The 51339-nt window shown below is 33.3% G+C and overlaps 6 protein-coding genes and 2 pseudogenes across 6 annotated transcripts; 4 read left to right on the top strand and 4 right to left on the bottom strand.

Annotated features, from left to right (window-relative positions):
• Positions 1-1694: 1694 nt before the first annotated feature.
• Positions 1695-6280, top strand: LOC125826927 (F-box/LRR-repeat protein At5g02910-like; annotated as a pseudogene).
• A 2576-nt stretch (positions 6281-8856) lies between these two features.
• On the top strand, positions 8857-12056 carry LOC125826944 (haloacid dehalogenase-like hydrolase domain-containing protein Sgpp). Its single transcript, XM_049506295.1, has 5 exons — positions 8857-8968; positions 10796-10907; positions 11064-11215; positions 11318-11579; positions 11662-12056. Exons 1-5 carry the CDS (start codon positions 8934-8936, stop codon positions 11851-11853), a joined length of 753 nt encoding a protein of 250 aa, XP_049362252.1. The 5' UTR covers positions 8857-8933; the 3' UTR covers positions 11854-12056.
• A 448-nt stretch (positions 12057-12504) lies between these two features.
• LOC125826979 (phragmoplastin DRP1E-like) lies at positions 12505-19060 on the bottom strand (annotated as a pseudogene).
• Positions 19061-22424: 3364 nt separating this feature from the next.
• Positions 22425-23924, bottom strand: LOC125827078 (probable purine permease 11). The gene is made up of 2 exons (XM_049506441.1): positions 23802-23924; positions 22425-23539 (listed from the first exon to the last, which is right to left on the bottom strand). Exons 1-2 carry the CDS (start codon positions 23839-23841, stop codon positions 22437-22439), a joined length of 1143 nt encoding a protein of 380 aa, XP_049362398.1. The 5' UTR covers positions 23842-23924; the 3' UTR covers positions 22425-22436.
• A 4295-nt stretch (positions 23925-28219) lies between these two features.
• Positions 28220-30044, bottom strand: LOC125827088 (probable purine permease 11). The gene is made up of 2 exons (XM_049506451.1): positions 29955-30044; positions 28220-29310 (listed from the first exon to the last, which is right to left on the bottom strand). Exons 1-2 carry the CDS (start codon positions 29992-29994, stop codon positions 28220-28222), a joined length of 1131 nt encoding a protein of 376 aa, XP_049362408.1. The 5' UTR covers positions 29995-30044.
• Positions 30045-37366: 7322 nt separating this feature from the next.
• On the top strand, positions 37367-40051 carry LOC125827068 (nuclear intron maturase 2, mitochondrial). The gene has a single exon (XM_049506428.1). It carries the CDS (start codon positions 37428-37430, stop codon positions 39588-39590), a length of 2163 nt encoding a protein of 720 aa, XP_049362385.1. The 5' UTR covers positions 37367-37427; the 3' UTR covers positions 39591-40051.
• A 2519-nt stretch (positions 40052-42570) lies between these two features.
• On the bottom strand, positions 42571-43745 carry LOC125827087 (putative invertase inhibitor). Its single transcript, XM_049506450.1, has one exon. The coding sequence runs from the start codon at positions 43740-43742 to the stop codon at positions 43143-43145; it is 600 nt and encodes a 199-aa protein (XP_049362407.1). The 5' UTR covers positions 43743-43745; the 3' UTR covers positions 42571-43142.
• Positions 43746-44972: 1227 nt separating this feature from the next.
• On the top strand, positions 44973-46352 carry LOC125826675 (putative cytochrome c oxidase subunit 6b-like). Its single transcript, XM_049506031.1, is given in 7 exon segments — positions 44973-44995; positions 45047-45100; positions 45102-45160; positions 45163-45329; positions 45515-45597; positions 45737-45818; positions 46259-46352. Coding segments are annotated over 7 exon segments (507 nt in total). The 3' UTR covers positions 46298-46352.
• Positions 46353-51339: the final 4987 nt, after the last annotated feature.

Below are 51339 nucleotides of genomic sequence, written 5' to 3' on the forward strand. Positions count from 1 at the left end.
TCTTGTGTGCATCGTTTTCAAAACAAAACAGGAAAAAGTAAATGATAGTGTGATCTGCTATCACTTATTGAGTTCGTTGAAATTCTGTCAGTATTGAAAATATTTGTTGGGATTGATATTTCTTCTCTCTCTCCTGTGTACATCATTTTTAATACAAAACAAAAAGAGTAAATGATAGTGTGGTCTGCTATTATTTATTGAGTTCGTTGAAATTTTGTTAGTTCAATTGTTAGTATTGAAGAACAATGTTTCGTAATATTATGAAAAAAATTAATCTAAATCTAAATAATTACAAGAAATTTTTATTTTTTTTAAAATCACAATTTTTTATTATACTCAAAACTTATTTATCCTACATTTTTTTATTTTTGTTTCCAGTATATTCCTCGAATGTGAGGACCTAAACATGTACAAGGATGGAAATAGTCATATATCCTATATAAATATACCATAAAGGTTGTTCACATTAAAAAAAAGTGAGAAAAAACTCAAATATATTTAACTATATATGCCATCCATTAATAGTTAGAGTTTATTCGTGCATTTACCGTGACACAATGTGAAAATTCGTGTTATTTTTTACTAACAATTCAAATAATAATAACAAAAATATATGTGTTATTAATCTCTTCACCAACAAATTAAATAATAAAAAATAAAATAAAATACACGTATTATCAAACTCTTCAGTAATCCTCAAATAATAAAAAAAGATGCACGTGTTTTTGATCTCTTCACTAACAACTCAAATAATTAGAAAGTGCATATGGTATCAATTTTTTCACTAACAACTCAAATAGTCAGAAAATAGGTGTCATCAATCTCTTCACTAACAACTCAAATAATTAGAATTTATACGTGTTATCGATCTCTTCACCAACAATTTAAATAATTAGAAAATACACGTGTTATCAATCTCTTCATTAACTACTAAATAATCAGAACATACATGTGGTATTAATCTCTTCACTAACAACTCAAATAATGACAAAAATACACGTGTTATCAATCTTTTCCCTAACAACTCAAACAATCAATAAAAATACTCATGTTATCAATCTTTTCATAAGCAACTCAAATAATAAAAAAAAAAACACATGTGTTATCAATTTCTTCACTAACAACTCAACTAATAAAAAAATACACGTTTATTAATTTCTTCACTAACAACTTAGTAATCTCTTCACTAACAAGTCAAATATAATAAAATACACATGTTATCAATCTCTTCACTAATAACTCAAATAATCAGAAAACACACGTGCTATAAATCGCTTCAATAATAATTCAAATAATAAGAAAATATACAGATTATCAGTCTCTTCACTAACAACTCAAATACACATATTATCAATCTCTTCACTAACAATTCAAATGAACGTGTTATCAATCTCTTCTCAAACAAGCTAAACAAATAAAAAAAATACACGTGTTATAAATCTTTTTGCTAACAACTCAAATAAGCATATATTATCAATCTCTTCACCAACAAATTCAATTAGTCAAAAAAATACACATGTTATTCGTTTGAATGACCCATGTTACGTAATCTATCCCGAATTTAATTTAACGCGCACTAATATTATAATCCGACCCGACCCACCTACTTCCCTATAAGATCCAATTAAGTTCATTTCTCTCAATTTATCATGATCCCAAACCCCTAACCCTCAAATTAGTTCATCATTTCTTCAATGGCGAACAAAATCATGGCGATTGGAGATCGACTCAGTGATTTGCCTGAGCCAATTTTAGTTCACATTCTTTCTATGTTGCCGGACGGTAAAGATGTTATGAAAAGTAGTGCAGTATCTAAGCCATGACGATTTCTTTGGAGGCCTGTTCCAATATCAGTGGATTTCAGCTTCCCTAAGGATACTTATTTCAGTCTCCCTGAGAGTGGGGAATTGGAGATTTATTTGATTTCGTGAATTCCACCCATAGAGAGCTTCTATATTGGAGGTCTGGCCAAAAAATCAGAAAATTCAATATGGTTGTCAATTTTTCTATCCGGAGAGGTTTCATAAAGATGTTGATTTGGTTGAGATTAGAAGTCTCACATCGGCAAAAACACAAGAGAGATATTGAGTATTTAAGTAAGCAGACCTTATCAACTAGTGACACGTTTTAAAGTCGTGCGGGCCTAGGCCCAAAGCGGACAATATTACTAGCTGGTTGGACCGTTATATGTACAATTTAGATATAGTCAAGGCCTTTCCCGACAGTTCTTATGTCACTCATAAAGGCTATTGTGGACACAATACTCTAGGTTTCTTGTAGGTTTTAGTCTTCAACCCATAGTAATTCCTTATTTTTAGCTTGTCTACCATTGTTTATATGACTTATTGTTGTTCAAGTCGTGACCTTAACAATCTAGACTTCATATTTCAAATGTTGTGTTTCCCAATCTTTGGGACCACAATTTAATTAGCTAGTATGTTTTAGTGGCTAACTTGATCGAACACGACATCGAGTGTCGGTCGTGCCTCCCTACTGTCACGATCCAATCCACCGGGCAGTGAGGGCATCTACTCTAACACCTAAGTAGGAGAACCCTCGATTTCCAAAACAATTTTAAGACATGTGAAAGATTAAGAAAACTGAAGAACAATTAACATTCATAAGATTTTTATAAAATAAGAGTTTTATTTTGGATAACAATTTGAGTTAAGACTAGTAAAGTAATTAACACCCCAAGGATCTAGTCTAAACAAGTACAAGAGCTACTAAGAATACAAGGTATAACAAAATTATAATTTACGCATATCCCACCATGCAAAAGGAGAAATAGAAGCCGCTGGAGATTGACTTCGTCTTCACCTATGAAACATCACTGATCCTACAATCAGACTATGCCAAAAAGGCATAGCAAGAGTAGTATCAGTACAACCACACGTACTGGTAGGCATCATCGGTCAACCCGATACCCACTGCATAATATAAGAAATCGACTAGCAAGAAACATGCAATAAGACTGTTCGTTCCTCCACCTTTATAATCCCAATTACTTTATAACATACTAGTACTTGACTATAACCCTTTTTCTTCTCCGTTCTTACTCATAGCTTAACCGTCTATCTATTAAGAGAGATCCCGAATATGACCACTACCAACTCGATCAACACTCATGACACGCCCTTACTTCACCCACGACACCACTCAACCTGTAACCCCGTGGTACGTCTATCAAGGCCTGTAAATCGTTTCAATATCAACCCCTTCCTAAATAACACTGATATCACCAAGGCCCTTGGCCCCCACTTACCATACCACATCCCAATTTGGCCCGACTGTTCGCAGTTCATTCTTTACGAGATATACCCAACCACCTTACAACACCACGAACTCACATATAAGAACATAATGTACAATCTAATTATCTTTCCAGGAAACATGTTCAATTCCACATTATCAATAACAAGTAATCATGACAATTTAATGGTCCTCTCATGGAACCCATACTCAAAATGTTAGTATGCCAGAACGTGACACCCGATCCAAGTTAGTGTGTCAGAACGTGACACTCGTTCCAATATGTATGTCGGTACGTGACATCTGATCCCAGTTAGTGTGCTTGAACGTAACATTCGATCCATTCAACAAGCTACAATCACAATCACAATGTATATTCTCAAAATCATACAATCAAGTGTTGATTCATGGCATACAATCATTCATTCACACTCGTTTGCATTAGGTGTGATCAATAGTGCAACATTCACATACATACACGCATTACAATGAAGCAATAACTAGCATACATCACACAAACAAGAAATCAAACCATCACCTACCCTAGATCACATGATAGGGTTTCCTCCAACGGTATACGTCTGATGCAACCCTAGGGATATGTGCTTAATCATCTCTTTTCGGTGCACAAAAGCCTACATATGAATTCTACCGTCCATTACCAATATACTACGCAATGAATCACAGATTTATACTACTCAATTAATAAAACCTAGCCTACCTGGACACCAAGCATTTGCAGAGGGATTGTAGCTCGAAAACTGGTTTCCGGACGACGGGACGGTGGATTTGATCGAAAATCCGCAAGCTATCGACTCATTACGCTAGAAATCTCTTCCTCCTTCCTTCTCAAGCATAGAACAACATTTTGAGGGTTTCTGGGGTGATCCTCGCATCTTTTTGGTGTTTTTGTAAAAAGGAAAAAATCACACTTCGCGTTATTTACTTTCTGCCTCGCCCATCCCGCTTTGGCGGCCACTTATCCCACTAGAGCGTCGCCGCCCTAGCGGCATCTGGCACGCTCTGGCGGGCTGACAGACCCAGTTTTCCTGACATTTTTCATTTCCTAATTAACGACGGTTCGGGTCGTTACACCTACTTTGGGGCGTGACAAGTGACAACACCGACAAAATTTCAAGAGTCAACCGAATGTATATGTCTATTAAATATATTAAGTTGTTAATTGTTATGATTTATATATTTTTTTACGTAAATTTCAAATATATAAAAGACTAAGAAAATTAAAATAAACAAATTAAAACAGAGAAATAAAAAAAAAATGAACAAAAAGCCCTTGGTTGCAAAAGTAGGCAGCCCTCCATTTCTTTAAAAATCAGCCATAACCCAAATCCCTAACCTTCAAATTAGTTCTTCATTTCTCCAATGGCGAAGAAAAGCAAGGAGAAAGAAGACCGACTCAGTGATTTGCCAGACTCAATTCTAATTCACATTCTCTCCATGTTGCATGATGACGGTAAAAGAGTAGTGAGAAGCAGCGTATTATCTAAGCGATGGCAGCTTCTTTGGATGTCCGTTCCAGTATCACTTCATATCCAATGCCCTAAGTCGGAAAGGGATGTTCTTGATTACTTGTATTTCCACCAATAAGGAACTTCATTATTGGAGGTGTTGTCACAAAATCAGAGAATTTTGTGTCCTATACAATCCTGGCGACTCAGAGATTTGCTAAAGATGTCGATTTATGGTGTTATTTTGCAAGTAAACTAGCAAATGTTGAACATTTTAAACTTATATGTGAAGGTGGATATAAGTTTCCTCAGTTCGTATATAAGAATACGTCCTGGAGAAAGTTGGATATAATGTTTTGTATGGAATTGAAACCCTTAGCTGATGTGAAATGGAGTGGTATCGTTTCTCTTTCAATTGGATACACATATTTGACAGATGATGCCATGGAATAGATATTATCTGGTTGCCCTAACTTGGAGTGCTTGCAATTGGACCATTTTTGGGGATTTCATCGTCTGGAAATCAGCAACGTGAAGTCAAGAAAATTGATCATAGACAACTTAGAAACTGATGAATGTGATGTATGGCTTGATATAACAGCCCCATATATCCAAAATTTGAAAATTTTGGGATCTTGCCGAGGAATATACTTGAGAAATGTGGCTTCGCTTGTCACTGTGGTCCTTGAATTTGACTTTGATTTTGATTTTGAAGAGCAAGACCCATTGCAGAGAAAGGAGTCTACCTGTTTGAAGGAACTTTTTCAAAGCGTTGCCCATGTCGAGAAGCTTAAATTAGGTCCCTGGTGCATCCATGTTTATTCCTATTCATTAGTTTATTAACATTAATTGTGACAGTATTTAGGATAATCTAATGAATAATTTGGTGAGTACTCAATAATTACATTCTTTTACTGATCTTGTTGCAAAGTTGCAATTTGGTGTTCAACAATTTGAATGTCATTATTAAGTATGCAGCATTTCCTTGTTTTGATATATTCTCATTAATTTCTCTATATGGTTTATAAGTACTTGTCCATAATGGAATTGGAAGGGTGGCAACCTCCACCATCAACCTGGAAATTCTTGCAGCTTCGCATGAATTTGAAGCAATTAGATTTCCCTGGAATTTGCTGTTTTCTACAGAGTTCATCAGATCTTGAGACTTTAGTCATTGATGGGTACAAAAAATCAAGAGTAAGTTCCCTTTGGACTTTATTTTTGTTACTTCATGTTATCAATATCAAATAACTATTAGTGAAAGAAGACGAGGATATATATCCACATATTTTTGACATCCAGTACACTAGGAAAGGAATCATAAAACTTAATGAAAAGTCACCTTCGTGAATAGTGATATACTTCATAGATAATGTTAAAAGGTTACAAGGAGGGGGGATTTGACTGATGAGAAGATTTGTAAGTACTTGGTGAACTATACAATAGCTTCTAATTTGTGGAGACTTATTTGCTCCCTTGTGCATTTTTTCCATAAGAACTTGAAAAAGTGAGGAGTTTTCTCAAGTAACATGTGTGCTCACAAAAAGATCCAATTGGGAAGGGAGCTGCCATTTGTCAACCCTTGTTTGCGTCCAATAGATGACTGTATCCAACTTAAGAATCAGCCACCCCGTTGGCTTCTCTATAATAGTGTGTCACCTCGACTTATGAATCAACTCTTTATGTCTTTCAATAATAAGTTCATATTGCCAAGAAGGTTTTGCAACTTGCTTGACAACATTCACAATAAGTTAAGAGTTAGCTTCCACCCAAATTCTTCTAATACAATGTTCAAAACACCATTTTAGCCCATAGGAAGGTGCAAATGCTTCAGTATCTTTTGATCAAATTTTGCTTTTCTATTCTCAAAAGTGTGTGGATTTCTCTTTGTTAAATCTGATGCAGTGGCATGCTTATTATTCCTTTTTCTTGTAAGACGTTCAGAAGAACTTTTTTGTTCTCTCAATTTATTTTCCTTCATAAAATAGTTCTGCTTGTGTTGCTTTGATTCATGTTGTCACTATCAAAATAGACTCTATGAGTAAACTTTTTGTAGTTGTTGGAAAAAAACGTTTAACAAGTGATCAGATGCTTTGAACATCTTTTTATGCTTGCATGTACCACATTGTAACATTTGCTAAGTACTGTGATGTTCCTTGAATTTAAAAATTATCACCTTTGTACTTTATTGAGAATTAACTCCTTGGCTTCCGGCTTCTATCTAAGGATAATAAAATAGGTTAATATAGTGGATTCTTTCCTACATGACCTGCTGTTAAAGTACACAAATAAGGATGAACAGACAAGGAGGTTTGAGACACATGATTTTAACTCCTCATTTCCACATTTGAAGACCATCAAGATCCTTAACTTTTCTAGATATGTGATGCCATTGGTGAAATATTTGCTCAAGCATGCAACAGTGCTAGAAAAGTTCATCATTGCTGCCAGACGCAAAATGTGTCTCCGAATTACGTCAAAATGGAACAGGAGCTCCTGAGCTTTCCAAGATCCTCTTCGCAAGTATCAGTTATCTTTTCTTACTGAAAACCGTGGACCCTTATCGTTTGTTTTAATCTCAACATACTTAACATCTGTTACTTTATGTTTGAAACTGGTTTGAGTTGATAGACAAGGCTTGGATTGCACTTATCAGTGTGTTCATTCTAAATGTTTTGTGATTTCAGTTCATACTGCTGAATCTTGATCATGCCTTTATACTGAAAATTTAAGTTTTGAGAATCATTTGCGTTGTTCGTGCCTAACACCTGGCCCTGTTTCCGGCTCTGTTTTGAATCGAATGGCTGCCCAAGAAGATTGGTGCAGCATTGTTCTTCCAGGCATGAAGAGTGTGTTGAAGGTGTACACAATAGCCCTTAGATTGTAACGTCAAACTAGAGTATATTATAAGCTCTAAATTGATACTACTAGGTTTTATTATTTTTGCAAGCTCATATATTTTGTATATTGTACAGACTAGGTTGATTTTTATTACCAAAGGGCGTATATATTCGTTAGAAAAAAGTTTTATGATTGTTGTTTAAGTACTATTATATGTATGAGCACTGATTCATCCTTTTTTTAGTCAGCTATATTTTTTGCAACATTTGTTTAGACAATCTGCTTTAAGATGTCTCTCATTTTGTAGTTTTCTCTCCTTGATTCTTTAGTCGTTTGCTCGACTACTTTAACAGACTCGTTGAACTTAGTGGCCTCGTTGTGTAGAGAGAGATCTCGTTCTTCTTTAACTCTTTTTTTAAACACGCGATGAAGCACATTTCTTTTCCATTCCAAGCCAAAAGGACTCATTTGTCTCTAATTTCAATATGTTTATTGTATTCCTATATATCACATCACATTTCTTCATAACAACATGATTTTACTATAACGATCAATTGATTTTCATAGTTGTTATTGTAAATTTCATAGTTTGTTATTATTAAAGACCTCATATTAAATTGATTTTCACTACGTAAACGGATAGAATTAACTTTATGTTTTTTTTTCCTTTTATCATTTTCTCAAATGTAACACGTGAATGTGAATAGGGGTGACTTAACTATAAGTTAACTGAATCAATGACTTGTTCCTCTTAACTTTTTTGGGATTCGTTTTTTTTCTAGGAGAAAATACAATATATTTTTTACCTTTTAATATGGGATTATTGCTATAATTGTAAATGAAACAGTGTTTTAAGTAATTATAATATTATTTCTTACATGGATATTTATGAATATGATTAATAATCTATTTACCTTTTCTATTTTTCCTTTTATTATCCTTATTATTATTGACTATTCTGAAGTCTTTCAAACAATCAAATCTTCTGCATTTTGTTAAACTTATTATTATTTACTTATAAAAAAGATCATAATTTATCCTTCGTTGCCTTCTTTAAGATTCCAATAAGCAATATATTGAAGCATTGCAATACTATTTTGGTATTTATTAAGTATAATAATCTTTCCTTTTAGAAAAATAAAATAAAATTAAATGGTCTCTTTAAATTTTGACTTTTAGCCCCGATGTTTTACAGTCCACTTTCTTGCCTTTACGCTTTATTGGAACGCTACACTATTCTGATTCTTTAGTAGATTCTCTTTTTTTTCTTCATAAAGTCGCGACCTTTGTTAATTACCTGAATTTTTTATACCACACTTTCCTGGTTCATCAAACGCAGCTCTTAAAATTATATTTGATTACCATTGCAAGATGACGTATCCTAATGGGGAAAATTCGACAGAAAGGTGAAATTTTTAATCTATTTTTAGCTTTTATTTGTCAAGATTTGATCTGGGGTGGTATTTTTGTTGATTGGTATAAGAAAGAGAGTTTTTTTTGTTGCATTTTCCCCTTTCTTCTGAGGAAAATTATGTAGAAAGGTGTAATTATTAATCCATTTTTAGCTTATATTTTCTGGATTAATTTTAGTAGTTGGCTTGATTTGATGTGGGATCTGATTTGTTGATGCATTTTTACTGATTGGAATAAGAGTGAGAGTTTCTTGTTGCATTTTCGCCTTTCTGCAGGGGGAAGTACTGTAGAAAGGTGAAATTTTTAATTCTAGTTTTAGCTTCTATTTGGTGGATAAATTTGAATGTTTGGCAAGATTTGATCTGGGGTTTCATTTCTTGATGGACTTTTACTGATTGGTAAAGTAAAAAGTGTCTTGTTGCATTTTCCTCTTTCTGCAGGGGACAGTTCTGTAAAAAGGTGAAATTTTTAATTCCATTTTTAGCTTCTATTTGGTGAATAAATTTGAATGTTTGGCAAGATTTGATCTGGGGTCTGATTTCTTGATGCATTTTGCTGATTGAATAAGAATCCGGGGTTCTGCTTTTGTATCTTTTGATTTTTCATGAATATGCTTAAGCTCCCACATTTTTGGTCTTTATGATGTGAGCTAGTTGTTTTGACGACTTCCTTGCAAATTATTGAATACATATATATCTCCATATGACTATTTAGAAAATTTTCATCTATTACTTGGAACTTGTGAGATTCTTCAATCTGATTTGTGATCCAAACAATTGATCTCAATCTCTTTGTTTTGATACTTTGATGTTTGTATCTGATTGAGGTAAATGAAAAATGTGTTCCTTTGGCTAAGCAGATCTGTATCTTCCTTTTGCCACTGGTTTTCTTGTATTGTTTTCTCTGATTCAAAACTCAATCTTCTTACTTAGTTTTCGATTGATCAAATAGGATCTTGGGCATGTTAGCAATTTCTTCTTTCTGGTTCATAAAATATAAGGCGAATGGGTTCTGTTAACTTCATTTAGTTGAAATTTCTTTCGTTTATATGATGCGCTTACTGTTTTATCCTGACTGATATATGACTTTCGTCATGACTATTGGACCTGGGGTTATTACACAATTTAAACTTTGTGCAGTCTATTCTCACTTTGTATTCTCTGACTGAATGTTTCTAAAATCTATAACCTGTTTGCAATGCCTAGAAACTGTACTTCACATCAACGGCAATTTAAGTTCGTATGATGTATGAGAAAATGTCTGGTCCAGACTCATACGTAAAAGAAAAATGATAACTGGATAATTCCTAATTGAGCTTGAGATGGATTTTGTGCTAAACAGTTCCTGGTATTGCCCCTATTGAATAGAAATCACAATCCTTCCTAGAAAGCGCAGCGACTTAGTGCACATTTAACTTGATTTTTCTCAAAATATGAACTTCATTATATCTTTGAGATACGGTTATCATCAATGCTTCATGCTTTTCATAATCTCCTGGTCCTCGTATAAAATGTTCAGGAAAGAGAATTACTAGTGTTTAATATTTTATTCTTTGAGAATGTATCAGAGGCAGTTCAAAATTTAGAATCAATGAATTCTGAATGGGTATGGATGTTTTTCAAATTGTTTTTTGAAGGACACGTATGGTCCTAACTCAAGAAAGTTGGTGTCATTTCACCAAATGTGTTATACGTAGATTTGTCCATGGAATGTATAGCGCTACATTGCGTTCTGTTTAATATTACACCAAATTGTGTTTGGAGATTGTTGTGTTTTGAAGACAGAAAGCAAAGCTAAACTACTATATTTTCTCTTAGCAGTTCACCTCTCGCGGTACTTGCTCCCCTTCAAGCAGTTCTATTTGACGTAGACGGAACTTTATGTGATTCAGATCCTCTTCATTATTATGCCTTCCGTGAAATGCTTCTAGAGGTACCGACAATTATTTACCTTTCCTTCAGAGGAAATCATTCTTATATGTTTTGACTTGTGGAATGCTCCCCTGTGGCTCATTGCTAATCCTTAAAATCTGGAATATGTCAAATCATTTCTCATAAGTCATAACTGCTGGCGATTTGTGTTCTGCAGATAGGCTACAATTGTGGTGTGCCAGTTGATGAGGAGTGGTTTATCAAGACTATTGCTGGGAAACACAACGATGATATCGCATCTGCCCTTTTCCCTGATGATCAGGAACGGGGTCTTAAATTTTGTGATGAAAAGGAAGCTATGTTTAGAAGGTTTGGAACTCCCTGCTTGTGTATTTCAATTGACCTTGTGCTACTAAACCGTATGTTCAATTTCACTCCTCCAGTCTCATAGCTGTTTTCGGTGCAATATAGGTTGGTGAAAGAACAGTTGAAACCTATAGATGGTGTGTACAAGGTGAAGAAATGGATTGAAGATCGTGGACTAAAACGGGCTGCAGTTACCAATGCACCTAGACTAAACGCTGAACTGATAATAGAAATACTTGGCCTAAAGGATTTCTTTGATGTTGTTATTATCGGAAGTGAGTGTGAACGTGCAAAACCATCTCCTGACCCTTACTTGAAGGCCCTTGAACTGCTTAAGGCGTCCAAGGAGCACACGTTCATATTTGAGGTCTGATTTCTTTATTGACCGCATTTTTCATTTACTTTATCTTCACAACCATTAAAACTCATAATCTGTCTTCTGTTGTTAGGATTCTGCTTCCGGAATAAAAGCTGGGGTTGCAGCTGGGATGCCTGTTGTTGGGCTGGCAACTCGAAATCCACCTCACATACTAATGGAAGCAAAACCTGCTTTTCTTATTAAAGATTATGAAGATTCGAAGCTATGGGCAGCTCTAGAGGAAATCGACACAAAGTCAGGTGCCACAACAACTACAGTCTGAGACCTACACATACTAGGTGAAAGATCTGTTATTGTTGTTGAGTTAATTGGACTTGCTTCATTGAAACCTTGGATTTTTTTTCATAAAGAGGGAAATGGTACTATCATTATTTTTCTTTCCTCCGTATAATCGGATGTACTAGTTTCCAACAGTTGATATTGATTTAAAAAATTATATAAAAGCCGGATATGGTGATTGTTCATAGACCATAGCTTGCAGACCTTGAGAATAAAAGTGATTACTTTATAATAACTTGTTTATTATACTCTCTGAGTCAAGATGCCACCTTCTTCATATCTGTTTGAATGCTTCTGGTCTTTGGTTCTTGTTCTTTTCCATTGCACATCTATGGCATAAGATGCACAAACAAGTATAAAAATTCCTTTCCATGTATGACCTGATAGCTAAGGAAAAGTCTTATATTTCCCTTGTGCAGTTGAATTCGACGTGGATAGACTTATAAATCTCAGGCTGTACAAGTACTTTTTGTAGCCTCGGTGTCATAATTCATAAAGCAGCCAATTGAATCCGACAGAATTCACACACTGCCAATGGTAAAAGATGGAGCATTCCTTTAAAATTTAGAAAAGCTAATAATGTATCTTAGTTTTAACCCATTACAAGATGATGCTCTATGGCTTTGAAAAGCATAGGTTTAGAGCAAAAAGAAACATTATCTAATTAGTTTGCAAATTATATACCCTTTCACATCATTTTCCCCATAATGTTGAATCTATTTCGTCTCTAGCAGACTTGTAAAGCTCAAGCCTTCTTGAACATTTCTGCCTCCGCTCCATCAAGACTGGATCTTCATTCAGTAACTGGGAGAGTCTATGACCCTACAAGTGGAAACAAAATCATTAAGTACCATCTACTAACTTTGAACCTGAAAGGAAAACATAACATAATTTTCAACCTCTTTTGTGAAAGGTCTTTACTGTAAGAGATTTTCAGACAATTTATTTGATACTTTATTTCGGCTAATTATTTGGAGAGTTTTGTGCAGAGAAGTGAAAAAAGGTTGTGTAAGTGCCTGTAATTGAATCAGCATTAATGAGCTTTCACCTAATGACATGTTCCCCAGTTTCATGAATAGATCATCATTCATCAACTATTGATTTCAGTAAGATATTAAAGCATATGGATATCTAATCTCTGGAAGGTATTAAGCAGGATAAGTGAAATACCTCCTTTTTGCCCAGTTGCGTATAGAAATGATCAAGTAAACAACGCTTAGCTTCCCGAACTTGACAATAAACCACAGCCTTTGGTATTGTATTCCTTAAGGTATCAGACACCATCCCGACATATGAGGAAATGTTTGAGCCTATCCTGCGCAAGTGCCCCTCTGTGTAACGGTCAGCAGATGAAGAAATTGGGCTTCCACCCTTATCCGCATCTTGTGGAAGTTTCCGGAAAAAGTCAACAGTAAGGTATGAAGATTCCATCTCCACCATCCGCAGAACAGTCTTCTTGCTGTCACTGCGGAAACGCTCTAATGCTTCAATTGCAGCGGAAGCTATCTCTGCTTGAAGAGTTGGATAGCGTCTTAGTTCCTGCATTGAAAAATATCGATTCATCATTTGCCATTACATCATGAAGTAGTCAAAGGTTGGGAACTTGGGATCATACCTGAGTTTCCCCTATTGACTTCTTCACCAGCTCTTTCAAGATGAAGTGGACCTACATAATCAATTCATGGAGTTAAGTTGAAATGAGCAGTTTCAACAATTGGTTTGTCTTTTAAGTGGGGAAGAGGGGGATATGAAAATATTGTGCGCTCTCAAATTAGAGCAGCTTTTAGATTATTTGCTCATTTCTGTACTATTCCAATTCTGTAAGTTATGCAGTCTTGAGATAGAGCAGCTATTTAACTACTGGCACTCCCTAGCCCATGCAAAATAGAGAATAGTTCTCCAGATGACACTCTCTGTGGGGGCCAGTGTCATAAAAAGATCTTCTTAACCATAGCCACATCAAGTAATATGACAAAAATCACATCCACAGGATAAAAGCATAGGTGCAAGCAAGTACTTACTGCATCCACTGAGGCTTCAGCAGGACCCCTGAAATAATTAAGAGCACCATCGATAAGCCGTCTATAACCTTGCTCTGGTGCTATTAAATGAGGTTGATAGCCATCTGCCTCAGAGACAACCTTCCTAACATTTTGCATCGCGAGATGATGATCCAGTGGAAGCTTTCTTAAAGCAGCAGGGAGCTGGTAGTCAAAGACCCCATAAATGCGATCTCCTCCTGGCCGCCTACACAAGCAGAGGTGGAAGGCCAAGCATAAGGAACTTATAACAAACAAGTTCAACTTAACATCATTGTAAGGCAATGAAATAAATGTCCTTGGTTTTTAAGACACTATGCCTGAAATCAACTGAAGATGTCCCCAACTCCTAATTAATGTGACATCCATTAAATGGACAGTACTTGATATATGAATGAAACCAAACATTATGGGTTTCCCTTTACATGACAAAATAACAGTTGTGGTTGTGAAGACAGAAGGAAAATTCAGCAATGTTTTCAAATCAACAAGATTTTCCTTCTGTCTTCTTACAATTCACATTAGTTAAAGAAAAATGCATATTCTTACCCTCCTTCAAGATGCTCCTTGAAAATCCTATCAAAAGCACGGCACAGCTCTAATATGGCATACAACTGCGCCTGTCAATTTAGGCAAAACTAGTAAAGATATTGAATCAAGCACTAAGCATATTTTCAGAAAAGGAAAAGGTTAGTATCATTACACTTGCATCAATTGCAACAGGTCTCCCAAGATAACTCATCAATGCTTGTATTGATCAAAGACAAAATGGCTGGTACACGGGCCTTGATCACAGATTCTAGATGCTGGGAAAATAAATATTTGGTATCAGCATCGTATAACAAATATCAATTACAAGAATTAGAGATAAATCTTTCTTGAGCAGCTTTGGTAGACTGTGTATACTTTTGAGAGTAATTTTGCCAGATACTCTGAACCCATTCTATTGGCCAAATGTCCATACTCGGGACTTGTAGCAAAAAATTCACGCTCCTTACGCCTTGCAACAACCATATCAAGGTTTTTATTAATATCGGCCTGTGAACGATTGACAAGTCCAACCCAAGGATGTTGTAACCGATAAGATCTTCCTTCCAGAACCTTCATCACATAAATTGAAAAGTAAACAAAAGAGGATTGTCAGTATGATAGAATACAGCCCCAAAAAAGTAGCAATTATCCGCAATTGATGAAAGACTTGCCACAGCAAAGGTAACATACAACTACTGCTGATTATTAACAGAGAACTTTGAGTGTATTCATAAAGAGAACCTGATGAATGTTGCACAATCTTAAGGGAACAACCTGACAATTTATGTTTCAACTTCCGTTTGCTTATCGTTTGTTTCGAGAAATCAATCAATCAATTCTGATTCTTTCCTTTTGTCTAGATTCTTTTCTTATCAAGATATATGGATCTTGTTCATGAATTAACGAAAATGTGCACAAGCTCTATTTGCCTCTGCATCCTGCAGTTATTTTAGGCATCGAGAGGGCATGAATGCCTTCTCTACATTCAACCATTCATCAGTATCTATTTACATCAATTTTGAACTTCAGCATGGTATAACTTAATAGAAAGTTCTTGTCCGCCAATATACAGTCTCACAATGGAAGCCTGTAGCAAGGTATTCTTGCACATCAACATATGACAAAAATAGTTATATGCTTATCCTAGTACTGTGCACTGTGTGCAGACATAAATCTCACACTTAAGCAATATTAGCACTTCAAAAGAAACACATAATACCCAAATTCAAAGTGGTGATGGATATTGCAGATGACCTATGGAAGAATCAGCATGAAACATACTTTTAAGAAGTTCAGTGTTTTTTGTAAATTTAGAAGATTTATTAGGTATAAACAGACTTTTAAGAAGAGATCAGTGTTTTTTGTAAATTTAGAAGATTTATTAGGTATAAGCCTGTGTATTATAAACCGTTCATCGTTAACGATGTATCAGGGATTAAAAGATGTTGATTAATACAGAGAAACATAACTCCTCTTCAACAAGGAAAAACCAATTGTTAGGTAGAAAGGAAAAAAGATGGTACTTACATCCAATGCATTTGTTCCCTTGTCCATCAAATCAAGCTTTGTCAACACACCAATTGTACGTTCACCTGCATGGAAGTAACTAAGTTCTCCAGTGACCCTCAAAGTATTTTGCAAATGTGAGAGAAAGAGCAAAGACGGGGAAAATTAAGCAAGTGATATATTACGGCCAAGAAGACTTGAAAATATTACCAGCTGGATCAACTTCTCTAGCAATCTTTATAGCATCAGATGTTGCAACATCCTGATTGGCTGGGGTAATTGCTAAAAGAATACAGTTTGGCTGCAATGCAAGAACCGAAGTTTTGTCAGTCAGTTCCTATAAATGTCTAGGGAAAAATTTACAAACTAAGCAATATCATCAAAGTCTATATTCAGTGTGGCAGGATCATAATTCTCTAAATGCTAATTTATCATCTCAAAGAGGCTACACAGTTATAATTTGTTACTCAACAAAGACATGCTCTGCCTCTCAGCATATTACCTTCTCAACATATGAGCGAACCATATCTTCAATTTCCTGAACTATACTTTCAGGCTGTCCCTCTGTCGACAACCACATATGCATTGAGCAAAATAGATCATGAAACATGTATTTATGGAAGACCAATAACATGAGAATGAAGAAACATACCAACAGCAACCTTTGTTAAGCCAGGTAAATCTACCAATGTCAAATTGACAACTGCAATGAAAACCCAAGATGAGTTATCTTATTGAACCAATAGCCAAATCAAAATCCCAATATTGAGTCCTATGAATACCACCAAGAATCTATAGAGTAAAAAGCTAAAAACTAAAAATGAAGCAATTGCACTGTCCTAAAATCAACGACGGCTTAGATATGTTAATATGAAGTTCACATAAAATAACTTTTTTTTTAAGCACTATATGAACAATAGGTACTAAACACACACAACCTGGGGCAATACAAATGTTGTTAGCAATTTGCATGATAATGAACAGGATAGAAAGTAGTACTAAACTTAAGAAATTTCATAGCATTCAATTAGGGATTTTTATATTTTGAAAGCACAGAAAAATGCAACATAATGGGCATATATATGGTATCAATTATGCAAACCATCATATGCCTGTCTTCCCGTAGATACACTGCTGAATCCACAACAAAAGCCAGCACATGGTAAATAAAAGTAACATAACATAAGTTATACGCACCATTTGGAGAGTAGATGCTGAGATTAATAGGAAGAGGAGAAATCTGTTTAGTCTTGCCAGTCACCCTGTCAGTTTCTTGCTGGATCTCTGATCTTACCATAGCTTCATTAAGAAGAAATGTACAAAGTGTCATAATCAAATCAAAGGCATAAATACTGCATTGTTTTAAATGATATTACACAAAATATTCAATTCCAAAATGGATATGGTAATGGACTAACAGTACAGCAGAAGAAATATGACAACGTAATCTGGATAGCATAATAGTAAAGCAGAAGAAGCTATACAGAAAATCTGCATTGTAGCACAACTTCAAAACAGCAACATACCAAAATCTAGGAACTTCTTATTTCCAGTGTGAAGAAACTGTGCATAGTCTTGTTGTCCTGGTTCAATCTTGTAAAGTTGCAAAACCAATGGCCTTCTCGTTACAATTCCTGCCCCAAAACAAATGTTGATATGTGAAAACAGAACAAAAGGGACGGACAGAGTATAAATATAGTAGTTTATAACTTTTTTTTTCAAATAAATTATTTTTTATTCTACTAACAGAGCAAGATTGCAGTGGAGTAGAATTTTAAGGTGTGTTTCTACAATAATTCCAATGTGGCATCCTGAAAATTATAAGTATCAATTTTGGGGTATGTCTAAAATAGTGAAGTGGAACAGTTGAAGGTCAAAGGCAAAGGAAAAGAAATATAATTTTTATTTTTTAAATAGACATTTAGAATCAATGTCATTGTGATAAGAAAGTTTAACTCGAGCAAATCATGATAATACCGATAAGCATAAACTCCAATCATTAGGTCAAAAGGTCTAAAACTAACTATAGTCTATAAAAGTTAGCATTTTTTCTGACTTATCAATTAATTGTCACATTTTCTCTAAAATTAAGAGCTACTGGGTTGTGTGCTGCAGTTCAATTAAAAAGACTTCTTTTTCTCTAAAGTAACCTTATTTTAGTCTGTCTTCTCTATCTGCACGTGTTAATAAAAGCATTTACTGGGGTACCAACTATCAAGTACTCATTTCTCTCTTCTTCTTAATGAAATAAAAGAATCTTTTTTTTTATATATATACTTTGCTGGAATCAGAGCAAACCTGTTCTAAAACGGATGATTTCATTTTATTTTCAGGAAAAAAAAAATCAGATTTTAAAGTTTTTGATATTCTATTCCAGTGATTCATCTCTATATGCATGCACTCGAAATGTCAACCAACATCCCGAAGCCTCACGATAACAGGATTTTCATCTCTATTCCTATTTTAAATTATTTGTTACCACCAACTTAGGTCTTAGTGGGGAAAAAAATCTCCAATTGAGAAACTACAGTCTAAAAAACTGAAAATTAACCCTACGAATACAATTCGTACAATTAAACCATTACCTGATCCTCTAGGTAGAAAATCCCGGCCGACGATACTCTCCAACACCGAAGACTTCCCGGAACTCTACAAAAACACTATCATTCAGTCAAATCATTTCAAAAAAACACGTCAACAACGCGAAATTAACCATCACGACTAATAAACCTCCATCACAAACACCGATCAAACAAAAAAAGAACAAATTACAGATATAAGCAAAAACAAAACCACAAAAAATAGGTATAGATGAATCGTACCTGTCCACCGAGGACGACGATTGTAGGAAGAGCATCCCAAAGAGTAGGCAAAGTTCGATCATCTCCGTAATCACCGAGGAGCGTACAAGCCCTCTGTATTTTGTTCACAAGGCCAATGACGCCTTCCATTTCACTGAAAAACCTAACCCTACCGGTTTCACGATGCCGGAGATTCCTATCGACGGCGGATGCGGCGACGAATGAGAGGAGAATGAGCAGGAAAAATGTGAAGCAAATAACTGAATCTATTTTTATATTATTATTTTTTGACTTGGTAGAGTGGAGTGAAGTGAAGAGTTGTGTGTGTTGGTGTTCAAGTTAGTGCGCCACGTGGGGTAGTCCTTTTATAGTTTCGTATCAGGCCATGAGGTCCCCAAAAATATTTTTTTAAAATTTTGACTATGGGCGGGATGTTATTTTATAATTTTTCAATGTGTTGTCAACTTTGGTTTTATCAAGTTTGCGTTTCGATATGTGATATGAAGTTATGATTTTTAAATTGAGGTTTGGATTGAGATTTGGGATTATGATTTTAAATATATATTTTGTAAAAAAAGAAGAAGATAATTTTGAATTTTATAAAATAAACTCGTTTTCGATGTGAAGAAATTATGCTTGTCATGTGAAAAAATTATGTAAAGAATAACTAGTTAATACTATTGATGAAATTATGTGTACTTGAAAGTTTGTAATTGTAGATATTTATTGATGAAAGGGACATGGAGAAATATGATTTATCATTGGGTCGTCTTAATTTCGTTTTCTTGTTTATGAACATTGGTTTGCTCATTTGATAAGCTTGTATGAGAATTGTAGAATTCTTTTGATAATTTTCTTGTGTTTTATACAACTTTAGAAATCTAAATTGTATGTCCTAACAAAACTTCTACTTTTTATTAGTTTGATTTCGTATTGCATGTTCAAATGGATCCTAAATTTAATTCGAGAAATTCGAACTAAGACATATTGAAATTTTAGTATCTAAAAAAATGGTTTAAGTGTTCTTATTAAACATGTCCGATAAAAAAATTGAAGAAAAAAATTATGTGTGATTCAGTCATTATTATGAAGATAAGTTAATCACTTAAAAGAATCGCATATCACAACGTACACACTACCTTTAATAAATCTCACATGTGAAGTTACAATGAATATGTAATTGTTATTGTTGTTCCTTTAATTATGTATTAATTTCAATAAGACGTAAAACCTCTAATGTGTGTTTCAATTGATGTTATTGTGTCGAAGTAAAGACAGAAATATATTTTATACAATTAACTTATTTATCCCATTTGTGTCTATGAACACACATAAAAAAAATCCGTTTTGTTTGGTTGATGTGATGTGCTTGTGCATTTACCGGAAATCAGTACTAAATTCAAATCCTTACTTAAAGTGCCAATTGGTAAATTAATACTAATTTTCTATATTTGGGATTATTTGCTTTTACTACTAAGGATTATTAAAGAGTAATGATTCAACAAATTATAGTAACCTTTAAATAGATTACATCTTTTTTGAAAAAAAGATCATATGTAACTGTCATCTAGATCGTGTAACTTATTTTATTCTTTCTTAAATTACTAATAATAGCCATCATTTAATACAATCAACCAAAATCACATTAATTGGAAAACAATATAATTGTAGAAAAAAGGAACAGCATTTTACGCAATTTATTCCCTTTGTTCAAATAAATTATTACTCTTTTTGTTTCTATACGTAGATTAATTGTGTTAAATATGTCGTAAGAAAAAATGTTTTTTATTTACGTACTTCTGTGCACATAAACTTATATCACTTAATCATATTAATTAATATATATTTTGACAATAAATAATTACTTAATTATGATAAATTAATATAGCAATATAAATACTACTAATAAGTATGAATAAATATTATTCGACAACTATAAATTGTTTCTTTTAGTGTTTGGTTTAGCGTGGCACTTATTAATTTGGTCATAGGTGTTTATATTGCGATTTAACTAAATTCAAATTTACAAATTATTATATATAGGTAACATTTTTTTTAGGACGATACTTTCAACTGAGTTTTTTTCCATTTTTGGAGAGACTCAAACCTAAAACTTTGAATTAAGATGAAGAGATCCGAAATCATCTCACAACATCATCTCCAACTTTTGTCATTGAACCAAAACTTTATTTGCAATATGGTTATTACTAATTAATAGCATTCAGTCACGTAAACACAAAATGAAAATTGCGTAGAGGTTTATTTTTGTCGTGACTAAATTTAAATTTATGCATTGCAAATTCATTGAATTTTTGACCCGTCTATTCCAAAATCTAACTAGTCTAAACCTTTCGATCATAACAACTTAAATATACGTTATTGAAGCTGAAATTATCGCGGCTGCCGGCACCATGATTTTTGCTCCAGACCAAGAAACTGTTCTTCGTATACTAAAAGTTTCGATTAACGACAAAAAGTTGTGTAGCCTTTTTGTCTGTACACACTTTGTACTATATTTTGGCTGCTCATCTATTATTAGTCATCCAACTTAATAATTTTTGAGACAATATATAATTAACCCCCTGATTTGTATTTTATTTTCAAGAAGACAATTTAATTAGTTAGGGATTTTTTTGTTTTTGTTTTCTCACTATCTGATATTTATATTGAAGTTCGACTAAATTCGAATTCACATAAATATCTGATATTGAAATATTGAGGATAAAGCGCTCCTGACCGTTCCAAAAGTGACTTTTGACAAAAAAAAATAAAAAATCCTATTGTTGGCGAAGAATAATAGAACTTTTTGGGGGCAAGAGCTTTTACCTTACGGAATGGTGGGAGGTTTGACATGATGACTTATTTTCTCCGTCTCAATTTATGTGATACTTTTTGAATTTTAAGATCTAAACAAGTTTATTTTTAATTGTCAATGATTGTGACTTATAGTATTTTTTACGTAGTTTATAAATATATAAATTTCATTTAAAAAAACTTGAAGATTTCATATACAAATTTTCGATCAAACTTAAACTGTTTGACTTTCGAAAAATAAAAAGTGTCATATAAATTGAGACAACAGGAATATATTAATATGAGAAAGATTACAACTTAACGTATATTTCATATAGTTTTCGAGCATCTAAATTTTAAATAATCCAATTTAAGCTTCAAAATAATTAATTAAAATGACTCTCGTAAAGTGAATTGTGACCGGTGAAAAAGAAATATAAATAGCAAAAAATACAAAGGAAAAGGACATAAACCTAACTCTCTAATTTTAATCCTAATGGTTGTTAAATTATTCAACTATGTTACTGAAGATGCTATAACTAATAAACCAAAAAACTAGTGGGGGTGGGTTAAATGGGATAACTAATTAATTACATATAAATTATAATTGACCTTTATATAGGGAAAATCTACCACTATATGTGCTTGTAATTGTAAAGTTGATCAATTTGATCACTTACACTTTGACTATAGTGAATAATATAAAATGTTAATGACATGATGGTTATGACCTTGATCAAATGAATCATCATATTGTATTCAATTTCCCCCACATAATAGAAAAGGATCATATTTTCATATCACACATTACATAACATCACTATTCTAAGGAATGGTAAAACTACGACACTAGAGAATTACGTTTTTCCTCCTGCCTCGAGCGTCATTTAGACTTCTCAATGAGTAATAGTGGCTTCATTCTCCTCAGATTTTGAAGATTTGGCTTTGGAGTCATCAAGATAATTCTGATACACATAAGAAAGAAATCCCCAAACAGCAAGCAACAATGCAATGATTTTTTCACCATCCATTTTATCATGAAAAAAAATCACAGCAAGTAGTGGCAAAGCAGGCAAACCCAAAGTACTTATCACATTAGAAAACAGAGAAGACACTTCAAATATCAATCCCAGCAATCCAATACAACAAATCTGCCAAAGCACAGCAGTCCAAATCAATGTCATCAAATACGAAATTTCGCCCTTGTTAAAACCATTCATCTCTGCTGTCAAAATTCTTATTTCTCCGCTCGCATATAGTCCCACAACACAAGCACAACTTGCAATGAATGAAGGAAAAACTTGCATTTTCAATATTGTGTCAAATGTCTCACTTTTGATCACTCTCTTGAAGGTTACTTCTAGTAAAGAGAGGTATAACGCGTAAGTTGCTGATGCAGCCACCGTGCATACAAATCCAATCGCGTATTTATCAGCTGATAATTTCGTACTAGTATCAGATTCAGAGTGAACTGCTAGTAATGCAGCTGAGATTGTAACAATCACAACAGAGTTGAGTATTAAAGCTGTGAACTTTTGCGCGTTTAGTAGGAGCGAAAACAGGCAATTGAAGGCTAATTGAGATGCACAAATGAGGGAATAAGTTGAGACAGGAAGATACAATAGTCCATATGAATACATCAAATTGTCACCTGCTAACATTAGTCCAAAAAACAGATAGATGAGAAAAAGGGAAGATCTTGATGGCTTTTCGCGCGATTGAAAGGCGGTATTTTTGGAAGATTTAAAGAGAAAAAATAGAGGAAGTAAGATTGGGAAACCAGCTGATTGAACAAATGTTGCCATCCATTTACTATTTCCACCTTCATCATAGTAAAATCTTCCTAAAAGTGTAGCTGCAGATTGGCCAACAAGTAGAAAAATGATGTATAAAAATATTCTAAACCACCATCCATAGTGTTTATTTGATCTTCTTGAAATTTGTTGCTGCTGATTTGTATTTATTGTATCATCATCTTCTGATATTTGCCTGCTTGATTCTTTGTGTCATACACCACAAAATGAATAAGTAGTACCAAAATAGTTATCGATTAATTTAATTGAACAATTGAAAGTTCAGATAACCAACCAGTTGAATTCACGTGATTGTTACTATAAAGAATCATAGGAACATACCCTATATACCTCTCCTACTTTTCTTGAATTATTATATTTACCAAGAAATATACCAAATTTTGATCATAAAAAAGGCTAAAAAAGAAGGGAAAAAACAACTTTTGAAAGGAAAAATAAGTGACAAACCTGGGATTTGTAGCTCCACTTGTTGAGTAGAGTTCTCCATGAATAAGTTAACACACAGAGTGATAATAAAGCCCTGTTCTTCTTTAATAGAGAAAGCAAAAAAACATAACCTACATTGACGGAGTCAAAATTTTCACTAACATGATTCAAAATATTAAAGAAAAATACGATATATTAAGAAGTCAACGAGATTTATAATTTTTCGACGAAGAAAATTTAGATAAATCCGTGGTACTCTAACTCCGCCCCCTTATCACGTATACAAAATATCAGAAAGTCCTACAAGTTGAAAATTATCTCTTTTAGGGCCAACTGTATTGTGTCTGTATGCCAACTTTGACTAATTTAAAGGGATGAAAAAGGCAAAAGTTGACTTATTCACAATGAGTTCTTTGGTTTCTCATTCGATTCGATATTCATATTGTAGTTTTGATAAATTTGAATAGTACATTATAGGATTTGTTTTGGGTAGCGCTTTGACATGATTTTCTTTATATTCAAAGTTTGAATTTGAGACTTATGATTACGAATAAAATAATTTTATTACTATACCATAATTATTAATTCATGTTGGTACGAGATTGGCTCAAATGACGTACATTTCTTCATGATTACCTTATAATAATATAATACGTAATTTAAAAGGCAATTAATAGATACGGCCATGTCCGTATTAGAAAATTTCACATCATGATAAAATATTCCTTACTAAAAAACAAACACTTTCATAAAAAAAAATTGATGACATCTAATTAAAAATAAAGAGCACTTATCGTCTTACTATTATTCTTACTTTACACACCACATGACTTTTTGTCTATTACTATTCTCTCCGTTCATTTTTACTTGTTCATGTTTGACTTTACATGACTTAAGAAATAATAAATAGTTATATTATTTCTATAAATTATAAGACACCTAAATATTAAAAAATTAAAAAATATTTAATCATAAGGATAAACTAAACACAAAATGACAAATTATCTCTTATTTTTTCAAACTAGACAAATAAAGTTAGATATTATTTTTAGTATATTAAATAAGCAGTAGAGATGGACGATGGGAGTAATAAATAACCGAATCAAACTTATCAAACACTGTCATGTAGGGGTGAACATAGTATGATATAGTACGGTATTTAAAAATTCGGTACGGTAATATTGATATTTGGTTTTTAAAATTATTATACCATTAACATACCAATTTAATTCGGTATGATTTGATATTTTGCGGTATCGTAAATCGATAATCATAATTTGTTCTACTGCGACTAATATATACTTGTATAATAGAATATTATGATTTCGACAATTCAAAAAAAGGTCTCAATTGTATCTTACTAACACATTACACATGTAGAAATATGTATTCAAAAGAAAGTAAAAACAACTTTTTTTGTCATTTCGATCAAAATAAAGTAGTCCAACTTTCATATTTATTAGTATTTTAATGATAACAATAATAACAATAATAATAATATAATATCTATATATGTTGTATATGTAACTATATACTTCAGTATGATATTTGGTATTTCACTATATATTTTTATATATCAATTATCAGGATTCATTTCTTGGCGCAAATATTCACTTATAGCATACCATATTTCAATGGATTGACGTAATTTTTCTACCGCGTGTACATTCCCATTGAATATAAAAAAAATAAAAAATATACACCATATATCATATCAAAAATCATAATAATAAAATTACGATATTAAAAATTTTAATATGATAAAATAATTCATTTTATATCATACCACAATCACTCCTAATGTCGTGTATGGAATGACTTCCTTACTAGTCTTAATTACTCATTGAATTCAATGCTTATACGAAAAATAAATTAGGTAGAATCTATAAATCACAAGGACCTATGCAGTTAATATACCTTGGTTCCTGCACATGATAAACATTGGGTTGGTAGCAATTGGAGATATAATCTCCACCTAAAATTTCAACATTAATGTTAGGATTTTCATAGTTTAGAAATACGTTTATTTTCTTTTTTAAGTTTTCTTTTCGATATTCAGGGCCTGCATTTGAGTTTCGATTTTTATATAAGAGTTTCGATTAAATTCAGATTATGCATTGTAAAATCTATTCAGGAGTGACACTTGAGGAGTCGTAATAGATTGAAAAGTGAGTTTCTTCACTTTAGGAGCTACTCATGCAATCGAAGAAAATATTGAAACTTCATGGGTAAGAATAAGATAATGGAATTGATAGAGAAATTCATAGACCTAAATAGAATAGGAACTATTAAACTTTACCCAATTACTGACCTAAGAAAAAATCAGTCTTACTTTAAAATTTATTCTCTCTATCTTTTACCTTAACCACATCGAAAAGAAATTATACCTCTTCTAATTTTTTGAATACGAAACCTAGAGTGCAAGCACTAACTAATAGCAAAGATAAAATTCAATAAGGATTTGATTGATGCAGTACATGTCATCGGTAAGCAACCGCCATTTTATATTCTATATAGAGTTATAGACTTGTATGTGATTATCAATGAGAGTGAAAATATTTTATATAATATGAATCTATCTAAAATTTGTATTTTATTTAAAATTATATATCTAAGAATTCAAAAATAGGTTTGAGGAACCTTCAAGGTATCTTTTAATAGTAAATATTTTTGTTTATGTATAACTAATTATGGTATAGTATATAGCTTTTGAATCTCTTAAACATAAAAGTAGAGATTGATTAATGATTAAGAATTTATAATTTATCTTGAAGTTTTAAATTCAAATTTTCAGCATTATATTTTTATTTTTTTTAAATGTCATTATAGGGACAAGTGAATATCTAAACATATACAGATAAAAACAAAGATGTCGATAGCTAGCAAAATCAAAATATTTAATACTTTCAATAGAGACTAGTGGATAAACTTGCAAGAAAAAACATGAGAGGACTTTGATAATAATACTTTCTCCGTTTTTATTTATTTATTTAATTTTAACTTGACAGAAAATTTGAGAGCATTAAGAAAAAAATTGAGTTTTGTGATTGATTAAATTAAAGATATGTTGAACGTATAAAAATATTGTTAATTAATCTTATGTTGTTAAACATTCTAAGTGAAAACTTATTAGAATTAAAGAGTGGTCAAAAGAAAAAGGAGACATTTTTCTAAAAGATAGACTAAAAGGCAAAATAAATTAATTAAAATGAAGGGAGTACAAGATTTGATGAGATCGAGTTTATTTGGGAGCGAAATATTTCAATATTTTTTTATCTGAAGTTTAACTAACTATGTTAGCTTTTCACAATCGAAGGTCATGGTGGGATGAATATCTTTTATTAGAGATCTCATGTTTGAGTATTCTTTCAAAGTGAAATTTTAGTGTGAATTCAAATTAATTAATTAACAAAAAAAATATTGAGGTTGAAGTGTAAATATCTCATTGTATGTTAAGCATAACATATACTTATATATTTATTATAGTGCGCACATTAAAAATAGTATAGAAAGATATCCTTTTCACAAAAAAATGATTCAAATAATTCTTGACGTAACATTATTTATTAGAAGAACTAATTATTTAAATTGAGATAATTATAAACCAAAAGTAATGAATCAAAATTTTGAGGTGAAATTACTAAGTTCATTTTATCATATGTTTACGTATTTAATTGAAATATATCATAATTCAATTATTTAAATAAAATTTACTGAAAATTTAAGAGGTTGTCGTCTAAAATATTTTTGATAGAAGGAAAATGTGATTATGGGAAACCAGTACTAAATTCAAAAATCCTTACTTAAATTGCCTTGGTAATTTAATATATTTTCTATATCTGGGATTATTTGCTTTTACTACTAAAGGATGATTAAAGAGCAACAATCAACAAATATAGTGACCTTCAAATAGATTACAACTTTTTTTTTTATAAAAAAGATCATATGTAACTGTCATCTAGATTTTGTAACTTATTTTATTCTTTTTAAAATAAATAAATAATTACTACTAATAATAACCATTATGTAATAAATCCTGGAATTTATTATCAAATATTCTTCAACTTTAAACAAAAAGGAGAATAAATGTTGCCATATTGAATTCATCACTCAAGAGCCAACGGAACACTCTAAATTTTCACAATTCAAAGAGTACAATAATAATAAAAAACTTCATATTTTCAAATCAACACACTACTACATAACACCACTACTCTAAAAAAAACTGACACAATTTGAAAATCCAAATGGAAAACTAACATATGACACTAGAGAATTACACTTTTTCTCTTGCCTCAGCTTCACGGACGGAAGGGAGAGCATGAGAATGTAGCATAACCTATGACACTAGAGAATTACACTTTTCCTCTAGCCTCAGCTTCACGGATGGATGGATAATGTAGCATGTACGCTCTATGTTTTTCGCCATTTAGAATTTGTCAATGAGTAATAGGAGCTTCAATGTCCTCAGTTTTTGTGGATTTGTCTTTGGAGTCATCAAGATAATTCTGATAGACATAAGAAAGAAATCCCCAAACAGCAAGTAACAAAGAAATGATTTTTACACCATCCATTTTATCATGAAAGAAAAACACAGCAAGTACTGGTACAGTAGGTAAACCCAAAGTACCTATAACATTTGAGAACAAAGAAGATACTTCAGAGATCAATCCCATCATACCAATCCAACCAATTGTCCAAAGAATTGCAGTCCAGATCAATGTCATCAAATACGAAATTTCGCCTTTGCTAAAACCATTCATCTCTGCTGTCAAAATACTCATTTCTCCGCTAACATATAGCCCCACAACACAACAACAACTAGCAATGAATGACGGATAAAACAGCATTTTCAATACTGTGTCAAATGACTCACTTTTAGTTACTTTCTTGAATGTTAACTCTAATAAAGAAAGGTATAACGCGTAAGCTGATGATGCAGCCACCGTGCAAATGAATCCAATCGCATATTTTCCACCTGAAAACTCCTCACTAGTTTCAGATTCTGAGTTAACTGCTAGTAATGCAGCTGAGATTGTGACAACCACAACAGAGTTGAGTATTAAAGCTGTGAATTTTTGCGCGTTTAGCACGAGGGAAAACAGGGCATTAAAGGGCAATTGAGACGCTGAAATTAGGGAAAATGTTGAGACAGGAAGAAACAACATTCCATATGAATACAACAAATTGTCACCTGCTAACAGTAGTCCAAAAGCTATATAGATCATATAAAGGGTGAATTTTGATGGCTTTTCGAGGGGCGAAGAATCGGTTTTTTTGGGAGATTTGAAGAAAAAGAAGAGAGGAATCAAAATTGGAAAACCAGATGATTGAACAAATGCTGCCATCCATTTACTATTTCCACCTTCATCATAGTAAAATCTTCCTAAAAGTGTAGCTGCACATTGCCCACCAATTAAGCAAATAATGTATATAAATATTCTACACCACCATCCATAGTTTATATTTGATTTCCCTCCAATTTTCTTCTGCTCATTTGTCTCATCTTCTGATATTTGCCTGTTTGATTCTAAACCACAAAATGAACAATTAGTACAACAAGGACTGAAATTAATCGAATCTTTACTAACCAGGTGAAAGTGATTTATCATAAAAAAAAAAAATTATGACGAGGGAAACCCGCAGTTGCTATCCTTTGAGACGCACAGGGTAAAACCACACCCTATGTAATAGCTCACAAACCACACAGGAAAAGTAACCCGCACTAGGCAAACCCAGTGCGACAAGCTCGACCCAGAAGACAAACCCAGGAGTTTCAAACTTTAGACCTCCAACATGAAAGTCTCAAGTCCAAACCAGGTATTGATTTATCATAATTTAATACATCACAGAAGTAACCCGCAGCAGGCAAACCCAGAAGACAAAACCCCTTATTTTCGCTGGCAAGGAGTTTTAAACTTTAGACCTCCAACATGAAAAGTCTCAAGCTCAAATCACTAGTTCACCCAGAAGGGCATTGATTTATCATAATTTAATACATCACATGTTAATATAATCGTCTATATATTAACATAGACCATGCGTCTCGATTGTCTAACGAGATACTATGTAGAATAAGATCGTTTTTTCTTTTTGAATTATTATATTTAACAAGAAGTGTATCAAATTTTGATCATAAAATAGTTTTAAAAAATGGGAAAATTAGTGACAAACCTGGGATTGGCAGTTCCACTTGTGGAGTAGACTGCGCCATGAATAAGTACAAAGAGTGATAATAAACAATAATCTTATTTAATAAGAAATATCAAGTACAGAGATTTTTACTAACGAGATTCAGAATATGAAAAAGTAAACCTACTAACTAGAGAGAAGAAGCGAGGAATTAATATCTCTAGCTTACTTATAAATGAATAGAAAAAAATTGCATTTCAGATCTCTTATATCCGAAAATGAAGATCTACTAGGGTATAAAAATGGACATACATTTTTTTCTTCTAAAAAGATAATTAAAAAATAATAATTATAAATAACCTACAAAACTAATTTCCAGTATAAGGAATAATTTCTAATCTTATCCCATATAATTTTCGAAAATTCAGATAAATCCGTTACAATAATTACGTATACAAAATAACAGAAAGTCCCACAAATCGAAAATTTGTTCTTTTAGAGCCAACTTTTACGAATTTAAAGGATGAAAAAGGCAAAACTTGACTTATCGTCACTAAATAAATATTAGTTTGGCTCAAATGACGTATTATATATCTTAATACTTAAAATTATCAATTATTATGATTTATAGGTTATAATACACTTTTTACGTAATTTTAAAATATATAAATTTTAAATTAAAAATTTCATGTCCAAATTCAAGATCAAATTTGAATTGTTCAACTCTCAAAATCAAAAATTGTGTCATATAAATTGAAACAGAAGTAATACTTACTAATTAAAAAGACAATGACATATATGGCCATATAGGTATTTAGTATACGATATACCAAATAAAAATGTAAATCGTGAACCCAACCAATTATTTTTGTAAAATTCCTATATAATATTTGCACAAAATCTAGGATTAGTAATACAATATTTAGTTAACATTTTGATACTTGTAGAAAATTCAGCATTAGCTAGTAATGCATTGATTGTCATCTTATATATATATATATATATTGATTGTCATCTTTATTGTCAGCATAAATAATATTTGCATATAATCTCGCATACTAAACACACTCTTGGTGAAGATATTAAAATCTAAAATTACGTTGATGAATGAACTTGTTTTGTAAGACCTATAATCTCGCATAAAATATAAAAACTAGTAAAAAAAAATATTAAAATGAGATAATATAGGCCTAAAATTACATCGAATGAACTTGTTTGGTAAAATTTACAATCTCGCATAGTATATTAAAACTTAACGAAATATAGAGAACTAATTTAGAAAGAAAAAAAAGATCTATATTGGCTATAATATAGCCGATCTATCATGCTAGTTACAAGATAGTATAGGGCTTTTATTACCTTTTATTTTTTTATTTTGAATAATATTAATATGAGATGAATTTAATTTGATATATGATCGAAAAAAAATCATATAATTAATTCCAACTTCATTGAGATTAAACATATTTGATATTGTGTCTAATTAATGTACATACAACGTAGCTTTTACCTTATACATGGTGGTGGACTTATAAAATAATTAATGAAATAAATTTGTTGAAATATCTTTTTAATTAAGATATATTTTAATATGTATAGTGTATACGATTTCCTATAACGTATCACGATATCATAATCCATATGTTATCAAAGTTTTTATTTTTAAAAAAAGAATATCTAAAATAAAAGGTTCGGATCTTACAACTTTTAGAATATTTCATTGAAATTTCATTAAATTTGTGCTAGAAAATCTAGGTAAAACACTCTTTATTAAAGATACTCTATATCCCACAAGATTCGAATCTTGATCATATTTAATTGAAAATAAATAAATACTTACTGTTACACCATAATCCTTACTCTACTTTAAAGGCTACACTTTCTGTCTATTAATAAAAATATAGATAGCCAAATGACAAATCAAACTTATCAAATAATGTCGTGTATGGAATAACTTGCTTACAATTCAATGCTTATATGAAACAAAAATTAGGTAAAATCTGTTGTATAGTTTGTTATGTATTTGGAAAAAATGAATTTTCTTTACATGTGGTTAATAGTTAGTATTAATTTGGCCGTCCTAGTGCATTTTATTCATTTGATTAAGAATATTTTCATGTATTTGTATAAAAAATAGTTATGTATAATATATATTAAATATTAAAGAGGACCCTTAAAATTAAATTCAAAATTGTATTAATTGAAATTCAATTTTATTTGAATTTAAATTTAAATAAAATTAAATGTGTTTATTTAGTAAGAAATGTGTCTCTTCTAAAAAATTCTAATTTTTGCTTTATAAATAATATTTTTTCCCCTGTAAAGTAACATAAAAAAAATAAAATCTGTTAGTAAATAATTAATAATAGTGGTTTGTTATATCCTGAAAATGATTGTCAATAGTTTCCCCAAATTTATGTATGAATAATATCTTTTTTTGAAAAGGTTATTCTCATACCTCAAGTCTTCTTTATTTTTATTTCGGATTATTAATTTTTCTAATAGAATCTTTTTAAAGCAGAAAAACATTTGATTGGTAGCAATTGGAGAAATAATCTCCACCTAAAATTCAACATTATTAGGAGTAGTTTAATTAAATTTTTAAATCTTTTTTAGTAGTTTAAAAATAAGCTAATATATTGTGTAGGGATACTGTTATTCACGAATAATGATGCATACTTACCGGAGTACCATATAAATTATAAAATGTGTGATAAAAATAAAATTCAATAAAGAGTTAGTTTATTCTAACTTCCTTTGCTAACTTGGTGTCTGTATTTGAGCATGAACTAATTTATCACTTCCCTCATTTTTTAAAGCTTTTACACTTGACAGTTTTCTGATCATAGGATGACCGGAGTAGAAAAGAAATACTTTTTAATTAAGTAAAGAACACACCAAAACTAGACAGATTGAAAAAGCCCCTTTTTGATATGATGACCTATGTAGAAGCTCATTCAGGACAAAGAAAATCTCTAACACAGATTTAGATTTTTCCAATTGAGAAAACCGATAATTACTTTTATAGTAGTTGCGAGCCTAAGATCAAAGGTAATTTCAAAAAGGAGCTTCCTACTTCCAGCTTGAAAAAGCAAAGCCTCAATAAGTACATGCAATCACATTTCTATATTTTATATAGACTTGTATGTGATTAGTAAAAGTAAAAATATTCTACATATGTGAATATATATTTCTATACTCAAAAATTTCAGAAATTAAAATGAAAAAAATATTGTTTTATCGAGTATTTAACATTTATTTTAACTCATTTTATTAATTAATAGTTAAATATATGTTGTATACCTTAAGTTTGTATATATTCGTCATATTAAGAGTTCGAAAAGGGGTTTGAGAAACCTTCAAGATATCTCTTTTAATTGTAAATGTTTTGTAAATATATACGTAATTATGATATTCTTATCCTATGTACTAGTCCATTTTGCAGATCACGGCCATATTATTAAAAGCATGTGGTAAAAATGGATTTCGTTCTACTGCTCGAAAATAATAGTTCAAAGCTTTCGTATGTTCTCCATTACTTATGTGGATAAGCCCTATATCATAGAGTATATAACTTCGATCATAGGGATCAATTTCTAGTCGCATAGCTTCATAATAATTCTGCAAAGCTTCGGCATAATTTCCTTCGGATTGAGCCGACATCTGTTACGGTCGTCATTCAATTGAAAGAATCTCCGTTCCAGAACCGTACGTGAGATTTTCACCTCATACGGCTCCTCCCTTATGTGCATAATGAGAATAATCCATAGAATCAAAAAAGATTCAACGATGAAAATATTCTCATTATGAACTCAGCAGGGCTAGTGTTTTGTAACACCCCAACTTTTCAAAACGTCTAAATTAACTCGTATCTTTGTGGAAAGACAAGGAGGGTGAGTAATAAATTAAAAATGATGTGTTATGTGATATTTTAAGTGTTCAAGTGTTGTATCTCAAGTTTTGAAGTTAGATAAGTGGCAAAATAAAAGTTGGCGAAAGTTACCATAAATTTCTTTTTAAAGATTTGTCTGAAATTTGAGTCAAATGTCTCGGACGTTTTCTCCCAATCTATTAAGAGTTGTGGTCCCCGCAAGCTATGAAATCGAAGGTCTACGAGTCTAGTTTCCAACGCATCAAACCGTTCATTCATACGACTTCAGAATAGAGAGATATTCGCATTTGTGTGGGACTGCGCAAGCAGGCACGTGAGGTGGGCCCTAAGTCGGTGGAATGTTACATATATCTTCTCCTTCGACATTTTTCTTCATTTTTAAGCTAAAAATCAGAGAAATTAGAGAAATCCATTTCTAGGATCAAGTGAAGTATAGATTTTCTCGACTTAAGTCCTTGACGAAAGTTGTTTAACGCGTTGGGCTCATCATCGTGGTATAATTTGTTTTATCGATTGCGTAGCATATCACACTTTAGTGTTGGGACAACAGGGGTTTGAATATATTTGAAGGTTTTGAGGTGAATTACGAACCTAAGATTGAGGTAAGACCCTTCTTTCATCGACTCTAGCTTTTATAAGCAGCAAATAGCAATTTGCGACGGAAATACATATCTTTTATCGTTTTGTCATGGTATCTTTTATTTTGTGTGTTGATTATGGTCCTACCTTGTTGTAGTATCGAGGGAGTTATGAGTTAAAGTCTTTAGGCCACGTGAATTTAGCGAAAAAGGTATGTTAAGGCTATTCTCTTCCTATGGCATATTTCCTTAAAGCTTAGGAGCAATGTAATTGAGTTGTTATTGTTGTTATACTTGTAGCCATTATTGTTGATTGTTGGTTGCTCGAGTGCGTATAATCCTCTCTTATCGGGATTCTTATTCAGTAGTAACATTCATATGTTGGACACGACTTAGAGGCTATTTGTATAGGTTGCCTATAACTAAATTGCTCACTTTTAGCTGTTGGATTGTTATTGTTGCCTTTGGGCTATTGTGGTTAGCTGCAAGAATGTGATCTATGCCTAGCAGGGTTATGTTCTGCCTACAGGGCTATATGGATGCCTAAAAGGGCTATGAGTTGCCTACGAGGCTATATTGATGTCTAGAAGGGCTATGAGTTGCCTACAGGGATATATATTGACGCCTAAGAAGGTTATGTGCTTCCTACAGGGCCATGTTGTTGCCTAAGAGGGCTATGAGTTGTCTATAAGCTATGTTGATGCCTAAGAGGGTTATGTGACTGCCTGCGGGGCTAGGGGACTACCGATAGGGGTATACAGGCTGATTGGCACCTTTCGGGCTTATGGGGGCCTGAGTAGGTGGTCTTGTGTGCTGTTTGTACCTACCGAGCTTATGGGGGCTTGGTTAGGTCGTTGTTTTATTATTTTTGATAAATTTAGATTTAGAAGCAGGTCAGTACAATTATCTTATCCTTAATTTATTTATCAGATTATTCCAGTATATCAGGATATCTCATCATAGTCTATTGCCTTTCATACTCTGTACATTATTTTGTACTGACGCCCCATTGCCTTGGGGGCGCTGCATTCATGCATGCAGGTCCTGACAGGCGACCGAGTAGACCTCCTTATCAGCAGGATTGACTTTTATCCGGTTGGTCAGCCCCTTTCCTCCGGAGCTGCCAGAGTTGGGAAGTTTGTTACCTTTTGTTGTATATATTCTCATGGGTAGGCTGGGGCCCTGTCCCACCAATCTTTACTACACTTAGAGGCTTGCAGACTAGTGTGTGGGGTTTATAGCTACATTATGGTCATGCTGGCCTATGTTGTTGGTTTGCTGAAACTTGTGAGCTGTTTGATGTATTGTACTGATATTTACCTGTTTTTAGTTTTGGTATAGATATCATGGTGGCCTCGACGGCCCAATCAGGACTTCTGTGCTAGTTGGCTATTTATTTATATGATTTCCTGGGAGTAGTTGTTTTCTTTATAGATTAGTTGACAGAGGCCTTGCCGGCCTAGGGCTTAATTTTAAGCTAAGATATACTTATTTGTTTTCTTGACTGTTTGTGGCTGTCATGCGCTACTAGCAAATGGTTCAGCAGGGTCAGCTTGAGCCTGAGTTCTGGCATTAGGAGCCAGTTGCGCCCTTGAATCTGGGGCGTGACATGTTTTTACAAGAAATCTCTAGCCAACCTTCCTGCAAGAGATTCTTTCTTAACATCAAGCCTATTGGGACTAGATAGAAATGATAAGATAACTCCAACAATTTCTTTGTTTTTAACACCTCCTAATTTCTAGGAATTAGTCACTTCAATAGCCTTTAAATTTATTTATTTTTGTTTGTATAAAGTGAGAGAGGCGATGGCAAAGTGTTTGCTACAAATTAGAATTAAATGAAATTGTGATCATAACATTTAATTTGAATTAATAGTTTGTTATTTTATACAATTTCCGTTTTAAAAAAGAAAGAAGAAGAGTTATATTCGGAAAAGGGTCAAAATTGCCCCGGAACTATGTGAAATAGACCACTTATACCCTTCATTACATTTTGGGATCAAGATTGCCCCTGTTGTTATCCTAAGAGACCACAAATACCCTCAAGAGCTAACACCCCACATTTTTATTGACGTGGCAAGCCACGTGAGACTAATCCTTCCACCTAGCGTTGCCAATTAGGATTCACTACAAAAGAACTAGACCTTTAGCGGCGACAACAGTCGCCATAAAAGCCCAGAAAATCGTCACTAAAAGTTTTTAACATTAATTTCCAATTTTGTGTTTTTTTCTTCATTGTTTTTAAACAACAAAAAATGATATCGATTAAGTAGGAGTTTGAAGACACTGGATGTTTTATTTTTATGTCATATGTAAATGTATAAAATGTACAATGATGCATTATATAGTAGGAGATTTGAATCGAGAAGTAATTTTGATGATTTTTCGTAATAATATTGGATGTTTTTAATATTGATATTGCAAGTTATTTATTTTAGAAAATTAGGTTGCAATCGAAAATTAATTATCATATATTTTTGTTGAAAAAATAGGTTTTACTAGCGAATGGTTGTTGGAGCCTTAGTCGCCACTAAAAATCACTCATAAACTTTAGTGGCAATATTTTGGGAATTTGTGGCGACTTTGTCGCCACTAAAGGTCAAGTTCTTTGTAGTGAATCTTAGTTGGCAACGCTTAGGTGGAGGGATTAGTCCCATGTGGCTTGCCACGTCGCTAAAAATTTGGAGTGTTGAGTCTTGAGGGTATTTGTGGTCTCCTGGGATAACAACGGGAGTATTTTTTATCCCAAAATGTAATGGAGGGTATAAGTGGTCTATTTCGCATAGTTCAAGAGCAATTTTGATCCTTTTCCGTATTTTAAAACATTGAATACGGATGAAAACTGGCTACTCTATGCAAATTGTACCCTCATTTTGGATCCGAATATCTTGTGTTAAATAACCCGAAACAGCTCGTGGGTCGATACCCATTTAGGGTTTAGTAATAGGGTTTAAGGGTCTTCACTTTTCTTTCAATTTTTTTCATTTCAACTCAAATTATTGAATAATTATTCGAAGAATTTTCTCTCGCAGATGCAAAATCTCTGATGCATCAACGTATAGTATTATCCAGTTATCGGGTACTTCAATTTTCTTCATTTTTTTCTGCAAAAATCAATGCTTTATTTATCCCTGAATTGAGTATTTGTAACCCTAGAAATAATGGTTTTACTGTATTTCGTGCATTTATGTATACTTCCACACACTCTAATAGGAGAGCACCGGACCCGAATGATCCGGCCACCTTGATGAAAGAAGATAGTATATCACTTTGTTGTAAAATGTGGATTGATAATTTTCGAGAACCTGATAAGACAGTGAATAATTTAACTGATTATTTAAGGAGATTTGAGTTGTGGGTATTAGCTTATCAAAAAGTTTCTGCTGATGATACGGGTGCGTATATGCCTCGCAGTGCGATTACTCGGCCAGCCCTTGAGGATTTGTTGGCTTTGAGAAATGCAGTTTTAGACAATAGATTTAAGTGGGGAGCTAGGTTGGAGTTTTTTATTAAATCTCCGAGGGATAAGACGGATTATGAGTCGTTATCGAAGAGGAAGATTAAAGCTATCTTGACTACAACACAGCCAAGTGCATTTCAGGATAGGATTGTGCAGGAAGTGTTGTTTATGATATTGGAGCCGGTTTATGAGGCTCGGTTTTCGCAGAAGTCGTTTGCTTTTCGACCTGGAAGGACTGCACATACAGCTTTGAGGGTTATTAGGAGAAGCTTTGCAGGGTATTTGTGGTATATAAAAGGGGATTTAAGTACAGTTTTGGATGGGATGAAGGTTGGGATGGTCATTAGTGCTTTAATGAGGGATGTTAGAGATAAGAAGGTAGTTGATTTGATAAAAGCTGCTTTAACTACTCCTGTGGTAACTACCAGACCTGATGATGTTGAGAAAAAGAAGAAGACGAAAAGAAAGTATCAGAAGAAGAGAGTCTTAGCAGATGATGAGCCGAAGCCTGATCCATACTGGCTGGAATCATTCTTTGGGTTTGCTCCAGAGGAGGCTGAGAAAGTACCTTCATGGGGGCATTGTGGTATACTTAGTCCACTTCTGGCTAATGTTTGCCTTGATGAGTTGGACCGCTGGATGGAAGGTAAGATTCAGGAGTTTTATCGGCCTTCGAAGAATGATGTCATTTGGAATAGTCCAGATGGGGAAGTAGAACAAGGAAATACTTCTTGGCCCGAATTTGTTCCTACCAGTGGGCCTGACAAGACCAGGAAGATTGATTACATCCGTTTTGGTGGTCACATTCTAATAGGGGTAAGAGGACCAAGAGCAGATGCTGCAACGCTAAGAAAGCAGTTAATTGAGTTCTGTGATCAGAAATACATGCTCAAGCTTGACAATGAGAGCCTTCCTATTGAACACATAACAAAAGGTATTATGTTTCTTGATCATGTATTGTGCCGTAGAGTAGTCTATCCCACACTTCGATATACTGCTACTGGTGGGAAAATCATTAGTGAAAAGGGTGTAGGGACACTGCTCTCTGTCACAGCTAGCCTGAAACAGTGCATTAGACAATTTAGAAAGTTGAACTTTCTCAAGGGAGACAGGGATCCAGATCCACAGCCGTGTTTTAGAATGTTTCATGCAACTCAAGCCCATACAAATGCTCAGATGAATAAGCTTTTGTCAACAATGGTGGAATGGTTCAGGTATGCTGATAATAGAAAAAAGATTGTTAATTTTTGTTCTTATATCATTAGGGGTTCACTTGCTAAGCTCTATGCTGCAAAATACAAGCTTCGGTCACGAGCAAAGGTTTACAAGATTGGTTCTAGGACTCTTAGTCGTCCTCTGAAGGAGAAAAAGGGACAGTCACCAGAATACCATAACTTGCTGAGGATGGGCCTGGTGGAATCAATTGATGGGCTCATGTACACCCGCATGTCCCTGGTACCGGAAACTGATTATACCCCGTTCCCAGGGGCTTGGAGGCCCGATCATGAGAAGGCACTGCTGGAATATATAATGCTGAGTGACCAGAAAACTTTAGAGGAGCAACAGAACTGCCTAAAAGAACAAGGTCTGATCTCACCTCAGGATTACATTTCAATGCTCGTTTGGAACTACAAAAGAAATGCTGTTCCAGTAGATCAGAAAAGTTTGTTACTAGGCACAGGTGAGGAAAAAGATAATGAAGGAAATGAAAGTGATGATGATGAAGGGGTTCATGCAGCAGAAATTTAAGCAAGATTAACACTTTTGGAAGTCTTGCTCACACTACTTTTTTCGAAAGAAAAGCAAACTTTTTATGGTACTTAACGTACTTGTGTTACCAAGAAGGGTGTAGCAGCTTCTGTGTAAGTACCCCTCTTCCAGTGGCAGCCTGATCCATGAGAAGGCATTGCTAGGGTATATAAAGCTGAGTGACTGGAAAACATTGGAGCAACAGAGCTACCTTAAAGAACACGGTCTTACATCACGTCAGGATGATAATAGGAGAAATGAACGTGATGAAGAAGGGGTTTATGCAGCAGAAGTTTAAGCCATATTAGTGCTTTTGGAGGTCCTTCAGGCTTTGTTCTTCCTAAACCTAAAGAAAATCATATTTTACATTTTACGGGTACTAAAGTTACTTGTATTGCCAAGAAGAGTGTAGCAGCTTGTATGTAAGTATCCAATTTTATAAAATGAGATAGTTCCTCTGTTCTCCGTCACTGCTTTTGTTTAAGCTTCAGTTTCCACTAGCAAACTTTACATTGTTATGCTCCTTACTTATTCATAATAATCTATGAGCATAACTGTTTACTGCTCTTTCCTCATTGAGAAATGGTTTAAAACATATAACTTGTACTTTTCAATGCAAACATATTACGTTGTTTGAATTTGTTATGTATACACATTGATCTTAGTAATAACAGCTAATCAGTTTTTTTATAAGAACTAATCAATCAGCATCTAAAAGAATTTCATTTAGACACTTGAACTATATTCAAATTGTGTTTATTAGACACATTCTTGACATGGCATAGTGTGTAATACACCTATTATAAGCACGTGCAAGTCATATTTGCATATTTAACAAAAAAAAAATTATTTCTTCTTCCTCATTCTCCCTCCCAGCCACCACCTCCTCCACCATAATGCATCATCCTCATCACCACTGCCATCACCACCACCGAACCTTCACTCTTACCCTTCACGTTCTTTTCACCTGCCGTTCTGCCACAACCTCCACCACTAGATCTGTCCTTTACACTTCTCCCTTCTCTCTCCTCGCTACATCACTGCCACCACTACCCACAACCAGGTTAGATAAAACAATTAAATATTGAACCTCATGCCAAAGTTAAGATCTTCCATATTTGTAAATTTTGTATCTTCAGTTTTATCTTCTAATTTCTTCTCCCTGCCCCCTCTCTGTCTGTGTTTTTAGCAACTCACGGCATCATCATTCGGTTATTTTCACTTGTGCTTTATACCATGTCAGTCCCAGAGGGTTTTCTAAACTTCCTTGTTCCAATTATAGTATAGAGCTAAGTTTACTTAATCAAACATCATCAATAGTTGCATTTAATGGCAAACAAGTGAGAAATCTAGCCTTTTGAAAGGAGACAATTGTCGGGAGAGTTAAACTTTGAAAGTGACTGACTGGAGGTCTCCAGGTAATGTTATCTATCTCCCTGCTAAAAGACTACAGCATTAACAATTTGCTCTTTTTGCTAAATATTAATGTATTTATCTTTTATACTATTGTTGTAAATGCTAGATGTTACAGTCGTCTTATTGATTGGACAACTTTATAAGCATGGTACAGGAATTCAAGTAAAGTACTTTATACAGCCTGAGGTTAAGCGCTTTACTGCCTTGGCTAATCCTGAATTGGGATATTCTTATCATGATCTTAAGCTTTTCTTAATGAATTTACTCTTGCTCGCTGAGTACAAACACTCGCGCTCTTCATAGTTAGACAGACTTAGACTACTACATATTGCATGATTATTGTTCTAGGAATGTTGAAAGCTCAATCTGCTGTAAACTTTGTTACAAATTTGAAGAGCCTATATAATCTATGTCAGCTTGCAGGATTAGCAGTATCTAGGTTTAGTTGAATAACTCTCAGCTATGCATATTTCTGAGAGGAGGAAAGCACATGACATGTCATGGTCAGATAATTTCAAACTGAAACAAATACATATAAGCAGAAAATTGATGATACTGCGTTCATTTTCAGGCAGATGTCTTACCTGGTTATTAGTAAGTAATGCAACAATGTGTTTTTATCATATGTTCTACCTAATTTCCTTAATCAATATTGAAAGAGATGATTAATCCATGCTTTTATCAGAAAAAGAACTCAATTGGAACAGTAGAGTTCAGATTTTCTCCTTTCTGTTCGGTGTGGTATCAACAATTTTGAGAAATCATATTTCCAGCAAGTTTAATTAGTGTGGTAAAAATGATAATTCCTGTTTTGCATCTTTGGTGCAGTGCTATAGAAAAACATGTATCAAAGATGTTATACTAGACGATGGGCAACAATCAAAAAACATACTGGACAATGGACATGATTGTTTCTTTTTAAGCATTCTACTAGTGCCAACTGGCTATATTAGTGCCAACTGTGAAATCATCTGCTGTCCCCAATCAATAAAAGAGAACATTTTGGGCTTAGCCAATTGATAACTTTCTACTAGTTTTCACTTCTTAACTCTTTATTTGTTTGGATGTAGTTATCCCCAAATCATGGAAAGAAATGCAAATTTGCTCTGAGAAGGTTCCATGAAGCCACACCAGTTTGGACCATTGTGAGTACCAACTGATCAGTACGTGTACCTGCAGACTGACTTCAAATTTTGTTGTCATCATCTCCGATGCTTGGTTGGTGCACTGCTTCTTAGATAAAAATGAGAAGGGAAAAGGAAATTTCCACCCCTTCCCTTGGTTCATTATCATGTCTGTTTACTTACAAAAGATTTGTTCTAGTTCATTCAAGTATTAGGGAGTTCATTGATGTTCATTCGACAAATATATCTTCATGAGCATCCCAGAAAACCCTGCTTTATGTTATGCCATACAAACATGATATTTGTAATGTAACATTTTTGAAATGTTCTGTGCATGTTTGTCTTAATGGACTAGCAAGTTTATCTTTGGTTTAAACAGTGAGGGTATTGGGTAATCATATACTCCAGTTACATTTACTTCTGCGTTGACCAATGTTTCTTGCTAACAAAATTGTGCACTTTGTTTCCCATAGCTGTATGTTTTATTCAGCTGTATAATTCATACCTACTGAACCTTGCTTTATCAAGGGTTCCACCAGTTCATGTCTTGATAAATCATGACAATCAGCTGTGGCTTGCAAGTACTGGTAATCTCCTTCCTTGACAGCACACAATTGCTGAGAAAGCAGCTAAGAGCTGCCTCTTCTGAACAATCTAGACTGAAATTTATGAAGCTAGCACATTGTAACGTGAGGTTTAAGGGGATGGAGATGGGTTTTCAGAAACAGTTCGGGGAGGGCCTTTGAAGTGACAAATCTCATCTTTAACTATATGGATCTTAACACTTGATTATATAGTGCTCTTTTTGTTGTTACCATTTATCTTGTGTTAGTCCCAGTTCTCTTGTTAATTGACCTCTAATGTGTATGTTTTCAACTTTGATGTGCAAATATCCTTGCCAGGGGAAAGGAAAAGGGGGATGGGGATAACAAGACTTGTTGATCAGTATTTCTACAAGAATTTAGCAACCCTTTGATGTCCCATTCAGTACACAATTTATAGCTGCCACATCTTAAGAAGATACATTAGTTAGCTGAGAAGGAACAGAGGAAACTTGTTGAATGATGCATGAGGAGATGTCACTCAATTGGAAGAGATTGTAATTCTCCTTTGCTAGTAGTGTCAACTCTCCTTGCTTCTCAGTGAACTCTTCATCACATGTTGATGTCGCATCCATAACTGTCCTCATTAGTACAGTAGCTATATCAAAATGCTCAGCCAAGAACGCGACAAAAGCATCAACCAGCATGGTAATAGCATCTACATAAAGTTCCAAGCAATCTCTTAAACAGTTCATAGCAAAAGGATCAAACTCTTTGCTACTGAGCATCTTCTCAATGCTTGAAATCGTGTTGGTAGCATTTTCTAGAGCAAGCTCCATTGCTACAATTCCTACTCCTTGTAAGTTGGTAACATGAGTTATAGGAATTGCTTGGAGTGAAGTAACACAGAAGTTGTAGTTTATGTTTGCTGACTTATCTGAACATTCTTTGCAGGTTGAGTTGATCAAGTCTAACAATGGTGGGGAAATCAGGTAACAGTGTGTAGGAATTGTTGTTAATAGTAAGAATAAGCAGCAAAGTGAGAGGGAAGAGAAAGAGCAATGCCACATTATTCTGAGTTATAGGAATTGCTTGTGTTTATTGTGAAGTGATATTTATATACATTGAACAGAATTACAGAATGGAGAGTTAACACCAGGAGGAAATTTCCTAGAAACTCATCAAATGAATTGAGCAAATGTGACTAAGGTTTAGGAAATTTCACTTCAAAATTTGGATCTTTCCCCCCTTTCTAGTACAGTTCAGAGTGGGATAAAGATGATGGGGGAGGAGAGGTGGAGGAAAAGTCAACCCCCTCCCCCCCCAAAAAAAAAGAAAAGAAAAAGCCTAGAACATTAGCAAGTTAAGCTATAAATTGATGTTTTTAAGATTGTCTAAAACTTGAATAGCTCTTTAGGATTCACATACTTGGTGGAAAGTCTTTTTACCAAAGATAATTTTATATTCATGTGTCAAAACCCGAGACATCTAGTTAAAAGAGGAGTAACATCTCATCCTTTGATAGAAGCTATTTAATTTCTTTTGAGCAAAAGGTCAAAAATACCCTATCACTTACCCCAAAAATGGATGAAAACCCCTAAATCACCGCCATACTATCACCAATCACCATCATTAAGCACTTATGTTATCATCCTAAATCACCACCAGTAACCACCTATGTCATCACAACTATCATTGACAACCATCACCACTCCCAACCATTATTGTCAACCGCTATAACTTCACCTTCATCGTTATAATTATATTAATTACCATTAACATCGCTACCTCTAACACCATTATAAATCACGCGTACCGCTATTACGGTCAATCCATACTACCAACCAACACCGCCAGTACCACTGCTAACTACCACCAACACATCGTCAATCATCATTATCACCGTCATTTCCATATCACTATCAGTCATTTCCACCACTACGATAATCCTTATATATGACTAATCATTTTCACCATCACAACTAGCATCGTCACAAACTATCATGTCTACACATCGTCAACCACCACATATCCCTCAACCACCATCATCAACGCTGTCAACTATTAACATCAATCAACTTCACCATCATAACTACCACCACTATCAAACAACACTATCTTCGTCATCATCATCATTATTAGCCGCTAGCATTGTAGTTCACCTTCACAGAATCACGACCCTTTGTCCCAGACATGATAGCAATCCCCACCAGCACTAACAAACATAAATATTTAATTAAATAATAATTTTAATTATTTAATACTCAAATTTAAAAACAACTTAATCATCATTTAAAGACATGCCAAATCTTAGCAGTGTGAGGTGACACGTTTCATTTACATATTTGGTACGTGTCTTTTGTAAACTTGATAGCATTGTGTCAGCATTCACTCTGTGTATTTCTTCAGTACTCACCTCTCTCTCTCTGATCATATCAAACTAATAATTTACACACACCAAAAAAGAAGAAGAAAGTAGAAATTAGAGTATTGTGTTTGTTTGCAGAGGAAAAATGTCATCAGCTCAAGTAGATCCACATGACAAAATGAGGGGTAGAGATGTTAACAAAGTAGCCAAAGGCGAACAAGCACCTCGCCCTGTTCATGAATTTGGCACTGTTTCTAAGCCGCCTCCTCCTTCCTCAACTGATCATCTGGTCTCCACTCCATCCTCCTCTTCTCACTCTCTCAAAACTCTGTATATTTCAAAATTTTGAATGTTGATTTGAATTCAAGCTTCTAATTTCTATCTACTACTAATCAATAGTTGGATTGGATTTTTATATATGTTCTATTGATCTGTGTTTATTGAGTGATGAATTTTGTGGATGTGAGATTGCAGTTTGAAACGGAAGAGAAAGCTAAAGCTAATGCAATTGCTGATGAAATCCGCCGTTGTTATGCTTGTTTCCGCAGCTACCTTAAGTTTGTTCGCTTTTTCCTACAATGTTAATTATGATTATATCCATTAATAGAAGAAAAAAAAGAAGTAGAATTATTATTTTGCTGTTAATTTACACTTTTGATAATTCTTTTTTATTTTTGACTTGTAACGAATGATTAGATGCCTTGAAGAGAAGGGCAACAAGGACTCGGAGTGTGACAAGCTTGGGAAGGCTTTCAAATCATCTTGTCCTTCAGAATGGGTATGCAAAATAGAGATTTGTCATAAAAATGTGAATATTTTTCAAAAGCGAAAATGATATTTGAAAATTGGAATGGTTTGGGGTTGACAACTTTTTGGTGTTTTTTTTCAAATGTTGAATTTTGGATGGGAAAAAAGTAAAAACTATTATGGTAATATGCATAAAGGCATACTTAGTTTCACAATCTCAATTATGGTGTGATTTAAACAACCAGATATAACATCATATGACCTTTGACACCTAACACCAAAGAAAATACAATCCAAAATAGACAAGTTTTCTACATATATACTTTGTTTAAGAGTTAATTTGAATAAAGTTATATAAGAACTAAAAATTGAACCAATTCAAATGATCATTTATAAGTTATTTCTAGTATATATTTTTTTTTATAACTGTACACATGGGAATAATATTGTATGATTTGTGTGCTTGTGCAGATTGAAAAGTGGCATGAAGAGAACGTGGTCCGTAGATAGGGGCTTCTGCAGTTTATAATGGCACCTGCCTTTGCCAATAGAGAAAGCTTTTAATAACACTTAGCATTTTTTTAAAGGGAAAAATGTCTGAAATATATCCGAACTTTGATCGAAATTGCCGTAACAATACCGAATTTGGAAAGGAATTTTTACCCCTGCACTATTTAATAGTGTATTTTAAAGTAAATAGTGTATTTTAAAGGTATATATGTGTCCACGTGGACATCATAAATATTGCATCATTATAAATAGTAGTGTATCCATGTGGGTAAATATATATTTTTAAAATATACTATTAAATAGTACAGGGGTAAAAGGTCATCCATAAAATTTGGTATCGTAACAATAATTTCGGTCAAAATTGAAATATTTTTCAGACCCTTTTTCTTTTCTTTTTTTAAATTATGAAATGACACACCAGAACCATTTTGTCAATTCTATATGTTACACTTGGTATAAACTTTTTTTTTTATATATATATATAGTCATCGATGTACAACTTAGATGTAGTTACCATTTCTCAATGTTTGTTCGCTACCATTAGAAATGGAATTGAAGATGACTTGAACATGACCATAATAAATTCATTATCTTTTCCCAATGCAAATGCCTCAATTCCCGCACCTTGCCATTTCATCACCTGTCGGCCTATATGCAAAAAAGTGAATTTAGGATTTGAAGATTTCAGGTGCTTAGGTGCTTCGATATTATATGAGTTCTAATTTAAATTTAAAATAAAAAGAATGAAAAAGGGCTTTAGCCAGATTCAAATCTCTGCTTTTTCATGGATGAACTATTAACTATATTATAGTTTATGTCGATTTTTTAAACGACATATACATATGATTTTTCTGTTGATTTCTCAAAATAGATATACATATTATTGTTTAAGTTAACGGGTGTGTGGCCCTCCTAAGGTCAATGACGGATTCCGGATTTTTGCTCAGGGGATCAAAGTATAAAGGAGAAGTTCAGGTGGTAATGCAAATGCGCAGTAAGGGTAGTAGTCCCTCGGCATGCTCTTTGTACAACAACCATAGATATTTCATTGGTTCATAAAGTAAAAACTAAACTAATCAAAGATATCGAGGACAAAGATACATTCATAAGAATTTTAGTGGATCGACTGTATTACATAACTTAACTCCTAAAACACGTGAAAATTAAATGATGAAAAAAGAGCAAGACGGAAAAGAAAGATATTTACCTTATCATGTTAAATTTAACTTACTAATTTATCATACCATATTAATCATTTCTTCCTACTTTTATCCTGCTCTATCGAGCATTCTTAAAATTTCTTGTGCTTTTTATTCTTTTATTATTCTTTTATTTTGTAATGTTTTACTTTATTTTTCACTTTTTAAAAATTTTAAATTAGCATCCATTCAATCACATATTACTATGAAAATTGTCAAGATTGTCTAAAAGTGTGTAAAAATAGAGTTACTAATATTATAATGCATATTCAGAAGATAAATAAATAGCATCGTCAATTTTTTTTAGTTCATATAGTTCAATTTACTAGGTTAGTCATAATTTGTAAAAAAGACAAATAACGAATAAATCAAATATGTTTAATTTTCATCTCTCTAAAATAGAATTAAAAATATAAAAGAAATTTCATGAATTCTATAAATTAATATTTTTGAAAGGATGTTGACGATATTTAAGTTTCTTCATTCAATTACATTTAATTTACCTTTTTTAAAAAAAATAAATTATATTTCTATCTCAATTTCTAGTTAAATATAATTCATCATTTTTTTTAAAAAGTTATTCAAGTTAGTATATGAAAAAATAGTTACCTTGAAACAAAATGAATAATAGTTATAAAAAGAATAAAAAATAAAATTAAAAAGAATGTGTCTAATAAATTTAAACAAAAACAAATTAAAAAGAAGAAATAGAACAAAAGGAAAAATAATGAAAAAGAAGAAGAAAGTCTAAGCCAAAAAGTTCCATTTTCCAAAGCATTTAAAGGAGGGCAAAAATGTTAACGTTATATATACCGTGTAATTTTTTGACGAGGGGGTTCGGGTGAACCCCTAGGTCCACCTAGGTCCGCCCCTGCCTAAGGTGTGGGTCTGCCTCTACTATCATGCATTACTAAACTCCTATCCCGATCAACGACAAAATTAGGATTTTTTTTTGTCAAAATACGAAAACGTGTAATAAGTAAAAATAAATAAATAAATTATGCATATAATAACAATAATATTTGAACTTGGTAGAATATTTTATTCAGATACTTGACTAGAGCCTTGTTTAGAAACTCCTCAACTCATAATACGGTAATACAATTGGATACTTTCGATTTAACTAGGTTGTTAAGAAAATAGGACATCTCTATGAATTACATGAAATTTTAGAGGATTTAGTTGATGCGTCGTAATATACGATTAAAAAATGACATATTTTATATGATTTATTTACTATACCTAATAGAGAAATGAAAATACGCATAATTTTTTTTTTTTGAAATCTAAACTGAAAATATCTTATTAGAACTTTATTAAAAATTAAGAGATTCAATTAAAATTTCAAAACATAATTTTTTTGAAATCTACTCCTCAGGCGCATGCGTATCCATTAATATATGCTTTTAATCATAAAGATAATTTAAAATTTAAATTTTATAAATTTAATATACAAAAACTTTGTATTAAATTTATTATTTTTTTAAAATTATAAATTTAAACATATTATTTGTTATGATTTTTCATATTAAGAAAAAATAGTTACTCCTAAATTACAGCTAAAATAATAACATATTCAATGAAATTTCACTAAATGGCTCTATGGAGGATAAAATGTATACAAAAAATTATTTTTCAAATATCGATGACTCAAGTACATCAAATTCAAGTAAACGAAAAAAATCAATGAAGAAAGCATACCAGTTAATAAGAAGAGCATTATAAAGTCTACAAGAAACAAACAATAACATAATAATAATGTAATAATCAAAACATAATAAACAACATTGGAATTCTGAACTAAAATACCTAGCGATGCCGGTGCCACCGAGTTCATGATCATGACAGCCGTTGGCCAGCCTCTGAGGGAGGCAGGTCAGCAGACTTTTGCTAGTCTTTTTAAATCACCATGAGGGGAGGTGACACCTTTGCCTCTCAAACCAATCTCGTATTTACATGGAGAACCACAAATCATATGGGAAGAAGCAAAGGTGGAGCAGATGATTGTTAATGAAAACCTTTAATACGCAGTGGTTGGAAAGTTTTTGTATGGGTTGCCAGACATACAAGAACTACGTAAAATCATTCCAAAACAATGTGAATTGAAAGGGGAGTGCAATATTGAATTATTAACTAACAGATATGTGTTAATCAGGGCTACGCACTTGGAAGATTATGTCAATCTGCTTTCTAAACCAGTCTTTTATTTAACGCAGCAAAATTGGACATATCAGATGAGGACACTGAAGTGGGATCCGTTGTTTAATTTGGAGGAGTAAACATCTTTAGCTATAGCATGGATTCTTTTTCCCTCACTGCCCCCAAATTTCTTTGGGAAAGAAATAGTATTCTCATTAGCAGCAGTGGGGAAACCTTTACAGGTGGACATGGCGACTAAAAATCAAACAAGACCTAGTTGTGCGAGGGTTAAGGTAGAGGTGGACCTGCTCAAGGAGTTCCCCAAGAGAATTAACATATGGATGAAAAGGTCTACTGGTGAGGTAGTAGAGAAGTGGATTAAGATAAAGTATGACTATATGCCCAAATATTGTAAAATATGCATGATTCATGGGCATGACGAGCCACAATGCTATGTTAAACATCCGAAATTACACCTGGCCAGGCAAAATTCAGATACAAGGGAAGGAGATACAGGAAAAAAGAATCTTAGGCAAAAGTAACTGACGAAGGAGTTGGAAACAGATGCAAACAATGATGAGAATCATATCAAGGGGAAGGAAGGACATGACAGGGTATTGGAAGGAGAATTTGAAGAGGACAAATTCTTTGAAGGGAAGCAATACAAATGGTAGCGAAGCAAGAAGAAAATAAATCAAGTGTGGAACAAGGTAAGAATTATTACCACAAACAAATTTGAGGCTTTAAATGGGAAGGAGGAGACAGATAACTTAGAACAACAACATCGAGCGATCAGCGAGGGCACAACGATTACTACTAAGCAATGGGTGGAGGACACCTTCTCAGTACCAAGCAAAACAACACATGAGGAAAAGGACATTGAGGAAGCGGGGAACACAAACTCAAATGTAGAGAAGGTCATGAATCAACCGGAGGAAAATAGTCCTAACATGGGAAACCAAGAGGCAAGAAGTGATAACAGTCAACGGGGTATTCACACAAAATTAATGGACATGAAAGAAGAAGGAATACATACTCTTATAGGTTTGCAATTAGTACCTATACAAATAGCTGCAACATTGAGAGAGGTATTGGAGGAGCAAATTAAAAACATACATGATCTTGGTGAAGAGATGGAAGAAAATATTCAACAAATCAGCCGAGCAGGGGATCTCTCGCCTAGACATGTGAATAGTCTGAAAAGGGATTTTAAAAAAGGGAAAGCGATTATACCTCTCCAGGTAAAAATAAGGAGTAATAAGGAATGACTCATAACAATTAATCAATGATTGACAAAATAATATTATAGAATATAAGGTCAGTCAACACTCATAAATCTTTTGAGAGATTGATTGATCTTAAGCGAAGACATCATTGCAAATACATAGCGACTATGGAACCATTCAGGGATCCAAGTGAGCTGGAACAATATAAAAGGAAGTTGGGTTATCAAAATGCATTGTTTAACATAAATGACAAAATATGGGTATTTTGGGAGGACGTCTATGAATGGCAGATTGTATCAGATATGGATCAACAGCTGACACTAAAATTGATCAGGTACAATACTATTGTACTAATTTCGGCGGTGTATGCTAAATGCAGTAATGAAGAAAGAATTGATCTCTGGGAAGAGTTAGAACACATTGCTGAAGATTCAGATATGTCATGGGTGATAGGAGGAGACTTCAATGTAATACTGAG

This window comes from Solanum verrucosum, unplaced genomic scaffold (genome assembly GCF_900185275.1).
Source record: "Solanum verrucosum unplaced genomic scaffold, falcon-dt-bn FXZP01000060.1, whole genome shotgun sequence".
Classification (NCBI taxonomy): domain Eukaryota; kingdom Viridiplantae; phylum Streptophyta; class Magnoliopsida; order Solanales; family Solanaceae; genus Solanum; species Solanum verrucosum.

Coding starts and splice junctions, on each gene's coding strand:
- LOC125827078 (XM_049506441.1), bottom strand. CDS start 23,841: ATGGAGAACTCTACTCAACAAGTGGAGCTACAAATCCCAG. Junction 23,540..23,801: donor AGTGGAGCTACAAATCCCAG/GTTTGTCACTTA, acceptor TATGACACAAAG/AATCAAGCAGGCAAATATCA.
- LOC125827068 (XM_049506428.1), top strand. CDS start 37,428: ATGCATCAACGTATAGTATTATCCAGTTATCGGGTACTTCAATTTTCT.
- LOC125827087 (XM_049506450.1), bottom strand. CDS start 43,742: ATGTGGCATTGCTCTTTCTCTTCCCTCTCACTTTGCTGCTTATTCTTA.
- LOC125827088 (XM_049506451.1), bottom strand. CDS start 29,994: ATGGCGCAGTCTACTCCACAAGTGGAACTGCCAATCCCAG. Junction 29,311..29,954: donor AGTGGAACTGCCAATCCCAG/GTTTGTCACTAA, acceptor TTTGTGGTTTAG/AATCAAACAGGCAAATATCA.
- LOC125826944 (XM_049506295.1), top strand. CDS start 8,934: ATGACGTATCCTAATGGGGAAAATTCGACAGAAAG. Junction 10,908..11,063: donor TCCGTGAAATGCTTCTAGAG/GTACCGACAATT, acceptor TGTGTTCTGCAG/ATAGGCTACAATTGTGGTGT. Junction 11,216..11,317: donor AAGGAAGCTATGTTTAGAAG/GTTTGGAACTCC, acceptor GGTGCAATATAG/GTTGGTGAAAGAACAGTTGA.